General features: G+C 40.8%; 2 protein-coding genes and 2 pseudogenes across 2 annotated transcripts in view; all 4 read right to left on the bottom strand.

The window, feature by feature from the left end:
• LOC114545484 (myosin heavy chain, fast skeletal muscle-like) overlaps positions 1-11,531 on the bottom strand; it is an 11,957-nt gene extending 426 nt beyond the window's left edge. The window contains exons 1-36 of the mRNA XM_028563775.1: positions 11,393-11,531; positions 11,138-11,294; positions 11,030-11,057; positions 10,846-10,942; positions 10,648-10,740; positions 10,495-10,558; positions 10,315-10,413; positions 10,125-10,228; positions 9,882-10,020; positions 9,651-9,769; positions 8,309-8,458; positions 8,053-8,223; positions 7,181-7,484; positions 6,983-7,047; positions 6,790-6,877; positions 6,534-6,651; positions 6,328-6,451; positions 5,857-5,993; positions 5,518-5,773; positions 5,192-5,434; positions 4,303-4,479; positions 4,080-4,225; positions 3,896-3,986; positions 3,410-3,799; positions 3,172-3,298; positions 2,960-3,078; positions 2,677-2,873; positions 2,162-2,345; positions 1,903-2,068; positions 1,639-1,763; positions 1,222-1,530; positions 925-1,128; positions 685-810; positions 426-596; positions 245-349; positions 59-154 (exon numbers count right to left, since the gene is read on the bottom strand). Of these exons, the coding sequence (XP_028419576.1) occupies positions 59-154; positions 245-349; positions 426-596; positions 685-810; positions 925-1,128; positions 1,222-1,530; positions 1,639-1,763; positions 1,903-2,068; positions 2,162-2,345; positions 2,677-2,873; positions 2,960-3,078; positions 3,172-3,298; positions 3,410-3,799; positions 3,896-3,986; positions 4,080-4,225; positions 4,303-4,479; positions 5,192-5,434; positions 5,518-5,773; positions 5,857-5,993; positions 6,328-6,451; positions 6,534-6,651; positions 6,790-6,877; positions 6,983-7,047; positions 7,181-7,484; positions 8,053-8,223; positions 8,309-8,458; positions 9,651-9,769; positions 9,882-10,020; positions 10,125-10,228; positions 10,315-10,413; positions 10,495-10,558; positions 10,648-10,740; positions 10,846-10,942; positions 11,030-11,057; positions 11,138-11,294; positions 11,393-11,503 (5,400 nt within the window). The 5' untranslated portion in view covers positions 11,504-11,531. The remainder of the gene's footprint in view (positions 1-58; positions 155-244; positions 350-425; positions 597-684; positions 811-924; positions 1,129-1,221; positions 1,531-1,638; positions 1,764-1,902; positions 2,069-2,161; positions 2,346-2,676; positions 2,874-2,959; positions 3,079-3,171; positions 3,299-3,409; positions 3,800-3,895; positions 3,987-4,079; positions 4,226-4,302; positions 4,480-5,191; positions 5,435-5,517; positions 5,774-5,856; positions 5,994-6,327; positions 6,452-6,533; positions 6,652-6,789; positions 6,878-6,982; positions 7,048-7,180; positions 7,485-8,052; positions 8,224-8,308; positions 8,459-9,650; positions 9,770-9,881; positions 10,021-10,124; positions 10,229-10,314; positions 10,414-10,494; positions 10,559-10,647; positions 10,741-10,845; positions 10,943-11,029; positions 11,058-11,137; positions 11,295-11,392) is intronic.
• A 22,887-nt stretch (positions 11,532-34,418) lies between these two features.
• LOC114545471 (E3 ubiquitin-protein ligase TRIM21-like) lies at positions 34,419-39,763 on the bottom strand (annotated as a pseudogene).
• Positions 39,764-44,488: 4,725 nt separating this feature from the next.
• On the bottom strand, positions 44,489-48,594 carry LOC114545492 (E3 ubiquitin-protein ligase TRIM21-like). The gene is made up of 3 exons (XM_028563789.1): positions 48,498-48,594; positions 45,446-46,119; positions 44,489-45,376 (listed from the first exon to the last, which is right to left on the bottom strand). Exons 2-3 carry the CDS (start codon positions 46,115-46,117, stop codon positions 44,489-44,491), a joined length of 1,560 nt encoding a protein of 519 aa, XP_028419590.1. The 5' UTR covers positions 46,118-46,119; positions 48,498-48,594.
• A 10,158-nt stretch (positions 48,595-58,752) lies between these two features.
• On the bottom strand, positions 58,753-71,270 carry LOC114545478 (myosin heavy chain, fast skeletal muscle-like; annotated as a pseudogene).
• Between the last annotated feature and the right edge of the window lie 819 nt (positions 71,271-72,089).

Here is a 72,089-nt window from a genome sequence, read left to right as displayed (position 1 = left end):
TCTTCAATTGCCACAATATCAAGCTTTCAGTGTTATCTATTCTATATATTGCCCTTACCGCGTCCTCGGCCTGCCTCTTGTAGGCCTTGACTTTGAGCTGCAACTTGTCAACTAGATCCTGCAGCCTGGCAACATTTTTCTTGTCCTCCTCAGTCTGTTAAAGTTTATTTAAAGTAAATAAATGTTTGTGTAATGCATAAGTTTATTTGTATGACAACTAGTGTCATAATCAAAGTGACTGTACCTGATAGGTGAGCTCCTTCACCCTCCTCTCATATTTGCGGACACCCTTAATGGCATCTCCTCCGCGCCTCTGCTCAGCATCAACCTCTGCCTCCAGTTCACGCACCTTCAATGAACAATAAGGCAATAAGAAAGCATCTTTTTTTAATTTCAGCTCTGCAAATTCTTTCTTTCTTTCTTACCCTGGACTCAAGTTTCTGGAGCTGCTTCTTGCCACCCTTCATGGCCAGGTTCTCAGCCTCATCCAGGCGGTGCTGCAGGTCCTTGACAGTGACCTCCAGGTTCTTCTTCATCCTCTCCAGGTGGGAGCTGGTATCCTGCTCCTTCTTCAGCTCCTCAGCCATCATAGCAGCCTAGAAGAGACAGCATCAAATTTTGATTAGAATAATCTTGAAAATACACATTGGAGTGAAATTAAGAACAATTAAAATGTAAACCCACATCGGTGATGGCCTTCTTGGCCTTCTCCTCTGCATTCCTTGCTTCCTGAACACTGTCATCCACTTCACTCTGGACCTGGACCAGGTCAGACTCAAGCTTCTTCTTGGAGTTCAGAAGGCTTGTGTTCTAAAAGGCAAAAAAAGATGTAGGCACGTTAGTTATCACATGTCTGATTTTCACATGTTACTTAAAATGTCATTTGATTTTTGAATTATTGAAGAAATGACTGGGATTGTTCACCTGAGAATGCAGAAGTCCAACACGCTCACTGGCATCCACCAGCTCCTGCTCAGCGATTTTGCGACTTCTCTCCGTCTGTTCCAAAGCAGCTCTAAGTTCCTCGATTTCAGCTACCATCAGACCGTTTCTGCGATCCACCATAGCAGCTTGTTCCTTGAACTCCTCCTGTGCTCTGACAGCATCATCAAGGTGTAATATTGCATCCTAGAGAAAAAATATCAGGACAATATTCACGTAAATGCCAAAATGTACCTGCACTGACGATAGTCTGTGCAACAATTCTGTGTCTAACAATACCTTCAGTTGCGCCTGCACATTCCTCAGCTGCTTCTGGGACTCAGCAGCCTGGCGATTGGAGTGGCTCAGCTGAATCTCCATCTCATTCAGGTCTCCCTCCATCTTCTTCTTGATTCTCAGGGCATCATTTCTGCTCCTGATCTCAGAATCCAGATTGCTCTGCATGGCATCAATCACCCTCTGGCTGTTCCTCTTGATTTGCTCCATCTCCTCATCTTTCTCTGCCAGCTTCCTGTCCACCTCACCCTTAATCTGGTTGAGCTCCAGCTGGATACGCAGGATCTTAGACTCTTCGTGTTCCAGAGTTCCCTGATGATATCAAAGAATTAAATATTAATTTCTGCCTTTAAACCTTCAGAAGTATATTTGTCCATGATTTAGATTTTTTTCAGTAGATGTCACCATAAGGAAATGTACCTCAGCCTCTTCAAGAGCTGTCTGGATCTCAGACTTTTCAGTCTCCACCTGCTTCTTGGACTTCTCCAGCTCATGGATGCTCTTGCCAGTCTCACCAAGCTGTTCAGTCAGATCTGAGATCTCCTCTGCATAGAGATACATGTGTTTTATATTGTTAAGCCTTACAATGTAAAATGTAAACACTTTATTCCAACACATGTTGACTACAATGTAAGAAATACATGGGTTGAATACAATGTAACTGTTACATAATGTAGAACTCACGTTGCAGGTTCTTGTTTTCACGCTTCAAAGTCTCCAGCTGATCCAGAGATTCCTCATAAGAGTTCTTCATCTTGAACAGCTCAGTGCTGAGAGAACGAGTCTCCTTCTGTGCTCCCTCAAGCTCTGCCTGACCCTCCTCGTACTTCTGTTTCCACTCTGCCAACACCTGAATAACACGATTGGTTATGTAGCAATATGAGGAAAAACAAATCTTTCATTGTTTCTGTGTGGCTTGGCAACACAAAGTTAATAAAGCTACCTTGTCAAAGTTCCTCTGCTTCTTGTCCAGGTTGGCAGCCAGCCCATTGGCCCTCTCCACATCAATCATGAGGTCCTCCACCTCACTCTGGAGCCTCTGTTTGGTTTTCTCAAGAGAAGCACACTTGGAATTCACTGCCTCAATCTGCTCCTCAGCCTCCTGAAGACGCTGAGCCAGCTTTTTCCTGTTTAAAGAAGGTAAGATTAGTTTCCCACTAAAAACTATGAAGTGAACTAATGCCTTAGTAACAATCATCTGCAGCATTAGTTCTTGTATTTTGAGTGTTGCATTGTTGTTTCTTTGAAGCCTTAATATTCTTAGAGTAGCAAGTATTTCAAAATTACAGGTTTTGGAAAGGGGGATGGGCAATTTATAATCAGCCTAGTGTTGTTATTAATAGCTAGTTTTTAAAGATCAAGATGAACATATGAAGGCAGAGCTGTACAATGTTTGCTCCAAAGTTGAGTTGTGCTAAAATGATACACTGGCCCTTGAATTGTTTGAATGTTACTCACTTGGCTTCCTCAAGCTCCTCAGTGCGCTGGATAGCATCAGTTTCATACTTGGCTCTCCATTGAGCCACCTCACTGTTGGCCTTGGACATTCCACGCTGCAGCTCAGCCTTGGCCTCTTGCTCCTCCTCAAACTGCTCCCTCAGCAGATCACAGTCATGGCGGGCTGATTGCAGTCCATGGGCAAGAGCATTTTTGGCCTGGTGTAAGACATATGATTGAATTTACAAAATTCCTGAATCCCAAACTAATAATACCAATACACACTTACTAAAATGTTTCTTACCTTAACCTCCTCTTCAACATGTCTTTTCAGCTCCTCAATCTGCTGTGTGAATGCCTGTTTGCCTCTGGTCAGCTGGGAGACAAGAGCGTCTTTCTCCTCAACTTGACGGCTGAACTCACCTTGTGTGAAAGATGCCACGGTACATTAGTTTGTGTCACGTTTCTCAGTAACATACACAACAGATCATTAACTGACAGCTTTACTGTAGATACCATTTTCTGTCAGGAGACGTGCTCTCTGTGCACTTGTGTCATTGATTTGACGGACGTTTTCATCATTCTTGGTCTTCAGTTCGCTGAGTTGGTCCTCTAGAGTACGGCACATCTTTTCAAGATTTCCCTAATGAGTAAATATAGATGAGATCAGTGATCAGATATTATCTATAATATCAAGTACATTTTCTTACTATACTAATTTGGGTAATAACATAGCATGTAATGCATTGTGTACCTTTGCTTTAGCAACATTCTCCATGTTGCTGGAGAGGTCATCAATCTCCATCTTGTATTCACTCTTTTCCTTCTCAAGCTTCTGCTTTACACGCTGGAGGTTGTCGATCTGCTCTCCCAGCTCAGCAACGCTGTCAGCCTGCTTCTTGCGAAGAGCAGCAGAAGTGGCCTCGTGCTGCAGAGTGGACTCCTCAAGATCACGACGGAGCTTCTGGAACTCGGCTTCACGCTTCTTGTTCATCTCAATCTGAGAAGCAGTGGCACCACCGGCCTCCTCCAGCCTCTCACTGATCTCCTCAAGTTCCCTGGAGAGGTCAGCTCTCTGCTTCTCAACCTTGGCACGAGCAGCACGCTCAGCCTCAATCTCCTCCTCCAGTTCCTCAATACGAGCCTGTTCAATGCAGATATAAGTTCTTTCAGTAAACTGTCACTTTTAATACACAAAATTGGAAACATCAGAAATGTTTTCTTTAAAACCATGTGTCACCTGGAGCTCCTTGATCTTCTTCTGAAGCTGAGCACCAAGTGACTGCTCATCTTCAACTTTGCTAAGGAGCTGACTGATTTCAAAGTCCTTCCTGTGAGAAGTTTAGATGAAGTACATAGAGTTCATGCAGTTGACCACACATTTTATAAGAATGATTCTCGTGTACAAATTCAAAAACTCTTACTTTTTAATTTTCTCATCAGACTGCTGCTTCTCATTCTCAAGATCCATGATGGATTCCTGGGCCAGTTTCAGATCACCCTCAAGCTTTCTCTTGGATCTCTCAAGGTCCATACGGAGCTTCTTCTCTTGCTCCAGAGAACCCTCAAGCTGAAAAATACGATTCATTTTTAATCATTAAATTCAAGAATCCTGCTTTGCCAATCCAAGAGACTTTGTAATCTTACATCATCCACTTGCTGCTCAAGCTTGGTCTTGGCCTTGGTCAGAGTGTTGACTTTGTCTTCCTCTGACTGCAGGTCATCAAGAGTCTGCTGATGAGCCTCCTGAAGGGCTTTCTTTTCCTTGGTCAGCTTAGCAATGCTCTCATCCTGAGAGGCCATCTCCTCAGTCAGGTTCTTTACCTAAATGTGCAAGAAAAAGCTTGTCTTTAAACTGTCATCATTATAATCTTACTTGATATGCTGGACGGATTATTACAGTTTTTCCTCTGGATTTATTGTGCAGGTGGGAGAAGGGATAACGTTAGGGTTGAAAATTAGTGGGGGTGCACTAGTATCTACGCTACCAGCCTGTAAAAGCAATGTAAAACAGCAAAGGGTCAAATGCCTTTCCATTACATTACATTATGTAGTGTCCTTTCTCTCTAAGAACGAGTTCTGTTTCAGACTTTGGGTGAGAATAAAATGTGTTTACTGCTGTGAGATGGACTGCAGGGTGTACACAATTCTATTCTCATCGGGGGGTCAAGGAAACAGTAAATTTAATAAATTCAGTCACCGTAACGGTATTTTCTAAGCACCTGTTGCTGTTCTATTCCACGGGACCTGCGTGAGCGTGACTTCCATGAGAATTAGCCGTCAAGGCTTTGTCTCTGTTTATCACTCTGCATGAGGTGAAAATGCTGTACTTGTGCTGTTGTTTGGTTGTCATGACTTTGCGATTGATTGATGTCCTTTCACTGTTCCTGTCCCTTACCCTCAACCTCAGCTCTGCAGAGTCGGGAAATTGGGACTTAATGAAAAAGTAAAATTCTGAAGCTGAGGCGCCAATATTTCTGCAGCAGCGGGTCTCCTCTCCAGAATAGATTTAGCGGGAAAACTGTTATATACAAACCTTGTTCTCTGTGGCATGTTTCTCTTTTTCCACTTTGGCCAAGGTAAGCTCCAGGTCATCAATATCCTTCTTGAGCTCAGAGCATTCATCCTCCAGCTTTCTCTTCTTTGCTGTGAGCTCAGCATTGATTTCCTCTTCATCCTCCAGTCTCTCAGCTGTCTCTTTGAGTTTGGCCTCCATCTGAATCTTACTCTTGATAAGTCCCTCACATCTCTCCTCAGCATCATTCAGATTTTCTGATTCCTAGTTAATTTTATAAAGATAAAGGTTAGCACATCAACTTTGAAAAAGCTGAAAAGCACAATTTTCTGTTGATGTGTACTTACAGATGACACTTGCAGCTGCAGATCATTCTTCTCCTGCAGAAGAGACACCATCTTCTCCTCCAGTTCCTTCTTCTTGGCCAGGGCAGCAGCCAAGTCAGTTTTCATCTTTTCATAGTTATCCTTCATATTTGCCAGCTCCTTCTCAGTTTCAGCACTCTTCAGCAGAGGTTTGATCTTGTAGTACACCTTCATCCATGGCCAGTGTTTGACATTCATGAATGAGCGGATATTGTACTGGATGGTATATATGGCTTCCCTGCGGACAAGAAGTAGCTCTTGTAAACAATATTGTTAGTGATTTGTAATACCATGATTCAGAATGAGCTGTTTTCAACTTGCCTCCTCTCCATCATCTTCACAAACTCCTTTCTCATGATATAACCACGGGCCAAAGCCTGAGTCATGGTGACCAGAGATGACAGTTTTTCATCTCTCATCTCCTCAAGGACACCCAGCAGACCAGCCTTAAAGAACACCTGATCAAACACAAAATAAAAATGAATGTTGGATGAACTCAGATAATGAATACTTCACACCCTGTAAAACATAAACAAAAAAAATGTCATCTACCCCACATGGTCCAGGGCTTCTAAGGTGAAGGTGTTTTGATAATGGCCACATGCAGGCTGCTGTGCCTCTATCCTAACAATAAATCACTTATTCCTTGGCACCAAACTCTACAATCATGTACGTAGTTTAGAGATATTTAGCTTTATATAATTAACAGAAAAACCATCAAACACACTGGACTGAACAACCTAACCTCTTTGGTCATTAATCTACAGTAAAATAAGAGAGCAAGGTGTTTACCTTTGTGTGTCCGAATTTGTACTCGTCATGTGGAATATCAATTGACCCAAGCAGCTTCTCTGAAGCCTTCTTGTTGTCAATGAACTGGCCCTCGGGGATGACACTGGCATTCAGCACCTTGTACCTTTTTATGAGAGTTAATTGTCAGTGTGAACTTTTTCTTTTAATAGTCTTTATCAAAATTCTATTAAAATATCCATTAATACCTCTGCTTGAAGTCAGCATAGAGGATTCGGCTGGGGAAACCTTTTCTGCAGATTCTGATACCCTCCAGCACACCGTTACACCTGAGCTGGTGGATGACCAGGAAGTTCTCCATCAGACCTGTAAAAAATACATTTCTTAATGACTTCTTTGAATAAATAGTCTTAGTTAGTTAAAGCAGCACAACATTATGGAAACCATATTAACAAAACAAAACCACTCCTCAAATAATCTCTTGAGATTATGTTCTCTATGTACCTGGAGTCTTTGACTCATTGGGAATCAGGCAGCGCACAAAGTGAGGATGGGTGCTCCTCAAGTTAGTCATCAGCTTCCCCAAGTTCTCCTGTAGATCCAAAATGGTGAGTCTTATGACATGTAATCAATTGTGAGTTAGACAATAAACCAAGCTATATATACATACATATATAAGATAAATTTGCAACATTACCCTAAACTGTGAAGACACAGTCTGCATAGAACCACCCTTCTTCTTGCCTCCCTTCTTGGTAGTATCTGTTGATATTTTTAATTGGACATGTTTCGTTAGGATGACAAATAAAATGTACATTAACACTTGCTACAGTTACTAAAACATATACATTATAGCCTAAAAACATGTTTCAGTTTACTGTAGTTACTATCATACCCTCAACGATAAGAGGGAAGCAGACAGCCAGCAGTTTCACTGGGGATTTCTGGTACAGCTGACAGACGGAGTCATTCAGTGGATCCTTGTTCTTTTCCAGCCAGCCAGCAATATTGTAGTCCACGGTACCAGCGTAGTGCACCAGGGAGAAGTGGGCCTCAATCTTGCCTTTCTTGGGGGGCTTAGGCTTCTCAAATGCTTTGGTTTTTCCAAGATGCTGGTCATACAGCTTGTTCTTGAAGGATGTGTCTGTGGCCTTGGGGAACATGCACTCCTCTTCAAGGATGGAGAAGATGCCCATGGGCTTAAAAAAATTGGGAAGAAGTATGTCATTAAAGGGGAGTTATGCAGCTTTTTTAGCTTAATTGACCTTAACTGAACAGCTTCGGAGTCATTGGAATGGTTAAATGACTTCTTTCGACTTAAATGGTGGTCATCTCGCATACCCCTAGCGCCTGTGAATGGAAAAACCACCCTTGCAACTTTCGGCTGGCGAACCGCTGGCCTCAGCATCAGGAAGTATCGCGTGATATAATGTCTTGCGATGTAACAAATTGCTTCACGACACTGCACACATACACCCATTCAGGAACCGGCTAACAAGGTAGCGATGGAGTTTTTTACACTATCGTCATGGCTAAGCCGGCAAAAAAGAAGCAGAAAGCTAGGAAAGCATTGTCGGAGGAACAGAGAAAGAGGAAACGGGAGATTGACCGAGCAAGGAGTCCGACATGAGTAAACATAGGAGCTGCCAAATATCTATTCCGAAGCTGTAGGGGGAGCTCTATAGAGAAATCTGCAGGCAAAAAGCTTCTTTAAGTGATACATTTATTCAAATTTAGAACAATTATATATAATCACCAAATTATCACCTTTTCAATGAGCTCAATGCAGGCAGCCAAGTCCATGCCAAAGTCAATGAACTCCCAGATAATACCCTCCTTCTTGTACTCCTCTTGCTCCAGGACAAACATGGTGTGGTTGAAAAACTGTTGCAGTTTCTCATTGGTGAAGTTGATGCACAGCTGTTCCAAGGTGTTGAACTGTGAGGGGACAATTAACCAGTATAATCTCTCGCAGGGCAATATGAAAAGTATCAGATTCTGAATTGTTGGAAATGAAGCTTACATCAAAGATTTCAAAACCAGCAATGTCCAGGACACCAATGTAGAACTGTCGTGTTTGTTTAGTGTCCAACATCTCGTTAATACGAACGACCATCCACAAGAACATCCTCTCGTAGATAGCCTTGGCCAGGGCTGTCACTGAGTTCATCACCTGAATAAAAACAATTAGTATTGATTTCTGGTATTTCTTCTAATCTCTTTAATAAAGGCACAAATATGTGTGAGTGAGTCTGTCTGTCCGGTTTTCCGGTTGAATTTGGTGACTCTAATATGTGAAAGATGTTACACACATGTAAACGGACATGACGCTGACAAGATGTTTTTGCCGACAATAGATATTATATAGATATATAAGCCACCATATGGAACGATATGCAACGATTAATCACTCTAACAAAAACAGCATCCTGTACTTCTCAGCCTTTCTCTAACTGGCAATGTGTTGGCAGTGTTAGATCTAGGCCTAGTCAAAACGTTTTTTTCCGAAGTAAATTTTTTTATCACCACACAGTACAAGTCCTGCATTCCGATGTCTACTTAAAGTGAAGAGTAAAAGACAGGAATTATCAGCAGAATGTACTTACATACTTACAAAATCATGCTGCATAGTGTAATGATGAATAATTTTGTGAGGAAAAATCTTAATCTGCAATGTAACCAGTACCATTTCTCTGTCAGGGAAGCAGTATGTTTTCCTCTGAAGTAGGACACAGTAAGTCAGAACTGCTGTTGAGTTGCCCATTTTTAAGTGCTTTGTAAGTTATTTATTGGTACAATGATTTAGGATTGTAACATATCCTATATTTTTCATATCTGAACATCATAATGAATATATAGCTGTTTGTGGCCCTTTTACCTTGGGCCCACAGGCAATGGTAAAGTTTGCTCTTGATATTTACCCTCCTGAACCAGTGTATTTGAAAAGTGTTTCTGACCATGAGGAGCCGTGGTTTGGGTATGTGACGCAACTATGTCATGGCATGTATATCGCTCAGGACCCAAGGAAGCACAGTGTGAGCATTAAGTGGATTGAATGAGGGATTCTCGAGAAAGCTACAAGAACCAATACCATAGGCCAAGCAATCCGCCTGAATGGGCACCTAACTAGTGAGGTAAATAATACAAAATATCTAATAATAAAAAATTACATCTAAGACGGTCCTAGACTTATTCTACATTATGTATTTAGCATTCATTGTGTAAAACTCTTAAAGTAGCAATATAATGAACACTGCCTTTGTATTGTAATTTCCAATAAACCCTTTGCTACATTAATTTAGTAAAACTAACATCACCAATCTGTTTGTTTTTTTAATTGTAGGATATTGGTAATTCATATTTACCTGAGGTACAGTCTGTCCCTTGGTGACATACTCATTTCCGACCTTCACTCTGGGAAAGCATATAGCCTTGAGCATGTCAGCGGAGTTCAGACCCAGCAAGTAAGCAACCTTGTCAGCCTCTGAAAATAGTTCAGATATTTCCATCATGATGTAAACCGACACACGTGTGATTAAGAATCTTGTTACTGTTGTTCCCAAGCTATTCACTTTGAGCTGGCATTAAACACTCACCCTCTGTGCCATCAGGCTCAGCCTGCTCCTCACGCTGCTTCTGCTTGAACTTCATGTTACCATGGTGGAGCACAGCACCAGTCAACTTGTAGATGGCCATTTTCTCCTCATGAGTGAAGCCCAGGATATCAATAGCATTCTGAGTTCAAAAGAGGTCGATACGAAACATATTCACTTTAGGAAAATGCAATTGCATTTAATGCAAATTTTTTTTTTAAATATTTTGAAGTGAAGATCACTCACATCTGTGGCTTCCAGCTCAGCTTTGTCATCAATGCTGGCCACAGTGATCTGACCCATGCTACACATGGGGAAGTCATAGGGGTTGGTCGTGATGAGTGCCAAATCTGGAGATCAAAAAAAGAATGAAAATGTCAGAACATTTCTTCCATATGAAAAGAGGTTAAACAATGTGCAACACCAATGTGCTTACCAATCAGCTCAGGTATGTGGCCGGTCATCATCTGGAAGAAGATGTGATAACCTCTTTCATCAGAAAGCTGGTATGTCACTCTTGATTTCTCCAGCAGATCTACAAATATTGTTCATAAATCACAGCCTGGCCAATTTTCCATTCCAGTCATTTGTATGTACTATGAGTATTATTACTTACATGTCTCAATATCAGCACTTGCCAGTTTGCCAGTTGCGCCGAAATGGATTCTAATGAATTTACCCTGTTTGGAACAAAGGATTTTTATTGTCCCTCCACATTGGCAATCTGTAATAAGACCTCTCTCATGGGTAGAAATTGTTGCATACTTACAAAACGAGAAGAGTTGTCATTCCTAATAGTTTTGGCGTTACCATAGGCCTCCAGCAGGGGATTGGCTGCAATAATCTGATCCTCCAGTGACCCCTATAATCCAGGTTTAGAATTACTGTCAACAAATGACTTCATCTTTTCCCCTGAAAAAATATTCAATAGAGAAAGAACCCTGAATTTTAATCATACAGTAAATACCTTTGAGTCGTCCTTCTTCGGTCCACCAACTGCAATTGTTGCAAAGTACTGGATGACACGCTTGGTGTTCACAGTCTTTCCAGCACCAGATTCTCCACTAGGTATAGACACAGATGTATACAATTGGATAAAGATATTTAACTTTGCTGAACAAAGTCTACAAATGTAAATGTAACAAACTCACGTGATCAAGATAGACTGGTTCTCCCTATCTGTTAAAGCAAAAACAAAATATTTAACTATGATTTACAGAAACTTCATATACTGATAAATTGTTCTGTTAATGACTTACCAGTTTGCATGAACTGAAAAGCGTTGTCAGAGACAGAGAAGATGTGGGGTGGAGCCTCCATTCGCTTCTTGCCTCTATAGGCACTTACACATTCAGCATCGTACACTGGGAGCCACTTGTAGGGGTTCACAGTGGCACAGAACAACCCAGAGTAGGTCTGAAAGTGATCATAGAGATTCAACAGTTAACTCTATGTTTTCTACAAATATAGCAATTTGCAATAGTTCTCTTTTCTCATTAGGCAGATTGGCTTACATAGATCATCCATGCTGCATAACGCTCTTTGAGGTTATACAGCACAGAGGCTTCGTTGAGATGGGTCATCATGGCCATGTCCTCAATCTTGTCATACTTGGGAGGGTTCATTGGATAGACATCAGCTTCTTTCACTACCTTTTGCTGGAATAGGACATTTGTCACAATGAGAACTGATCATATTGATTCTCCCAGTTGACTCTGACTTTATGATACTAACCTCTTTAGTGTCCAGGGTTTCGACCGTGACTTTGTCACCATCTTTCTTGATGATTTTTCCCTTCAAGTACAGCTCCTTGACATCGGTCACATAGCAGGCACTCTTGGCATCAAATGGTGCACTTTGAGCCTCAATCCTCTCCCTTTCTGGCTTACGAAGGTAAATGGCAGCTTTGCCATAAATGGCCATCTCCGCGTCCGTACTCATTGTGGCGACTGATTTCTGTTAGATAATTACAAAGTAAGTGTCATCTTAGAGTTTTTAAGTCCATGTCATTAAACATTTGTGTTCACTGCTCATTTATATCATGGGTAATGATGTGTATGAGGTCATGGGCATGAGAGAGGTGTGTAAGTATGCATATTTTATATTTTTTCATGTATTTCTAAGCTGCAAACCTGATTGCTCCAACCAAGTTTAGTTGTGTAAATATAGGCAATGACATTAAATATCTATCTATCTATCTATCTATCTATCTATCTATCTATCTTAAGCAGCACTTAACATTTTGATGTATAGGAAACCATGTCTTTGTATGGTTACAGATGGGCTTTGACTCAATCCTTTTCAGACTAGGTTATTACTGCGAATAAATACTAACCTATTGTTTGGTTTTGTCAAAATGTGTGGATGAATTACTGCAGACATTCAATAAATGAGACATTTTGCACATGTATTAAATGCTTATAAAAAGGATGATATTAAAAGTTGTCCTTACCTGATCTCTCTGTCAACAGTAATCACCGATCCTTCTCAAAAGGTCCGGTTCTTGTTTTTAGAGTAGGTGTCAAAACAAGATGCACTCAAATGTTTCAAATGATCTCAAGAGAACAAGAGATAGCCGCAGCCACAAGCAGGAACTCCCAGGTCTTCTCTATCAAACGCTGTATCCACAAGTAGCTTTTATATTAAATGATTTTTGATGACACCCCAAAAGTTAAATGTGGTTGATACCAAATTTGGTATCACAGATAGGCAGATATGTATTGTGATTAAATATCCTGTTTCAGGTTTCTGTGGATATGGCCAGGTCTTGATTTGATTTTTGCTTACTCTGCACTATACTTAAAGTCTATTGTAGGCTCTGGATCACCCCCTTGATTTAACCATTTAAAAACAGTTTAAAAATAGGACTGTCAAGCAATAAAAAGAAATCTCAAAAAGTTAATCTCATATCAATATAAAAAATCTAAATCAAATCAAATGGATTTTGGAAATTTGAGAACTAGTGTGTGACTTGATTGTGTTTTGCTGTCATTTATGGTCACGTTTCTTTCCATTCCTTTGATCTCTTATCACACACACACACACACACGCACACACACACACACACACACTGAGAGAGAAAGGTCCAGTGACAATTTGGCAGTCTACTAACTTGTTGCACTCATTACTGACATTTATTTTCCAGCTTGCTGTGTAAATTGAGATAGGTCACATTATGGTCAGTGACCTACATTACAACGCTACATTGCAACTGTGTCTCAGGCAATAATAGTTCATCTCTGTCTCCAAAAAAGTGACTAGAGACATAGCAGCTGCCTGATAATACTGGCTCCTCTGCCTGTTTCAGAATCAGAGTCAGTTTGAATGGCCAAGTAAATATGAACACGTACAGGGAATTTGCCTCTGGCTTTCTGTTGCTCTCAGTGTACATACACAACAACACACATGGCTAAAAACAACAAAGTTGAACAAGGTAAACAAACATTTGAGTAGTATGCACGGATAAGTTTGCGTATAAAAAAGTGTTTTTGTATTAGGGCTGGACCCGAATATTCAAATATGCGTTCGGTGGGTTGGTATTCGATTTGAAAATTTGACATTCACAACCTGGCATCCCTTTCCAAACGGTTCTCATTCGCGCTTGAATATGTTTGAAATATAATACTCTCTTTTACAATTTTCTTATATAGCCTAGCCATTTTAATAGGATGGACAACCCAACCTCGTTATACTTAATAAATATATTTGCTTCTTCTTGGACTACTAAAGTGTTCCTGCAATGGGAGTATTCTCTGGCTAGAGCGCAGAACAGCGCAGTTTGCATGGACAGAAGTGCATGCCTGAGCTTGTATATTGGGTTAAGCTGTGTTGCTTTGACATTGTGGAAAATAAAATAATAGAAACAAAATGTATTATCCTTTTTACCCGTTATTATCAATCTAAATTAATCTACTGCGAAATATAGGAGACTTTGAGATTTTACTGGGACGTCACGTCACATGCCCCAGTTAAAACGCCCATGAGTTGAACGTCATTACCGTCACGATTCAGCGAAAAGAAGACAAAAATGCCGAAGACTTCATCTGTGTGGGAGAACTTTAAATTAAGTGAGGACATGACAAAGGCAGAGTGTCAAATATGCAATTTGAAACTGGCCTACCATAACAGCACATCAAGCTTGAGAAATCACCTGAGTTCTGTAAGTAGAGCGAGCTGCTTTTATCCGCCATTTACACGTGATAAAAATGTGCACTTAATTTTCATGGAAAATAACGTGACATGCGAATAGGCTACGTCAGTTAATGACGAACAGTAAAAACGTAGCCTACTGTAGCCCAGCCTAATAATAATTTGTCTATATAGGTACATCCCCAGGTATCGCGTTCGCAGCCATCAACATCCTCAACCACAGCAAAAACTTCACAGCAGTTACAATTCCGAAAACCAATAACGGAGAAAAGAAAGAGAGAAATAACAGATGCCATAGTGGAGTTCATCGCAATGGATATGAGACCCATTAATGTAGTTAATGTAACGAACTCAACAGCCTTGAGTTTCCTGCCTTTATTAGAGATAATAATATGTTCAGCCCCTTCTCTCCGAAGCTTCGAATATTCGATGCTCATTACAACCGAAGCTTCGAAGCTCAAAAAATGGGATTCGGACCAGCCCTAGTTTGTATACACATACATTTGCATACACATATGTACATACATACATGTTAATTGTGCATTTTATTTATATTGTTGGTACTCTTCTTTGCCCTCGTTGTTTGTTTACTTTCGGTACCAGCAGCATGATGGAACGTCATGAAGTTATCCTCATTTGACAAACATTGTTTGGTCCACACTTGATATAGAGCAACATAATGCATGTTTATTTCTTATTTACTAACAATGTGGCAGCCTTTTTTTTTCAAATAATTTTATTGGTGATATAGACAGGGCAAACATGTGCCAACAAATACCATCAAAGAATGACAAGGGAAACAAAACAGGTGTCATAGTGGTATAATGATCAGACAGTAACACAAAAGAATTGAAGAGTTGAATTAAAGAGTTATCGGGATTGGGTGGAGAAGGAAGGAAGAGAACGAAAAGAGAGAAGAAAAAGATGTGAGAAAAAACAAAAGAAAAAAAAATAAAGAAAAAATAACAATACAGAGGTTCAATTGGTTAAATAAGCCTTTTTGTGCTTTTAGCCATGAAACAGGAAGTAGTTAAGTTGGTTAAGAAGTTACAATATCGTAGTGTCGTAGTGGCGAGACGCTGATCGACATGGCTGTGCATTTGGCGGGGGTGCGGGGGTCTGTTCATCGCTGCTTGCAGCTTTAATTGTCTTTGCTTTGGTAAAGTAAAGTTACCTCTTGTTTCATGTCTAGTCGCATAGTCATGTACAGTATATCTGAACTGAAAGGTAAACTATTATACACAATAGATGGTTTCCTTGTTACAAGTATATTCCTAAAAGAACAAACCCATAATGAATAGAGTAATCTATTTCTTACAGATAACCAACCGAAACATTTGTGCATTGTAACATTTGTTCTATATCCACACCTAAGCGCTAAAGTGTTGGCTCCATTTTGCACCATTTGCAATTTAGTTATTTTTTCTTGTGTTGCATTAGCCCATACTACTGAACCATAGTCAATATTAGACAATATTAAAGCTTTAGCTACTACTTTGGTTGAGCTTTGTGACAAATATGGTGCACATCTTTTTACAACAGAAACACCACTTCCCATCTTAACATCCATGTTTTGTACATGATAATTTGCTATCTAAAATAACTCCTAGCAGTTTGGTCTCATGGACCTGTTCAACAGATACATCATTTATACAAAGCTTCAACTCAGATTAATCATGAAGAGTAAAATGTGAACTGAACATCATGCTTTTTGTCTTTGAAACATCAAGAACTAACTGATTGCAGCTCTTGTGATAGGTTGGTGGTTAACTTATGAAATGTAGGTGAAGACATATATATATAGTTGAATCATCTGCATACATCAATATACTGACCTTATTTGAAACAAGTCATAAATCATTTGTGAAAATAATGTATAACAGCGGCCCAAGACAACTTCCCTCGGGAACTCGACAGCTCACCGCTCCAACATCCGAGTAGCTACCATTAAAAAAAAGACTAGTTGTTGTCAAATAACTCATCATCCATAACATTGCTGACTGAGAGAAACCATAACATTCAAGTTTTTTCAATAGTAAATTATGATCAAGGATATCAAATGCTGCTGTAAAATCAAGCATAATAGCTACTACTAGTTTCTTTTGCTCAAAATCTCTCATCCAGTCATCAGTCATATGAGTTAAAGCGGTAGCTGTTGAGTGTCCCTTTCTAGATACATGTTGACAATCAGTGGTTAAATAATTCAAAGAAAAATATTCGATAATCTGCTCACATACTATACTCTCCATAACGGAGATAACGGGGGCAATTAAGTCAGCAACCAATTTAAGTATTTTAACGTCAAGGCCATCCACACCTGGCGGTTTATCTTTTCATAACATATTTACTACTTTGTTAATATTTACTCTTGCAAATTTGAAGTTACATTTTTTTTGTCTCATAATTTTCTCTTTCATTAATAAATAAGATATCTCATTCTCTATTTTTGTCATATGATTTCTTAAATAATTTATTTTATATATAAAATTAAGGTTGTTTACAATCTCCACTGGTTTGGTGAGGAAATTTCCCTGAATTTCCAAAAAAGATGGAGTTCGTTAGTGCTCTTTCCCATTAAGCTATTCAGCGTATTCCATCATCTTTTACTATCATTTTTAATATCATTCATTCTGGCTTTATAATACATTTTCTTTTATTTAAATTAGTTAGAAAGTTTCTTAGTTCATGGTAGGTTTGCCAGTCTGATTGATAACTAGATCTCATTGCGGTTAGTTTTGCTAAATTGCGTTCCACCATATATTCCTTTAACTCCTTATCTAACCATGGTGTACTGATGCTTCTGACCATAAACTTCTTCACTGGAGCACACTTTAACTATAGGAATAAAAATATCAACAAAATGTTTCAGTGCCTCATCAGGATTTTTTCAGTAATACATCTGACCAACATACCGCTTTTACATAATTTCTAAATCTGTCCTGGGGCCTGTTGCACAAAACCAGGATAAGGGATTAAGCCGGGATATTCAGGTTATCCTGGATGAATTTAACTTTGACTTGGTTGCACAAAAGCAGGTTGAATTAAGCCCAGCCAAGTAACCATGGCGATTTATTCTTTGCAGCTAGCCTGGTCCAGAGCAGGCTAACAGGCAGGCTAAGATTAATCCTGGAGTCTGATGTGTTAAATCAGCTGACGTTCTGATCCGAAATAAACGTGTTTAACAGTTATTCCGTTGTCTTCTGAATGTGTTCTGCTTCATTTTATTAACATGCATTACTTGTCACTATTGCTGTCACGAGTTTGATTTAAATCCTCCTACTGCAGTTGTTGAGATGGTAATGGTTAAAAGTGGGACGATACGGAGGAAATGGGCTTTTCCTCCGCTGCTGTCCCCCGTGAAATGTGCCCCCGCGGGGAGGCAGGGGGGAGGCAGGGCGATCCTCCCACACTCTAAAAGCTGACTTTTAACATCAATAACGACGACAATGGCACCTGATCAAATGTCAAATGTTTATTAATTATTAATTTAATTTTGGGGCTGTCATTGTCATCTTGGGAGTGAGAAAAAAACATGAATATTAATAGGCTACATTGTTTTACATATATGCTTATAAGCATATGCATATCATACAGTGTGTATTGAAGTCACTTCTTTTTCTAGTTTTTGTCCAGTCATGCTTGTTCTGTATGAACATTAATTGTAGAAAGATATTTAGAATTAGACATAGCTTATGGAGATGTGTGCATATGGTTGTAAAACATATTCTCGCAATATGAATAAGCTTTGAAATTAAGCCTAGTCCTTATAAATTTCCCAGGAACAAGAATTCCCTCTGCTCACTTTTAAGGCAAAGTAGACTAAATAATACATTTTATTTATATAGTGCTTTACAGGCTACTAATAGACACTTTAGGCCTACACTTAAACCAGTACGTTTAGCGCATAAAAACAGATACAGCAATAAAACCAACACATCAAACAAGCATATTAAAGCAATTAAAACGTGGAGTGACTGAGTAGATTTTTTAAAATCCATACGTATTCAGTCGGTCCGCTATTGTCTGTCAGGCATTCCCTCTCTTTTTTTTCCGTTTCATAACAGCCGTATTTCCCTTTTTGCATATTATATGTTTCAACTCCTCGTAATTTGCCATTAGAAGCTGCTGCTCAGCGGGTGAAACATATGCCGCACGCGTCTTGTCCATTTCTGCATCAGTTAATACCGTGGTCTATTTAAGAAAGCCGTGAACGAGCACTTATCCCAGCTATCTACTCCTGGCTTGACATAGCTTCACCTACTTATCCTGGCTCGGTAAACGTGCAACCGATTAAGCCTCGATGAGTGGATCACACTAAGTCAAGCTGCACTTTTTCATTTATCCTGGATGTCTTTATTCTACTTTTGTGCAATAGGCCCCTGATCAACCGATTTGTAAGATCTCTTTTGTATTACTTTAAGTCCAGGTTTCGGCACTTTTGCTCTTCTAACAACTGCAATTCAATCATGATCACTACAGCCAGTCGATATTTATAATGCCTTTGTGCATAGCTTAACTGCATTAGTGAAAATATGATAAATACATGTGGAAGTATTACGTCACTCTTAGTAAATATTCTAGAATTACAAAGTAGTGGTTTCTATTTTATTAAGAGATGAGGCCCCAACACAACAAACAAAACAACTCTAAAGACAACCTAAAACTTTCCTAAACCAAAACAAAATGTAAAGAAAAGACAAAGCTCTAACCTAGGCTTCTGATAGAAAAACAGGAGAAATAAAGGGAACAAACAAAAAAGGACTACTCCCTCCTACCAAACTGCTCCTAGCAACATAAAACAAAGTAAATGTATTCACAGCAAACAAAATGGCTGAAGGATAACAAATCCAAGATCTCAAAACAATAATTTTCACTAAAGGCTGTTTACACCACTCACAACAACTTGAAACACAAGACACAGATTTACACAGGTACACGTTGGGAATGGCAGAGCGAAGAGATAGATTTCCTGTCCGATGGGGCTTAAAATGGCTGCTGTCCTGCAGGCGACCAATCAGGAGGCAGCAATCAGCTCTGCTGGACCAATCCGGTGTGCGCACCTGTTTTCCATTACCTGCGTACACTCAGAGGACATCAGCTTATAGTGCAGGGTGAGAGAAAAATTATAAAATATGACCCCAGGGTCATAACACCTCCCCAACCTTATCTAGATATTCACTATTCACACTTGGTGGTCTTTAACCGCAGCCAATCAGCATGGGCTTCAAATTTGGCAGTTTTTTGCAGCCACAGTGCCTCCACCTCCATTGACATTAAATCATTTCTAAGTTTAATTGGTATGTGATACTGAATAAAAAAATGCAACTCCACCAAATGCTATTCCATCCTTCCTTACAAGGCAGTGTCCCTGTATATTCAAAGATGCATCCTCAAATGTTGAGTCCAGATGTGTTTGACACAGCTAAAATGTGCAGTTGATCAAGCATTAACATTTCAGAGATGTCAATTAATTTGTTTCTGATGCTACATATGTTAATGTGAACCATCTTCAGACCTTGGCCTTTTAGAATGCTTCATCATTGTTTCAAACAGTAATTGTTATCTTCCTGTTTATCTAATACCCAGACTGCATCGGAGCTCTCCCTAGCACAACACTTATATATGTAGACATAACTATAAAACACACAGACACACAACCATACATACACATCCCTAACTGTGTATGTATCTGTAATGAAGTTCTTTTTTTGTTGCATCTCTTTTCGGTGTAGTAATTTGTAGACAGTCCCTAAGCACTCGTCTTACAGCAGCAACAACAACAGCAGAGAGCAGAAGCCAGCAGGCAAGTGTTATTTACATAAACTTCTGGTGTACTTACAAACTTTACAATCCATTGTTTTATGAGTACATAACCTATTTGTACTAGTGTAGACCTTTGGTATCATTTCGGGCATTATAAGTGGGGTCATTTACGAGATACAAACGTGGGTCCATTAGCCCCTGCGCTAAGCTATTCAGCTGATAACAGTGGCAGGCTATAAAAGGCTGCCAGTTTCCATCTAGTGCTGCTGCTGTTTGGACCACATGCTGCCTGTGGTGCTCAGTTTCTTTGTTGCGATCATGGCTTCCATTTTTGTGTTACTTGTCGGGGAAATTAACACCGTAATCTGCACCATACCTCTGCCTCAAGTCTCCTGCTTTAATTATCCAACCGCTATGAGGCCATTCTAACAGTGTCTAACACAAATAAACATTCACCCAAGACGTCCATATCTGCCAGCTAGAGTTAGCCGGCCTCCACTTTTGAATTTCATCTTGATATGCGAGGGCCCATTCACCACTGCTTGCTGCTTTAATGAAAACTGTATTTTCAATAAAAAAAAATCTTTTCTATCACACTATGTGTAGATATGGCTGCTGTGAGTATTCTGCCATCCGAAGATCAGTTTCTGTGCTCCATCTGTCTGGATGTGTTCACTGATCCTGTCAGCACACCATGTGGTCACAACTTCTGCAAAAACTGCATCACTGAACACTGGAATACCAATGACCAGTACCTGTTTCTGATGTGTAAAGACCTGAGCTGCACGTCAAAACTTTTATCTCTTCAGTTGTCTCTTCTGGATCATCTGCTGAATTTCAGCTCTGTCTGTCTGTCTGTCTGTATCAGTCCCTTTGTCTGTCCAGAGCGGGAAGATATTTTTGGCAGAGGGTGCGGGGGTGGGGGGGGTCCACGTAGAGTCTAAAGATACTATGTTACACAGGCTCTGTATACTGCATACCACTCTACCTCTGTCTCCTTTTAAAAACTCACTCACCCCTCCCCTCCATGAAGTACAGCTGAGCTGACAGTGCATACAAACTATATCCCAACAAACTCCAAAAACCAGTGATTAAAAAAGTAGGCCTATCTAAATATCTGTGTGATAAGTGCATTCAAACTAAAATGTGTGTATATATATAATATATATATATTATTAGCAATACATGCATAATCAAAATGTTTGTTAAAACAAGGAGCTCGACGCACCATGATCGGTTTTCTAGATTACAATGTATGTTTATTTTAAAACAACCACAAGTAGATTTAGTGTTCAAAAACCGCATAACGGCCAAAAAAAGTTTAAAAATAGGACTGTCAAGCAATAAAAACAATCTAATTCATTACATGGTTCATGATTTATCTAAGGTAATCTCATTTCAATACAAAAAATCTAAATCAAATCAAATCGATTTTGGTAGATGAGAACTAGTTTTTGTCTTGATTGTGTTTTGCTGTCATTTATGGTCGTGATTCTTTCCATTCCTTTGATCTCTTATCACACACACACACACACACACACACACACACACACACACACACACACACTGAGAGAGAAAGATCCAGTGACAATTTGGCAGTCTACTAACTTGTTGCTCTCAGTACTCACGTTTGTTTCCCAGCTTGCTGTGTAAATTGAGATAGGTCACATTGTGGTCAGTGACCTACATTACGACACTACATTGCAACTGTGTCTCAGGCAGTAATAGTTCAACTCCGTCTCCAACAAGTGACTAGAGACATAGCAGCTGCCTGATAATACTGGCTCCTCTGCCTGTTTCAGAATCAGAGTCAGTTTGAATGGCCAAGTAAATATGAACACGTACAGGGAATTTGCCTCTGGCTTTCTGTTGCTCTCAGTGTACATACACAACAACACACATGGCTAAAAACAACAAAGTTGAACAAGGTAAACAAACATTTGACTAGTATGCACGGATAAGTTTGCATATAAAAAAGTGCATTTGTATACACATACATATATGTACATACATACACATGTTAATTATGCATTTTATTTATATTGTTGGTACTCTTCTTCACCCTCGTTGTTTGTTTACTTTCGGTACCAGCAGCATGATAGAACGTCATGAACACGCCCACTCTCTCACTGTGATTTTTTTTCCTGACTTCATGCACATGCCAATAATGAGTTATCCTCATTTGACAAAGATCTAAATTACATGAAATTTACATTGTTTGGTCCACACTTGATATAGAGCAACATAATGCATGTTTAGTTCGTATTTACGAACAGTGTGGCAGACTTTTCATTTTCAAATAATTCTATTGGTGATATAGACAGAGCAAACGTGTCAACAAATACCATCAAACAATGACAAGGGAAACAAAACAGGTGTCATAGTGATACAAAGAGCAGACAGTAACACAAAATAATTAAGTGGAATTAAAGAGTTATTGGGATTGGGTGGGGAAGGAAGAGAACGAAAAGGGAGAAGAACAAAAAAATTACAGAAAAAACAAAGGAAAAATAATAAATAAAGTAACAATACAGAGGTTCATTTGGTTAAATAAATAAACCTTTTTGTGCTTTTAGCCATGAAACAGGAAGTAGTTAAGTTGGTTAAGAAGTTAAAATACATAGTATCCATCGCCCCGCACTCTGCGCACTGTTTGATTATCACGCAAATGCACGGCCATGTCTACTGTCGTAGTGGCGAGACGCTGGTCGACATGGCTGTGCATTTGGCGGGGGTGCGGGGGTCTGTTCATCGCTGCTTGCAGCTTTAATTGTCTTTGCTTTGGTAAAGTAAAGTTACCTCTTTTTTCATGACTAGTCGCATAGTCATGTACAGTATATCTGAACTGAAAGGTAAACTATTATACATAATAGTTTCTTTGTTACAAGAATATTCCTAATAAAAAACAACACATAATGAAAAGAGTAATCTATTTCTTACAAATAACCAACTTAAACATTTGTGCATTGTAACATTTGTTCTATATCCACACCTAAGTGCTAAAGTTTTGGCTCTATTTTGCACCATTTGCAATTTAGTTATTTTTTCTTGTGTTGCATTAGAGCATACTACTGAACCATAGTCAATATTAGACAATATTAAAGCTTTAGCTACTACTTTGGTTGAGCTTTGTGACAAATATGGTGCACATCTTTTTACAACAGAAACACCACTTCCCATCTTAAAAACCATGTTATTTATACGTTTTGTACATGATAATTTGCTATCTAAAATAACTCCTAGCAGTTTGGTCTGTTGGACCTGCTCAACAGATACATCATTTATACTAACTTTCAACTCAGGTTGATTATGAAGAGTATACTGTGAACCGAACATCATGCTTTTTGTCTTTGAAACATTAAGAACTAGGTTATTCCTCTTTACCCATTCAACCACTGATTGCAGCTCTTGTGATAGGTTGATACCCTAGAAATCTAGACGCACCCTTGTGGCAGCAAATTTATTTTGCAGCCAAGGGGGGGGCTAGGCACTCTCCGTTAGCTTGCGAGCCGGAAAAAACAAATTCTGGTCAGGCCAATCACATCGTGTATAGAGTGGGTGGGCAGGCTTATGGCTGCTTCTGCTGGGAACAGCGGTCTTCTGGAAGACTTGGAGTTAAGCTTTTCTTTGAGAAAAGAACAAAGAAAGGTACAGAAATCATTCTTAAAAAAGGAAGATGTGTTCGGAGTTTTGCCGACCCGATATAGCAAACGTTTAATCTATCAACTAGCTTCTCTTCCTTCTTCGTTGCTCTGCCTGGTTGTAGCGCTATCCTATTGCGTGTAGAGGGAATTTGAAAGACACCCGTTTATCTTGCCCCTCGGATTGAGCCCTGTCAATGGTGAGTTCCCAGACCCAACATCTTGATGTGGGTCTGGCTTGTCAGGCTGATAGGTTGGTGTTTCACTCATGAAATGTAGGTGAAGACTTAAATAGTTGAATCATCTGCATACATCAATATACTGACCTTTTTTAAAATAAGTGATGAATCATTCGTGAAAATAGTGTATAACAACTCACTGCTTCAACATCCGAATAGCTACCATTAAAAAAAGACTAGTTGTTGCCTGTTTGTCAAATAACTCGTCATCCATAACTTTGCGTCGAAAGGAGCCAGTTGAGGTGGTTCGGGCATCTGGTAAGGATGCCCCCTGGGCGCCTCCCTAGGGAGGTGTTCCAGGCACGTCCAGCTGGGAGGAGGCCTCGGGGAAGACCCAGGACTAGGTGGAGGGATTATATCTCCAACCTGGCCTGGGAACGCCTCGGGATCCCCCAGTCGGAGCTGGTTAATGTTGCTCGGGAAAGGGAAGTTTGGGGTCCCCTGCTGGAGCTGCTCCCCCCGCGACCCGACACCGGATAAGCGGACGAAGATGGATGGATGGATAACATTGCTGACTGAGAGAAACCATAACATTCAAGTTTTTTCAATAGATGATCAAGGATCAAGGATCAAACGTTGCTGTAAAATCAAGCATAATAGCAACTACTAGTTTTTTTTGCTCAATATCTCTCATCCAGTCATCAGTCATATGAGTTAGAGCGGTAGCTGTTGAGTGTCCCTTTCTATATGCATGTTGGCAATCAGTGGTTAAATCATTCAAAGAAAAATATTCTTTCATCTGCTCACATACTATACTCTCCATAATTTTACTTAACACATGCAATAAACTTATAGGACGACTATTTGACCCTGAGAATGCGATTTAGCAAAATTAACAGCAATAAGATCTGGTTATCAACCAGACTGGCAAACCTACCATAAACTAAGAAACTTTCTAACTAATTTAAATAGAAAAAGAAAATGTATTATATATCCAGGATTAATGATATAAAAAATGATAGTAAAAGATTATGGAATACGCTGAACAGCTTAATGGGAAAGAGCAATAAACAAACTCCATCTTTTTTGGAGTTTTAGGGAAATTTCCTCACCAAACCAGTGGAGATTGCAAACCACCTTAATACTTTTATATATAAAATAAATGATTTAAGAAATCATATGAGAAAAATAGAGAATGATCTTACTTATTAATAAAAGAGAAAATCATGAGACGCAAAAATTGTAACTTCAAATTTGCAAGAGTAAATATTAACAAAGTAGAAAATATGTTATAAAAAGATAAACCGCCAGGTGTGGATGGCCTTGACGGTAATCTACTTAAATTAGTTGCAGACTTAATTGCCCCCATTATCTGTCATATTATAAATCAAAGTTTAAGTGAATGTCTATGTCCTCAAGATTGGAAATTTGCTAAAATAATTCCATTTCCTAAAAGTGTTAACTGACGCTTCTGACCATAAACTTCTTCACTGGAGCATGCTTTTCAACGATAGGCATAACAATGAACATTTTTCAGTGCCTCATCAGGATTTGTTTTCAGTAATACATCTGACCAACATATTTCTTTTACATAATTTCTAAATCTGTCCTGATCAACCAATTTGTATGATCTCTTTTGTATTACTTTGGGTCCAGGCTTCGGCACTTAAATGATGATCACTACAGCCAGTCATTATAGATAATGCCTTTGAGCATAGCTCCACTGCATTAGTGAAAATATGATCAATACACGTGGAAGTAATTGTGTTGTCACTCTTAGTAAATATTCTCTTTGGTTTGTTAATTACCTGTGACAAACCACACAAATCTGTAACATTCTGAAGCCTTTTTTCATTGAAAAACTTAATGCATTCCAATCTATATTCATATCCCCCATGAAACAGATTTCATAACTGCCATCACACCCATGTTCTAGCATTTCACATATTTTATCTAGATATTCACTATTTGCACTTGGTGGTCTATAACAACAGCCAATCAGCATGGGCTTCAAATGTGGCAGTTGTATTTGCTGCCACAATGCCTCCACCTCCCTTGGCATTAAATCATTTCTAAGTTTAATTGGTATGTGATACTGAATAAAAAAATGCAACTCCACCAAATGCATTTCTATCCCCCCTTACGAGGCAGTATCCCTGTATATTCAAAGATGCATCCTCAAATGTTGAGTCCAGATGTGTTTCAGACACAGCTAAAATGTGCAATTATTTAAGCATTAATATTTCAGAGATTTCAATTAATTTGTTTCTGATGCTACATATGTTAATGTGAGCTATGTTCAGACCTTTTCTTGGCATTTTAGAATGCTTCATCATTGTTTCAAACAGTAATTATCTTCCTGTTCATCGAATACCCAGACCGCATCGGAGCTCTCCCTAGCACAAAACTTGTACATGTAGACATAACTATAAAACACAGACAAACACACAACCATACATACACATCCCTAACTGTGTATGTATCTGTAATGAAGGTCCTCTTCATCACTAATATTTTGCAGCATTAGTACACTGTAGCTCATTATGTTACGGGTAAATGAAATGAGGCACAAAAGATTTGAATGTTTATTGGAAAATATTAACAATCTGTTTTGTGGAGGTTGCAGCTGGTGTTGATTGGAGGCCATCCCTGTCAAGAGAAACACACATACTGAGTTTGCTAGTTTGGTTACCTAAACAATTCAATTCAATTCAATTTCAATTCAATTTTATTTATAGTATCAAATCATAACACGAGTTATCTCGAGACACTTTACAGATAGAGTAGGTCTAGACACTCTATAATTTACAAAGCCCCAACAATTGCAGTATTTCCCTCAAGAGCAAGCATTAGTAGTAGCTATTGCGACAGTGGCGAGGAAAAACTCCCTTTTAGGAAGAAACCTCGGCAGACCCAGACTCTTGGTAGGCGGTGTCTGACCGGGCCGGTTGGGGGTGTGATGAACAGTGGCAAATAATAGTCACATTAGAGATAAAGGAACAGTGACTGTGAAGGTGGTCGTTGTAGTTCATGTCATAGGAGGGCACATTGTGTCATACTGAGTGGTGCAGTCTCCTATACCGGATCCTGACTATGTGTGTATGAACATCACAGCAGGGCGTTGCGGGATGAAACGTGGCGCTGCAGAGCATGGGTGGATGCGCCGGACGCAGCAGGACGTGGCTGGGCATTGCAGGGAATTGCAGAGCATAGCTCTGCGAAGAAAAACAATAAACTTGTGCAGTATGGTATAATCTTCGCCTGATTAATGGAATTCAGGTTAACAGCAAAGTGCTTCCTCCTGGAGAATATCAAACTTAAACTAGATAAAGGAGGTGTTGTCGGGGCTATATTCCTGGATTTAAAAAAAGCATTTGATACTGTGAATCATCAAATACTAATTTCTAGATTAGCAAATTTAAATTTTTCATCAAACGTGCTAAACTGGATAAAGTCTTATCTTGCAGATAGGGTTCAGTGTGTAAGAGTGGGTAATGAAACATCACCCTTTATGATTAATGAGATGGGTGTGCCCCAGGGTTCAATTTTAGGACCTCTTTTGTTTAGCCTATACGTAAATGACTTGCCATCAATTTGTATAGGGTGTGAAGCTCATATGTATGCAGATGACACTATAATATACGTCCATGCAAAAAACAAAAAAAAAAGCAACTCTTAAACTTAATTCAACAATGGAAAATGTAACTACATGGCTTGAAAATTCTCACCTGTGTTTAAATGTATTGAAAACTGATTGTATGTTTTTTTCAAATACACACTCCGCTTCAGATTGTGAGCACAAAGTTTATGTGTTTGGTGAGAATATTCAAGTTGTCTCTCATGTTAAATATCTTGGTATCATCCTTGATTCCAACTTGTCTTTAAAAAAACAAGTGAAAAAAGTTATTGGAATAACTAGATACAATATCGCCAATTTTAGGTATATAAGAAGCTGCCTAACAACTTCAGCAGCAAAATTATACTTGAGTTCAATGATTATTCCTCATCTACTATATTGTATGACAAGCTGGACGCAAGCGAACGATACAACCCCTAAGCCTGTTCTTTCTCTGTATAAACAGGCCCTCAAAGTGCTGGACAGAAAACAAAATACTTATCATTATTGTAAAATTCTTAACAAATATGACATCCTTAGTTGGGAAAATGTAATTAAATATAATGACATCTGTCTAATGTTCAAGATCCTAAATGGTAAAGCTCCACCACTACTCAATTCTTTTATTAAACAAAAAAACTCTAAGAATAGAACCACTCGGTCTGTTCTGAGAGGGGACAGTGTAACCCCTTACAGGTCCAGTTCCTTTAGTCAATTGTGCTTTTCTGTTAGAGCTTCTAATAGGTGGAATACTCTACCAAATGAAATAAGAAACTGCACCACCTACCATAATTTCACACAAAGTCTCAAGACCTGGCTCTTGGATAGTTAGACTTGTGAACATTTTTAGTCTCTTAGTATTTTTTATATTAATGTTGTTAGTATTGCTAACCTCCTGCTAATATGTTTAATGTTTTGATATCTTGCTAGGTATTAAACTTAGCTCGCTTTGCATTGCTTGAATATGTATGAATAACAAATTTGTATTTTAAATATTTTTACCATCATATTAACCTGTCCTATATTAACGCATCCCTCACGAGTGATGTAACTTATTTTATCTTTTCGTTATGGCTTTTTACTGTTTTGCATGGTTGAACGCTGTTAGAAGATGGCTTGTGGCCTATGTTGCTTGGCCGTGTTTCGATGCTTGTATAATATCTTATACTGAATGTGAATGCTGTTTGATATTTAGATATGCTGGTGCTTTGCTGCTTCTTGTGGCTCTGCATGGCTAACAGTGATAGCTTCTCTGATGCTCTAGCTGTCTGTGTTGTGTCTTGTTTACTTCTGTCTGTATAATTTAACCTGTACTAATGTCTTGCTTCTTCCTGTTGCTCTGGTCTAAAATCATCTTGCCAAAAGGACTGCAGTTGAAAATTAGCCGGCTGGCTAACACTGGCACATTTACAGAAATGTTGATTAATGTGTGTTGTCCTTTATTAATAAAGAATAAGAATAAGTTTCTGCTTGTACAATAATAAAGTTTGTGTTCAAGTAACTCACCTCTGTTGTGTCTCCTCTCCAGAGTGTTCAGGCTAAAAGAGACGTTAGCGTATCAAGCCCCCATTTTAAAATTTCATGTTTCAAGTAGCGAAGGGGTGTTTTGAGTGCTTTAATTAACTGTACTTGAATGAATTGTTCAAACTAATGATGTATTTGATGTGGTTGTTGTATTTTGTATAAATGTTTAGATTGAGTATATTTCAGATTCATCTTGTACTGTGGTAGGGTCGAGATAATGTCAGTGGCAGGCTATAAAAGGCTGACAGTTTCCATCTAGCGCTGCTGCTGTTTGGACCACATGCTGCCTGTGGTGCTCAGTTTGTTTGTTGCGATCATGCCTTCCATTTTTGTGTTACTTGTCGGTGAAATTAACACCTGTTCGTACCTTTGCCTCAAGTCTCCTGTTGTAATTGTCCAACCGATATGCGGCCATTCTAACAGTATCCAACACAAATGAACATTCACTTGCATTGTCACTTAACACGTCCATATCTGCCAGCTAGAGTTAGCCGACCTCCACTTTTGAATTTCGAATACACATATTCAGCATCATATTGCTTTATCCAGATTCAACATCGTTTTGTGTGGTCTAAACCTTTTCATTTTCTACCTCGGACTTCTCAGGATTTAAGCACTTTATTAAAGTAAGTCACTGCCAATTCCCTGTCCTTGAAGTATTTTTTCTCGCTCTTAAAGGTGATGATAAGAGTGGCTGGATGAATGATCCCATGTTTTATCCCAGCGTCCAGTTTAGCTCTGTCATCCTGGAACTGCGATCTTTTCTTCGGCATCTCAGTTAGATCTGGAAAGATCCTCATCTTCATTCCTCTAAAGTTAATCACACCCTCTTCTTTGGCAATTTTAACAGCTTCTTTGGTTGCATATCTTTGCATTCTTACCATCATAGCCCTTGCTCCATCTCTTGTCAGCGGCCCGAATCGGTGGGCAATTTCCACTTCAGGCTCAGCTAGGAGTGTTTTCCCTTTTGAAAACCTCCTAAAAAAAGTTTGCCATGAAATCAGTGGAATTGTCTTTTTCAACATTCCAACAAAGTCCAAACACCCGCAGATTAAACTTTCGGCTGTGTGTTTCCAGTGGTCAGCTCTTTCTCTCAACTCTTTATTCTCTTTTAGGAGAAATTCATTTGATTTCTCCAGTGATGTAATACGATCCTAGATGCCTGAGAGAGATCGCTCAACTTCCACAAGTTTCACGTTGCATTCTTTTAAGTCTGCTTTCATGCCATCCATTTGAGGCTGCAACTTTTCTATTACAGCATTAATCACCTCTCATCTTATGAGACGCATTTGCATGAACAGTTCACGCTGCCTCTCGTCTGCTCCTTCAGCTCCAGCCATTTTTGCTGCAGGTGAATGAGCTGTTTGGACAGGTAAGTCTGACTGGTTTATTGAACTCTTTTTCCTTGATCGTTTTATTCCTTTTGGTGCCATAAAACCACTTTTATGACTTTCACTTTTACATCCACCTTATGTCATAATATGCTATATTAAATCAATTGAATGTATTACATTTCCCAAAATTTTGGAGATCAGCGTTCCTCGTGCTTACCCCCTCAGCCGGACATGACGTAATAACCAGGTAACAAAACAGATAACAAGGAAACGGGAATCAATCGAAACGCAGCGCAAGAGTTAACAAAATAAAACAGGAAATATAACAGAAACCTACAACCCAAACAACTTCACCATCATGTGATTTACTTAAGCTAACAGTCCTCACACTTGTTTCTTTTTACACAAACATTGAGGCGCTCAACGGTCCCTGTCACTAAAAGATATTGTTTTTGTAGAGATTTTTTTTGTGGGATGATTGGGAACTTGGGATGCTTAAAAAACTTCTGAAAATTGCAAAACATATCAGAACTGGAGAAAATTGCAAAGTTCTGCAGGGATTGAGGTCGGGGCATGGCCAGCGGGATCCATAGCGCTCCTAAACACAGACCAGGGTTGGGATAACACAGAAAGCTGTTATATATTTACTTTATGCTGTCCAATCTGCCCCATCTACATGCCTATATTAAGTCATAGTACCACCTTCTGACAACAGGAAGTTAGGTGTATGTGACATATATCATCCAATTAACATGAAATGTACATTGTCGACACATGGTATACAGAAACATGACCTTCAGTGCAACAGACTCCACCAGAAATGTCTAACTCATGCGCACAGTGTCTGATTATCCCGGAAATGCACAGCCACGTTGACTAGCGTTCCATCAGTGTCCCTGACGCGAATGTGCGAGGGCCCATTCACTGAATTTCAGCTCTGTCTGTCTGTCTGTCTGTCTGTCTGTCTGTATCAGTTTGTTTCTTTATAATAGGCATATATAAATCACAATCATACTAGGCTAAATATAGGCTACCATCTGGGCCTGCACGGCTGCAGGAAAAAGACGCAGAGATGTAAGACACCGTGTCTTTACCTTATGATGATTTCGGTAAACCAAACGTAGATTTGCGCTCTGGAGTTTGGCTGATAAACTCTGCCATGAGACCCTGAATATCCAGCTCATCCAAAATGAGACACTTTACCGGAGACAAAATACCGGCGTGCCGTTACAGCTCAGCGGACTCTCTCTGTCACTTTTTGGATGTTTTTTTTGTGTTGGACACTGTGTGGAACCTGGGGGGCTCGGGGGTCGGTGGATAAAAGTACTCTTTTTGGAGAATAACTGATCTCCATACTGTATGAGTGCATGTATCTGTCTGTGTGTCTGTATCAGGCCATCTGTCTATCTGTCTGTGTGTCTGTCTGTCTGTCTGTCTGTCTGTCTGTCTGTATCAGTCCTGTTCTCAGCTGACACGCTGCGTGTCCTGCCAAGCAAAGAGCGGATTAGCAAAATAATTCATGACAAAACATTGTAAGAATTGCATTGATTGCACTGACAGGGAACATCCTCATTACATGGGCTACTTCAGAAAACGCCAGAAACTACTTGATGATTGCGCAGTAAGCATTAACAAGTCCTCTGAAAACACAGCATTTTCCATATAGGCTACAGTACGCCACAAAATAATAACTTGAGGCCACGCAATAATATTTGTTCTTTCTGTGATGGTTCCGGGGCTCAGTAAAGACGCTCTGCAAACACAATAAAACAGGCAATGTTTCCATATAAGACCAATAAGGGAACAAAATGAGAGGAGGTAGATCTTTCAACATTGTTCCTGATATTTCGACCTATTTTCAATGTTGCAAATTGTTTGATAATTTCATCTTCATCCTAGTCATTGATGTTTCTTTATTGCAATGTTTTGAATTAATATTTATTATTTTTCTTATGCCTGGCACTAATACTGAAAGTTCAACTCTATTCTTGAAATTATGAATGTTTTCAAATTCAAAATAAACTAAGATCATCCTCGACTGAAATACAACTTCTGTGTAAACCAGCTTTTCTCTTCAGTGTTTGGTGCTCAAGTCACTGCTTACTCAGGCCTTGTGTTCAACAACTGCTTTATTTAAATCTCAACATAAATCTTCCCACTAAACTGAAAAAGGTTGTTGCTGCAATTTTGTTTTGGTGCTCAGCGTGGCAGCAGTACAGTAACTTTGTCTCATCATTCCTTTGTGTTGTGATCCATCTAGTGGTCGTTCTGTGTCACAACACCAGTTAGTGGTCTACACTACCAGGGAGTCATGGTAACGTGCTCGGACATGAGGAAGGCTGTCAGCTCTCAAGAAATGTTCAGAGGTTAAATTAATACCCTGCATTCATCGATTATTGTTATTTGACTCTTTCAGAGAGATTATACAACATTTGATGTCAGTATTGAAATGTGTCTTTAAACAATTTCAACTTACAACATAGAAAACTAAAGTTATTGTTATTGTCAGACGTTACCCATCCTAATAGGATGTAATAGGCCTTACTCTAAATGAAGCTTCATGACACAATGAAATATTCAGCAATATGTTTTCTGTGGCTGCACATCAAATACAAATAAATGTGTATTCATTTGATGCATCATGACACACGTTATGTAGACGATATCTATTTAAACTTCTCTTAAACGCACAGATATTTATTATAACTTCCAGAAGAATTCAGTTTCTGAAGACATTGAATATGTCAAGATGAAGTTTTATTTAATTTGCAAAGAATTGCTGCACATTTAACCATAAAATAAATGGAACTAAAAGTGCAAGCAGTTATGATGGGGTCCAAGCCTCCCGGCGCCAGTCACCCCCAATGCCAGTCGCCCCCAACAACCCAGGGAGCGCGGGAAAGCGGGACCCAAAGTGGAACCCAAAGTGGAACCCAAAGTGAAACCCAAAGCGTATTGGTGGGGAGGCAAACATTGGGAAATTTTGAGAGGTGTGAGCCGCAAGGTCTGCGGTACATTGCCGTTGCAAATATCCCAGAGTCCTAAAGGATTTTTGACAACCTCTGGTCCATCTGGTTTTATTTTCTATAAAAGCTTGTAAAACATCAACCCTGTCTATAGTCAATCTATGAACATCATTTCTTTTCAGGAAAAACTGGGCTATTAGAATATTGTGCTGCAGTGAGGTCACTTGAATGTTAAAAAGGTTGAAGGACCATAAAGACAAATAAATAAATAAAACGGAGCATGAATCTCACAGATATATATTGATATCACACACACAGCAATGCCACACAAGCATTTGTGTTGTCTAAAACAGTTCTATATATTTGGAGTCAACCAGTGCAAAAATAAACATATTGAACATTATAACTCATTTATAAAGGACAAACTATTTACATTTCTTACATACAGTGAATCAATCTTGGATGTAACAGTACGGATTAATTGCACAAAGACCCCAAAAACACTCTGGACTTCTAGGCTGGATACAAAACCTTCTGTAAGGGCTAGGAAGACTAGGAAGACGTCAAAGCCATCAACAGAATGGGCAACTGTTAGCTTTTAGCTCCTAAAGAACGTATGTTTCTACTAGTTATAATTATAAAGTTATTAAGTTATGAATCAGAAGTTCCGTTTGGTGCTTGACCTCAGAAGGGGTAAAAAGGCCCAAACTGTCTAAGTTGACTATAATGGATGATAAGGGGGCGCTTTACCAAATCAATCATCTCAAGATTTTTGCTGACTAATGTAACTTGGTTGAGATATATGATATGTGTGTGGTAGCTAGCTAGGAAAATTAGTTTGGTCGTCAAATGTGCATTATTTAACGTAGCAAAATTCTTTGAATAACTTTTGGTCAGGTCCATCTGCAAATGCTATGTACAAGGTTTCGTGCAGATTGGTCATACGGCCTAGGACAAGTTCGAAAAAGTTAGTTTTGCACATTGAGCAACTTTATAGCGGAAATGGGCCGGGCCTATATCATCAGATTCAGCCTAATTCAAGGAACACATTGATGTAAAGATTTTTAATGTGCGATGTGTAATGTGGGATATTTATATTTATAATATTTTGGCCGAGATAAGTTAGTGTTTTCATAGTTAGCTACACAAATTTGTTTGTGCGTAAATTGTTATCCTATAAAAATTCTTTTGATACATTTTTGTCAGGTAGGTCTGGAGATACTACATGCCAAGATTTGTGCAGATCGGTCACACGGTCTAGGAGGAGATCGAAAAAGTAGGTTTTTGATAAATTAAGAGGAAATGGGCGTGGCCTATATCAGACACTTAGGATATATGGATTTTGAATGTTCGGTGTACGGTGTGGGAATTACAGTTTTTTTCTGCTATAGCGCCACTTAGTGGTGGAACTGGTTCAATTGTTGCGCCTGAGGTCGCAGAGTTTTGGATCAGTCCTGAAAATGGCACCCCCACACCATGTATGGTTTAAGCTGAACCGCTTCAGTTTTAGGCGGAGGGGAAAAATGGAAAATAATACTAATGGAGGAAAATCCTTAGGAAAACAATAGGGTTCTACAGCCCTGCTGTGTGAACCGCGTCGCTTTCTTACAGCGGTTCTCCCACCCCTGGACCCCTAATAAAGTATAAATCAGTCACCAGAGGAAACATATTCTGTAGAAAATAAGATGTTAAATGTATGAAAATGTACATTTGTTAATTTGATTGAAAATAAATGAATACGTGAAAAGAGATCAGTGATTAGTTTACTCTGACAGGAGAGATGATCAGAGGGGCAGAGTTTTTACCACCTTCATTACTACAGGGACAGAAGTATGGGAAGAGTTTCTCAGTGAAGGAGCAGCCAGTAAAGGAGTAGATAAGATCTGCAGCATCTACATCATAAAAGGAGACCAGACCCTCCTCATAATGCACAAACACCCCCACCTTCTGAGGAGGAGACTTCAGAGAGAGAAGGACACGAGGGTCAGCAAGAGCTTCGTACTCATTTCTATTTCTCAACCATATCGTCCAATAACCATCCTCAGGGCTCAGTGTTATGTCTTCCTTCCTGTTGATCGACTCTCTGGCCACTCCAAAGTCCATTTAGTCTTTCCTTTAACTTGAACCTCAAAGTAAAATCTGCCTGAAGAGAAACTCTGTTTTCCTAAAACAATACAATAACGAGAAAATCTCTCTGGGTTGTCTGGGAGATTCTTCCGCACATCACTATAATTCACTTGTTTCCCATCATTAGACAGGATGAGTTTAGGATGTGCTGTATCAGGATCAAGAGTCACATCCACTGCATACTGCTGGACCCTCTTCAGCTCAGACTCAGCGAGCCACTTTTTCATCTGTTTACTGAGTGTCTCCTCGAGCTGAGCCACAGCTTTCACCACAGTCCCCTCATATGAAGATGGACGGATGCTGACCTCTGTCCAGTCCTTGGTGGGTGGAGGTTGTTGGATGTTTAGGGACTGGACACTCTGGAGAAGATGGAGGTGGTCTTCAGAGCGTAACACCTGCTCCACCTCAGTGCTTCTCTTCATCAGCTCAGAAATTTCCTGTTCCAGCTCTTTGATGAAAGCTTCGGCCTGTTTTTCTGTTGTTTTCTGCTTCTCTTTGATGGTGTTGATGAGCTCATTCAGGCCTCTCTCAACAGACTCCTTCAGAGAAGTGAAGACCTGAACACCTTCTGCTATCTCTCTGTCTGCATCTTCCTCACTGAGGTCGACTGAGTGTTTGATCTCCTGAATCTTCAGTCGTCTCTTCTGGATCATCTGCTGAATTTCAGCCCCTGTCTTCCCCAGCTCTGCCTTCTTTCCTTCATATTCTTCTTTCAGAGGAACAACATCATGCATCTTGTGATCTGAATAAGGGCAGAGCATGCAGACACATGTCTGGTCGGTCTTACAGAACAGCTCCAGAGGTTTATTGTGTTATGTACACATCCTGCCTTCCAGGTTCTCCACAGGGTCGATCAGCTGATGTCTTTTAAAGCCTCTCATTGTAAGATGAGGCTCCAGGTGAGTATCACAGTAGGAGACCAGACACACCAGGCAGGACTTCAGGGCCTTCAGTTTGGTTCCAGTGCAGACGTCACAGGGAACTTCTCCTGGTTTGGACACTTGTTGCTCTGAGCTGCTGCTGCTGGCTTTCTGTTGAGCTGACTGTCTGAACTGAGCAACCATCTCAGAGATGAAAGTGTTGACTCTCAAATCAGGTCTTGTGGTAAAACCCTCCTTACATATTGGACACAGGTACTGGTCCTTGGTATTCCAGTGTTCAGTGATGCAGTTTTTGCAGAAGTTGTGTCCACATGGTGTGCTGACAGGATCATTGAACACATCCAGACAGATGGAGCACAGAAACTGATCTTCAGATTGCAGATAGTTTGCAGCAGCCATATCTACACATAGTGTGAAAGAAAAGGAAAAACATTATTCACAATATAGGTTATTTAATTTTGCAATCAATGATGAACGTGCCCTCGCACATTCAGTCGAGGATACTGATGGAGCGCCAGTCAACGTGGCTCTTGCATTTTCCAGGATCATCAGACACTGTGGGCATGAGTTAGACATTATTTCCTGTGTGTGGCACTGAAAATGAGGTATCGTATATTTTGTACCACTTGCTGTGTCCACTACATGGCGCTGGATAACACACACTAATGTAACATAATGTTGTGAATCGAATCATATGTAGACGACATCATGTTTATTTCATGTAAATCTAACATATGACTAACTTGCTGTTGTCAGGATGTAGTGCTACAAATTCAACTCTATATAGGCATGTAGATGTCTTCAGGAATTTGGGGCAGATTGAACAGTGTAAAGTCCAGTTAACAGCTTCCTGTGTTATGGTGAAATATGCAAATTGCCCAAAACATCACGTCATTCCACCGTAACACAGAAGCTTCCCAATTTGGCACCGTGAAGGTCTTGAGATTCTGCTGACCCAATTTAAGATGGATGTGTTGAATCGCCAAAGAGGACTTTGTAACAGTTCCATACCTGTAAATGGCCTAAAGTGTCATGTTGTCACATGACTTATCATCTTCTTTTGAGGTATTGACTAATCCTTCGCAAACTAGCGTCACATTATTCGGAGGGTTATCATACATTAGGGGAAGCTATGAATCTCGCTATTAAAGCATGAACCCGCTCCTGAATATTCTCACAAACGTTCACAGGTTTTGATTTGCTTTGAATTTTGTGAGATTTCGTGTAGGGGTGTCAACAATGAATTAAGCGCATCAAAAACGTGTTCAAAGGCTGAAAGTAAGTGGGAGCGCTGTAGAGCTAACATGCAGAACCCAAAGCCCAATTACGACATTAAATCTAAATAATTACTTGTTTTAATGTGGGTGTAAAAGATTGTATGTTTTTGTGCAGCCTAAAGACCGCAAACATAATTAAAGCTGCGAGCAGCGATGGACGTGCCCTCGCACCTCTGCGCGCGTCGGGGTTACCGGCGGACGCCGCTCCTTGCGACCGTGCATTTGCGCGGCACTCAGACGCCACAAACCATCACCAATGAAAAGGGAACTCCCCGCCGAGTTCAACGGTAGCTCACACAAGACTCTACGTCATACGGTTCATTAGCTGTGAGAGGGGGCGTGGCTAAATCATAGGGGGCGGGTCCAACCATCACCAATTAAAAACGAAGTCTCTGCTGAGTTCAATGACACCTCACACAAGACTCTACCCTTCAAATGTTATGAAAGGGGGCGTGGCCTGAGTAAGTGGGCGTGGTGATATTATAGGGGGCGGCTCAGTATCACATGTAGACCACACATTCTAAGTTTCATGTAAATCGGATGATGTTTGTCATATAAGGCAGATTTCCTGTTGCCAGCGGGGGGCGCTATGACCAAAAGTCAACTTTGGCCTGTAGGTGTCCTCAGGCCTGGACCCTTGTCCACCGTGAGAAATTTCGGGCAGATACGACAACGTACACTCAAGTTACAACAACTTCTTTGTTCATCGCTAAACACTCACAATGGCCGCCACGCCACGCCCACACCGTCTGACGAAAAGTTTTTCTTTTCATAACTTTTCATCGTTAAGGTGTTGGGATGGTACAGACCAAGTTTGAAGTCCATCGGATGAAATCTCTAGGAGGAGTTCGTTAAAGTATAGCACCTTGACTTTTAGGCCTACTTCCTGTTGCCACTAGAAGGCGCTATGACTTTAAGTAAATATCGGCCGTTATTTGTCCTCAAGGTTGGACTTTTATGAATCCTGAAAAGTTTCGAGGTAATCGGATTATATACACTCGAGTTACACCCACTTCCTGTTTCGGCGGCGAAACGCACAAAATGGCCGCCCCGCCACGGCCACGCCCTATGACGAAAAGCTTTTCTTTTAACAACTTTTCATCTTTAGTGCTTCTGCTTCCTGCTTTTTACAGTGCAGACACTTTGCTGCTTGCTCCTGCCTCTGCTTGCATACTTCTGCTGATAATCTTGCTTTCCCTCACGGCTCTGGACCATGCGTCATACATTTGACGAGTAGGGAGTGAGACTGTGTTGGTACTCGTGTCTGCAGCGAACTACAAAAGGACATGGCGAAGTTGCGCATGTGCGCAAATGCGTGAGTCCAAGGAGTGACGTCGGCTCATCAGTCCAGGAGGGAGTTTTCCACAAACAGCGTGACTTTTTGTTTAGTAAGATAAAAGCAGAGATTGATTTGGTAAATATGGATGATGCTCAAAGACTGAGATGGCTGTTCACTTGTGAAACCTAAATCAGCCAGTTATTTTGAGAAAGCCTGAGAGAAGAGGAAAAAAGCTCTTTACCGAGATGATCTGTAGATAAGGATTTTGGTGATTTGGTATATAGTGTGTGTGTGTGTGTGTGTGTGTGTGTGTGTGTGTGTGTGTGTGGGTGTGTGTGTATGTGACCGGAAGACGTTTGCTAAATAGGTTTTTGGTGTCTTGTAATCCCATGTGGGATGGGCCAAATGTTTGGCATGACACAAATAAAATTAAACTAAACTTCAAGACTCATGTAAACCTGGATTGTTTTCTGTTATAATGAATTCTACACCTGCATCTGCCCTATTGTGTTGGGCACTTTGGGTCCAGAATCCTTTTCCTGCCTCAGCACTTGGCCAGCCCTGACAGAAGTGTTTAAACTTGCACCGAGCTGTGCACAAACAAGCTCGGACAAGCTGAAGCACTACTCTGATAAAACAGCACACAATATTTCCACATCCTGTTGTGTAGACCAGTTTTTATTAAATAACAGCACTTCTAACATAGCTCTGCTTACTGTACATTTCCTCCAGCTGCTTCACATTAAAAGCTTTCCACTTGTTCTCTGGTGGAAAGCTTTTATTGTGAAACAGCCAGAGGAAATAGAGAAAGTAGTGTGTAGGAGGAGATCAGTAACCAGTTCCTAAAGTCCTGAGAACTGACACAGAGAGACTGTTTAAAGCTGTTAAAGTGGGCTACTGTATAGTGGGCCTGCAGACAAACAGACATAGTTATATTGTTACTAATTTCACAAGTAATTAAAAGAGTGGAACTTCCTTTGTGAGTAGAGCTGAAGTTTAGTGTTAATCCTGGTTGTAGAAAGTGTAAATGTGATCAGCTGTACTCACCAGTGTTTGTCAGAGACTCTGCTGTGTTGTTGAGAAAGACCTGATGAAGTCAGGTGAGTTTTCTTTCAGAGAGAAACAGAGACTTGTCTCTACTGCAGCGTGGCTGACACTGACAAACTTAAGTTTCATTTCTGGAGTTTGACGTTGTATTTTTCCTCTTTCCAGTGTTGCTCCTCCTCTTACTGCAGCTCTTTTGTTATTTTCCTCCCTCTCATGTTCACTCTTATTGTGAAATACCAGGATGTTGTCTGGTTGATATGGAGCAAAGGTCATGCTATAACTAATGATTTATTATGTGTGAAACGTTAATGTGCCTCAGCTTTATTTTAACCAGAAGAGTTTAGTTTATAGTTTCTTGGACACAAAGAGAGAGACGTCACACACATCTGCAAGGTAGCATCAAATCGTACAACAAATATAATATGTATCATCAACAAGACAATCAGAATATCAAGAAATACAACATATACTTACACATTAACTATACAGTAGGTCTTTTCACACATTGAATATGTAACATTGAGGAGTTAAAAATATAATCAAAGATAAAAATGTACTTCCAGTTTGCTCTCATGTTGTATGTAAAGTGTTTTGCTGGATTCATTCCTTCATCAACACACTGTACATGAATGAATATTAAAAATTATATAATAATAATAATTTTTTAAACATCTGCCTCTGTAGCAACAATATAGTATTTTATATTGTAACATTACAATGTAAAAAACTAAAAAAAGCAATACTACCAGACCTCCATCGTCAAAGCAATGTAACACAAAAGAAGATAACCAAAAACAACAGAAGACAACTGTGATCAGAGGTGCTTCAGTCTCAGAGAGATATTTCTGTCTCCCAGCCTCTCTTATACCCAGGGGTGGGGACACCCTCAATCAGATATCAGGAACACCCGAGATGAACAGAGGAAAAAAGAGAGCAAGGCAGGGAGCACGCAACACCCCTCATTGGTATTAGTTTGATTTACTGTAGTATTTTGTATTAGATGTCATTAGTTTTAGCAGGTGTACCTAATAAACTGGCAACTGAGTTTATTTCTCAAAAGAGGAACACAACAGTTAATTCTACTTCTACCAGTTCACCAGATTTCTTTCTTCAAGTGATTTTTTGTCCCAGAAATAAACTTCTGTGTTAAAACAAGACGAAAATCAAGAAAATGAGACTTCCAGAAAGTTCTTGAAACAAGCAGTGGCATTTTTATAACAACAAAATTGGTGGCGCACAATTTCAAAAGATGGGCTACATACCAGTAAAACTAGAATACTCTGTATCTCACTCTGTTAACATGTCAACAAACTGCATGGCTCCACAAAACAGACAGCGTTGTTATGTGAACAGTGCAATGAGGGTACCAGCGCCAGTTGTTTAGCCGTCAATAGGTGACTGCAAGGTGACATGAAATGACACTGTGGTGGGGTTACGGACCATCACTGGCCATCAAATTCATGTGATCTACATTAAACACACTAACACTCTGAGAATGCGTATTAAACATTTCCCACGTACAATGCACATTGCATTGTGTGAGAGGGGCTAGCCCCACACTGACATATTCAGGCTGCCGTAGTCTACCGAGAACGCCGTCTGAAGCTCTAAGGCAGGGGCAGAATGTGAAATAAAAATCTTACCACAACTTATATGCAATTTAGGAAGATGTTATATTCATAGCAGATAATAAATTACAGATAATAATCTTGAATTAATTACAAATAACAGAACATTTGTTTGCATTTCATTCTGTTGACAAGAGGCTGTGCCCCACCTGCCCCTTATGACCAGTCGCCACTGGAAACCAGTAGATGTTCTCTTTATAAACTGGTGAAGATGGAGGGGATGGTATCTCCTGAAGGAAAACATATGTGAAGTTGTTGGTTGTGTCCTCGTCCATCATGAGTGGTTATTCTGTACATGACCGACAGTGTGTTCACTCTTGTGTATTAGGAGTGTTTGGTACTGGCAGCAGTACAGTAACTTTGTCTCATCATTCCTTTGTGTTGTGATCCATCTAGTGGTCGTTCTGTGTCACAACACTAGTTAGTGGTCTACATCAGGGTTTCTCAAACGGGGGTACGTGTACCCCTAGGGGTACTTTGGAGGACTGCAGGGGGTACGTGAAATAATTAACAAAATGTTTAATAGTTACAAGGCTGTTGTCCAGAACATTGTTCCTCTTTATGTAGAATTATTTTTTTTCTACTAAAAATGTGACATTTGTGTCGCCTTCCTTTCTATACTGCCCTTCTACTTTTTACAAGTTTCTCGCTTTTTTTCTTCTCATGTCACTGTTTTTGAAGTTTTTGATACTATTTTGACCTATACTTGCCTTACTTCTTTCTTTCTACCATCTTTTTCCAAGTTTTTATCTATTTTTCTCATTAGCATTTAAATGTTTTTTTTTAATTACAAGGCTGTTGTTTAGTAAATCTATCGCTGACATCTCTGTACTGTTCCTATTTATATACACTTTTTTTTCTACCGAAAATGCTTAGCACTGGTCAGGGGGTATATGGCTTAAAGAAACAATTCAAAATGGGTACGTTATTGAAAAAAGTTTGAGAACCAGTGGTCTACATGGAGGCCTGTTGTTGCTGCTGCAGTGTGGCAGTGGAGACGTGCTTGGACATGAGGAAGATGGGGCAGCTCTAAAGGACAGAAAATCATGATTCGTTAAACAAAATAAAAATAACAGGTCAGCGAAAAAATAAATGAGATTGACGATAAAAAGAAAAAAATGACGGCATCACATAAAAGCAAGTCTATAAAAGTGTGTTTTAATAAGTGATTTAAAAGAAGTCACTGATTCAGCAAGCCTTGTCTCCTCGGGCAGTTCGTTCCAAAGCCGAGGCGCCCTGACCAAGAAGGCACGATCATATAGTCGGTGGCCAGGCCCTGACGAGCCTTAAAAGTAATCAGTAAAATCGATTCTAAAACAGACAGGAGCCAGTGAAGAGAAGCTAAAATAGGAGTGATGTGATGTTGTCTGTTAAAACCGTTGAGAAGCCTGGCTGCTGAGTTCTGGACCAATTCAATTTTATTTATAGTATCAAATCATAACAGAGTTATCTCGAGACACTTGGTTAGTCTAGTCTTGACCCAGCTGAAGGCTGGAATGATTTGTGGTTGATACCGGTTAAAGGAGAGTTGCAGTAGTCTAGACGTGAGAATATGAGGGCATAGACTACTTTTTCAAGGTCGGGGTATGATAATATGTTTTTTGATTTTGGAGATGGTTCTGATATGGAGGAAGCAGGACTGGACAACTTTATTGATATGTGTGAAAAAAGTGAAGTCTGAATCAAAACTGTCACCTAAATTTCTGGGAATGGGCTTGATGTTACCGTATAGTGGACCAAAACTGATCGGACTGGAGATGGTGTTGGGTGGGTTGAATAGTATTACTTCAGATTTGGAGTTATTAAGTTGGAGAAAGTTATTGGCCATCCAGCGGTTCACATCTTGGAGGCAGTCTGAGACAGCAGCCAGGCTTTTTATTGTTGGGTCTCAGCAGGAGGTATATCTGTGTGTTGTCAGCATAACAATGGAAAGAAACATTATGCCGCTGGATAATTTCTAGAGGAATAGAGGAGGAGGGTTGCCCATGGTGACCGCAAAGGTTCTGTTAGAAAGGTAAGAATTAAACCAAGTGCAGTGTCATGATACCAACCCAGAGTTTAAGACAGTTTATTGTTGTGATCTATCGTATCCAAAGCGGCACTTAGATCTAAAAGAATTCAAATTGCGCTCTCTCCTCTGTCAGTGGTTAAAAGTCTGGCAGTAGTACTTAAAGTTTAACTCTATTCTCAAAATGTAAAAAAAAGGAATAAAGTTCATCCTCCACCGAAATACAACTTCTGTGTAAACCAGGATTTTCTGTTTAATGTTTAGTACTCAAGTCACTGTTTACTCAGGCCCTGTGTTCAACATCTGCTTTATTTTACAATTCTTATTTTACAATTACGTATTTACAGATTTGACTCATATGTCTTTTTATCAGTACTCACAAAACACCCAAAAAACGGCCAACGTGAACAGTAATTAACCAAATAACTAACTTTTTATACCCGGTATAACAACAACACATACTGTGTTCTGTTGACACTATAGGATGTATGAAGCCTTACTTACTTTTGCAGCATCTTTTGCAATTTTACTCAAACTTCAGCTTGACATATTTGGTGTTTTAGTGATTAGCCTACTCAATGTAATTGACAGGAAAGATTGTAGTGGAAGTTTCCTTTGCAGCAGGGGTAGAGTTTTCAGAGTTTAGTAAAATTAAACAAATAAGACAGTCTGAGACTAGAACCAAGTTGGGTTTTTGTGTTTTGTTAAAGATATATTTGCAAATAGGAGGAACATGATTTCACAAAAGGCAGCAGCCCCGTGTGGAGTCAGTTTCTCAAATGAGTGAACAAGAACACCAGGCTTATTTGCATCTTCAGAGTGACAGCACACACGCACTTGGATTATTATGACGCTACAATTTTGACAAGCAATCTGATACACGTGAAGACAATCAGATGAATACAAGAGACATCTTGGAGCCATCTCACCTCCTCCTCCCTGTACAACTGTCATCCCCCCAGTTACATCTTAACTGGCATGGGAAAACATGAGATAGTTTTAGGGTGACCTTGTACCTTTATCGGTTCAGGCTAACAGCTCACATAATGTTCCAGACTGGATGTCTCACAAAGTTAGAATCGAAATCTACATGTGGGAAATGAGATAGACTCTTTCAGCATTTGTGAGAGAATTAAAGTAGAAATAAAACATAAAAATATAAGGAATTATGCTTAAATGTAATTTTTCCCATTACAAGATGATCAGAGGTGCACTGTTTTCACCACCCTCATTCTTACAGGGACTGAAAAATGGGAAGAGTTTCTCATTGAAGAAGCAGCCAGTAAAGGAGTAGATAAGAGCTGCAGCATCTACGTCATAAAAGGAGACCAGACCCTCCTCATAATCCACAAACACCCCCACCTTCTGAGGAGGAGACTTCAGAGAGAGACGGACTGGAGGGACATCAAGAGCTTTGTACTCACATCCATTTCTCAACCATATAGTCCAGTTACCATACTGTGGGTTCAGTGGTATGCTTGCCTTCCTATTGATTGACTCTCTGGCCACTCCTAAATCCCATTTAGTCTTTCCTTTAACTTGAACCTCAAAGTAAAATCTGCCTGAAGAGAAACTCTGTTTTCCTAAAACAAATCGATTAAGAGAAAATCTCTCTGGGTTGTCTTGAAGATTCTTTTTTCCACCACCAGGATATACTTGTTTCCCATCATCAGACAGGATGAGAGCAGGATGTGCTGTATCAGGATCAAGAGTCACATCCACTGCATACTGCTGGACCCTCTTCAGCTCGGCTTCAAGCAGCTTCTTCATCTCTTTACTGAGTGTCTCCTCCAGCTGAACCACAGCTTTCACCACAGTCCCCTCATATGATTGATGGACGCTGACCTCTGTCCAGTCCTTGGTGGGTGGAGGTTGTTGGATGTTTAGGGACTGGACACTCTGGAGAAGATGGAGGTGGTCTTCAGAGCGTGAGAGCTGCTCCACCTCAGTGCTTCTCTTCATCAGCTCAGAGATTTCCTGTTCCAGCTCTTTGATGAAAGCTTCGGCCTGTTTTTCTCTTCTTTTCTGCTTCTCTTTGATGGTGTTGATGAGCTCATTCAGGCCTCTCTCAACAGACTCCTTCAGAGAAGTGAAGACCTGAACACCTTCTGCTATCTCTCTGTCTGCATCTTCCTCACTGAGGTCGACTGAGTGTTTGATCTCCTGAATCTTCAGTCGTCTCTTCTGGATCATCTGCTGAATTTCAGCCTCTGTCTTCCCCAGCTCTGCCTTCTTTCCTTCATATCCTTCTTTCAGAGGAACAACATCATGCATCTTGTGGTCTAAAACAGTGCAGAGCATGCAGACACATGTCTGGTCGGTCTTACAGAACAACTCCAGAGGTTTATCGTGCTTCGTACATATCCTGCCTTCCAGGTTCTCCACAGGGTCGATCAGCTGATGTCTTTTCAGGCCTGACGTGGTCAGATGAGGCTCCAGGTGAGTCTCACAGTAGGAGACCAGACACACCAGGCAGGACTTCAGGGCCTTCAGTTTGGTTCCAGTGCAGACGTCACAGGGAACTTCTCCTGGTTTGGACACTTGTTGCTCTGAGCTGCTGCTGCTGGCTTTCTGTTGAGCTGACTGTCTGAACTGAGCAACCATCTCAGAGATGAAAGTGTTGACTCTTAAACCAGGTCTTGTGGTAAAAGCCTCTTCACACATTGGACACAGGTGCTGGTCATTAGTTTTCCAAAGGTCAGTGATGCAGTTCTTGCAGAAGTTGTGACCACATGGAATGGTGACAGGATCAGTGAACACATCCAGACAGATGGAGCACAGAAACTGATCTTCAGATTGCAGATAGTTTTCTGCAGCCATATCTACACATGTGAAAGAAAAGATAAAACATTCCATTCAAAATACAGTTTTAATGAAAGCTTCAACATGGGGGCAAAGTCTCGTTAGTTTTCATGCATGCTAAAGATGTTAAATGTGTTCGTAAAATGAAAATTAATGCACAAAAATTCTAAATGGTTGACTTTCTGTCAACCATTTAATAAATTTTGAGAAAGTAAAAAAAACAAACACTGGCATTAGGCTGGCTTCACTTCTGTGTCTAGCCTTCACAATAAAAGCCCAGCTTAGATTTACTCAGAGCAATAACTCAATAAAATTGCCGACACTAGATATTGAATAAAAGCCAGACGTTATGTCGCATTCAGTTACTGTAAGCTTAACATTTGTAAATTTAGTGAGTGAATCAGAAACTTCAAAATAGCCAGAAACATTTCTCTGTCAGGTAAATGTAGTAGTACAATGTTATCCTCTGAAGTAGAATTACACAGTAAGTCAGAAGTATACAGTTGGTTGCTTTGTACGCCTTCTGTAAATTATTTCAACAATGGTTCTGGAGAAAGCTACAAACAGAAATACCACAGGCCAAGCAATCAGTCTAGTTGTAAACAGCGCTGCGCTTGGTTTGACAGGTGATGCAAGAAGCTGACGCAATCCCATGAAACATGTCACATTTGTGCTTGTCACATGCACACGCCCGCCCGCTACAAGAGTTGACTTGTGTTGAACTTTTCCCTACATCATCACATACCATTCACCATACCTAGAGATTGGCATGGGGTACTTTCCATAAGATCTCTCAATGCAAATCAAACCAGCTATTAGGCTGACTGAAATAAAACCATGACGATCTCTAGGTATGGTGAAGGGTATGTGATGATGTGGGGGGGCTATTTTAATTCCAAAGGCCAAGGGAACTTTATCAGGATGCATAGTATCCTGGATCCATGAAATAACTGGCCTTTAAAAATAAACATCACCTAATTGTTTTAATTAAGGCATTACGATCAATTTAGCATGGGTTCATAAATTTATGAGCACCATTTTAACTGTTTTCTAAACAGTTAAGGTGATAGACAGTGGAACTTCTGCTTGTCAGAGCATCGGCACAAGACTGGATTCATCAAGTAATGTCCATAATTATGACTATGCTGATTTAACTTTGGCTATCAACAATAACAGTCCGTGGTAAGGAAATAGTAGTATTGCCACTATTTGTTATACATCGACCTGTGATTAGGGATATATGATACCATAGTCAGATTATCTCAATCAGTTGTACGGCAGGGATACAGTAGTGTACAGAATCTCCATGGTTACCACACATTGATAGCCTGGAGTTTAATCGCAGAGTGTTGCCTGCCTGTCTGTTCACATGAGGAGTGCTGTAGACCCCGCAGATCCACGCGACTATGTAGACGAGGTGTCGCTCACAATATGAAAAAGCCTTAAAGCTTTTTAAGTGGGCTACTGTATAGTGGGCCTTCAGACAAAGCCATAGTTATATTGTCACCAATTTCACAATAAATTAAAGGGTGAGGCTATTTGCACCCCTGGTACAGTTAGCAGTGTATGCTATTTGCACCCCTGGTACAAATATCAATGTATGCTATTTGCACCCCTGTGCATTTACAGTACCTTGGCATACAGTTACACACAGTTATCCATACTACTCATGTATTACACCTTTTTGGAATTTTATCGCCCTGACATTCTTACCCTAACCATAACCAATCCCACTCCTGTTGCCTAAACTTAACCAACCCAACCAGAGCAGGCATATTCATGAGTCTTCCCCTACCACCCTGCAAAAAATAAAATACTATTTCGCGTTCGCGGGCCCTGACTTGCGCAATAGCATGCAAATTATCCAATCCAAAATTTAAAAAATAAGTTCACACTACTGGGGTATAGAACTCCAACCTCCCATACCAAAGGTAAGCATACTAACCACTCACCTAGCAGTTCTTATAGAGCATTATGTAACTGTTCACCACTTGATTTCTTCAAGCCTCGGTTGCTAGGTAACAGTACTGTATACAAAAAATAGGTACTAGCTAACAAACTAACGGTTGTATGCTTTCACTGAAAACAGAAAGCGCAACTGTAGTATCCATTTTCCGCTAGAAATGCAATTGTTATAAACTTTAGAGACAAAACTTTGCCAGTTTCTGCGGTCATGGAAGATGAAAGTCCGCCATGATTTCGGTGCACGCGAGCAACGTGTTTTTCTTGTTACGTCACAGGGTGTGAATAGCTCAGCTGTGTGGCCGAGGCTATTCGTACCTGGGGTGCAAATAGACACTCCGTAAATTTAAAAGAGTGGAACTTCCTTTGTGAGTAGAGGTGAAGTTTAGTGTTAATCCTGGTTGTAGAAAGTGTAAATGTGATCAGCTGTACTCACCAGTGTTTGTCAGAGACTCTGCTGTGTTGTTGAGAAAGACCTGATGAAGTCAGTTTGAGTTTTCTTTCAGAGAGAAACAGAGAGTCTTGTCTCTACTGCAGCGTGGCTGACACTCTGACTAACTTAAGTTTCATTTCCTTGAGTGTGACGTTGTAGCTCTCTTCTTTCCAGTGTTGCTCCTCCTCTTACTGCAGCTCTGTTATCAGGTTTTATGCCCTTCCTCTTATTTACACAGTTATTGGGTAATACCAGGGTGTTGTCTGGTTGATATGGAGCAAAGGTCATGCTATAACTAACGAGTGATTATGTTTGTTGAAGCGTTAATGTACCTAAGCAAACAGGGTACAACATAACATTTCCCCCCACTGGCCCCCCAGGCCAGTAGATCAGGGTTTTACTGTCCCCTTGTTTATTTTTACTGGCCCAGAGGAGGTGAAAAAAAAAAACTTTTCCAAATTTGATTCATCAAAACAAACAAAAAACTATTCTGCATCTACAAATATGAGTTCAGTCAATTTAGCTGGATTTGCTCTCTAATAATTCATAGTAATACTTTTTTATTTCTGTTGAAAGGCCTGAGTGAGGCCATAGTTTCTGCTGCATTCACTCACTCTTTGTAAACTACCAATATGGATGATTGTTATCATGAATCAATATTGTGTATTTTGGTTAAAAAAAGTCAATCATTGATAACTTTTGTTATATGGTTCTGGTATATATTAATTATTGTTCTTAAATTGTGCAACATAGCTAATTTGCCATCAGGTTATGAATGTGCTCATATTATGCTTTTTTGGCTGATTCCCTTTCCTTTATTGTGTAATATATCTTTTTTGTGCATGTTATAGGTTTACAAAGTGAAAAAGCCCAAAGTCCCCCCTAAAGGGACTTACCATCTCCAACAGAAACCACTGTTCACAAACTGTTCCAAACAGCTCTATTGTAGTCCAGCCTTTACTTCAGAGACAAACGTGCATCACTTTGTAACACAAGTTATAATGCTCGCCTAGCTGCTAGCGTGGCACGCCCTCATACTCTGCTTCTGATTAGCTAGTAGTCCTTAGCTAGCTACTGTGCAAGTGCGACTCCCAAAAAACATGGAATAGAAATGAGATGCCTCACTGTGTAGCTAAAACAGAGTGCTCAACACACAGGGTGAAAAGAGAAGCTGCAGCAAAGTCCAGTACAACAAGAATATGGTGTTTTTTGAAAATTAAACCATGTAAACCTATTCTGATACAACCTCTAAATACACTTATGAACCTGAAAATGAACATAATATGAACACTTTAAGAGAAGACATGCTGATGAGGCAAAGTGTATGACATTGGGCAAATCCATTTCTCATCCACGTTCGCTAGTGTTGCACCTAACCTTAGCACCAATTTACAAAGAACTTACTAGTGACTTTGATTGGCACAAACAATATCACTGGCTCCACAGCTTTGCAGCAGTACGGTAACTTTGTCTCATCATTCCTTTGTGTTTTGATCCATCTGTGTCACAACACCGGTTAGTGGTCTACATGGAGGTCTGTTATTGCTGCTGCAGTGGAGCAGGGAGTCATGGAGATGTGCTCAGACATAAAGGCTTTCAACTCTCAATAAATGTTCAGAGTTTATCTTAATACCTTGCACTTATCAATTATTATTGTTTGACTCTTTCAGAGAGATTATACATTTGTTGTCAGTATTGAAATGTGGCTTTAAACAATATTGTCAACTTACAACATAGAAAACTAAAGTTACTGTTATTGTCAGACGTTACCCGCAAGAAGAAGCTCTGCAGAACAACTATAGATGAAAACAGGAAATATGTCTTAGGTGCTATGGCAGGCCGTTTTAACATTTAATCGAACTACACTTCTGGCTGTAATTACATTTTAGATATTTATAATAGCATTTCTGCTAGTCAAAATTATATTCTAACTAGTCAGAATGGTAATTTAAGATAACAATAACATTGTTACTTACTAGAAATTGTTTAAGATATCTACAACTTTGATTGTACTAGTCAAAACTAAATTTAAATTCTTAAAAAGTATAAGTGGCCGTTTTAACATTTAGTAGCTAGACTGGATATGTATTGCAGATATCTGTATTTAATTCTTCCTAGTGAGAAAGAACTTTCTAGATATCTGCAATAGATTTTATTGGACACATCCTGTTGTGTAGACCAGTTTTTTTTAAAAGAACAGCACTGCTTACAAAACTCTCCTTACTGTACATTTCCTCCGGTGCTCAAGTCACTGCTTACTCAGGCCTTGTGTTCAACAACTGCTTTATTTTACAGTTTTTAATGTACAATCACATATTTAAAGATTTCTTTACCACTTTATCATAAACCATCTTTCAGAATTCATGAAACAAAAAAAAGGGTTAGGGTTAGGTTGTTAGTTGTGTCCACATGATGTGTGGACAGGATCAGTGAACACATCCAGACAAATGGAGCACAGAAACTGATCTTCAGATTGCAGATTGTTTGAAGCATCCATATCTACACAGTGTGAAAGAAAATGAAAAATATTATTAAAAATATAGGTTATTTAATGTCCTTGCACATTCAGGTCGGGGATAATGATGGAGCCCCAGTCAACGTGGCTCTTGCGTTCTCCAGGATCATTAGACACTGTGTGCATCTGTCGCTAAAAAATAAGTTTTGTACCACTTCTTGTGTCCAATATGTGGCACTAGGGAACATATTGCTGTTTATCATATGTAGATCACATCATGTAAATTTCATTAAAATTGGATGATCTGTGTCACATACAACTAACTTTCTGTTGTCAGTAGGTGGGACTATGACTTAATAAAAAGGTGTGTAGATGCCTTCAAATATTTTGGGTAGATTGGACTATATTAATTCAAGTTAACAGCATCCTGTGTTATGGCAAAACATTCAAATTGTCAGACTCAGCACATCATCCCACAAAAACACATCAGCTTCCGAATTTGGCACTGTGAACGTCTTGAAGAAAGCCATCAGACAGCCGACAGCTCACATCAGCCATATCTACACACTGAGAACCAAAAAAAAAAATTATAAAATGTTGTTAAACACATAATTGTCAAATTAAAAAATTATCAAAGTATGATTAATGCAATTTTGACAAACTTAAACACTTCAGCACACAGTATGATATTTCTATCGCTCAGGGTCTCTCAATCAAATCTATAACAAAAGACAGACTGATGATGTTGTGAAGTAGTGAGGGATCTTGGAAGATGACCCACACTACGAGACTCTGGCAGAAATAATGTTCAAGGAGTCAGACAAGTTAATGTTCCAATTTACTTTGATGAATTAAACAAAAAAACAGAGGGTCAAAGTTTAAAATAAAAACACAGACAACACCCTAAAACAAGATCCGTTCTCTGATGTCCACAGTGTTAGCATGATTAGCATTGCTAAGCCTCTGTCCTGATTGACAGGTTGGTGTGTAGCTAACGCCCTAAAACTTCCCCTGCTATGGCCAGACAATATCTTACTGGCATATGCTGTTTACACCAATAATTTGACGCCATGACTTCTCTATTTTAGCCTCCCTGCCACTACCTTGCTTAAAATGACAGATTTCTCTGGTTATGAAAATTTTTGAAACATTTGGGATAATGTAAATACACAGCTCAAGAAAATATATTGCATAGGTCTGGTCTTTTTAGACATTTTAATGCGAAAATGTTAAATATACCTTGAAGGGAGTTCTTAAAAGTGTCATTAAAAAACAAAGAGTGTAGCTTCCGGTTTCAATAAAGCTGCTACATTTAGCTGTACCTTTAGTTTTAGTGGTGTTTGTTAAAACAGGAAATATAATCAGCTGCACTCACCGGTATTTGTTGAGAAAGACCTGACGAACTCAATTCAATACTTCAGACAGAAACACAGAATTGTTTGACTGCACTTGACAACAATGACATGACAATGAATGAACAGAACGGAGGACATTAAACATAGGGCCAAACAAGCAGGGAGGGGGCCAACAGGTGAAACGTATTAGGGACAATAACAGGAAACAAAAAACAGGAAACAAATAAAGCTCAACCAAGACACATGAAAACAAACACTTCAAAATAATACAGAAAGTAAACCAAGCCAAACATACATTCATAAAGATGAGTGCAGGAAAACAGAACAGATTTTTTGACCATTCGTTTTACAGTATTTAGGGCCCGAGCGCTGACAGCGGCGCAGGCCCTATGAAAACTTAAGGAATTAGTATTATTCCTTCTTCCTTCCGGCAAATTAATCGCCTTTTTGAGAGGCTTAACATTCTGAAAAACTCACCAAAATTGGCGGTCGCATCAACCTGGTGAAAATGTACGTATTTTAACAGTTTAGGGAATAGGCGCACAAAAATGGCTCGCTAGTGCCCCATAGAAAATGTAAAAAAAAATGTAACCCCTGCGGTACGTTTAACATAGACTAATGCAAAGTGGTACACCTATGTAGCATGTCAAGACGTACAAAAAAGGTCATTGGAGCCATACCCTAAACCCAACAGGAAGTCCGCCAGTCCGTTTGAAATTAGTGCGATTTTGGCCATTTCCACATAACGTTGTACTTTAACTGTCAGGTGCTGCATCAGACGTAGACGAATCTTCGACCCAAATGCAGTTAAGAGATTTATTGCAGACAGGAAAACACTTTTACTAGTACTATCCACACGGCAAGGCAATTCACGACAGGGAACACAACAGAAACAGCACACAACAAAAAAACAATGATCCGAACAGAGACAAAGACAGAACAGGGACTAAATACACTAGGTAACGAGGACTAACGAGGGACAGGTGATAAACAGGTGAAACACATCAGGGCGGGGCAGAAGAGACACACCACTCAAACCATCTCTTCTCCCTGCTTCCATCTGGCAGGCGGTATCGGGGTTTTAGAGCACACACTTTCAGGCTACAGAATAGTTTTATCCCCACAGAACTGAACAATCATGCCACCTCACTCCCCAGTCAGCACTTTCTAGATAGGGATTCTATGTAATGGCTCAGGCTGCACAAGCAAATTTCATTGTATGTTTCTACTGCACAAAGTCTATTCTATATTCTATTCTAACTACTGACCTGTTTGATGTAGACTATTATAACTTTATTTACAGACTCAAGGTCCAGATATAAAAGTACACATAACATATTGTCTACTGTGGTCCCAGATCTCAGAGCTACTTGTGGTTCATAGAGTCTCTAAAAGTAGACTGGGGGCCAGAGCCTTCAGCTATCAGGCTCCACTCCTGTGGAACCAGCTCACAATTTGGGTTTGAGGGGCAGACACCGTCACCACATTTAAGAGTAAACTGAAAACTCTCCTCTTTGATAAAGCTTATACTTAAGGAGTGAGGATATGCAGCGTCCGCCTAACCCAGCCCACCTGCTTCTCTTTGTAGTCATTAGATTTATTTATCATATAATCAATAACTTCTCCGTGAACCATCACCTTATCGTGGTGGAGAGGTTTGTGTGTCTCTGTGAACCTGAGGGCTGTGTTGTCTGGAGCTTTGTGCTCCTGGTAGGGTCTCCCAAGGCAAAGTGGTCTCAGGTGAGGGGCCAGATAAAGAATGGTTCAAAAACCCCAATGAATAAACGAGGTAGAGATGGAGTGACCCTGCCCGGAGGAAGCCCGGGGCCCCCGTCTGGAGCCAGGCCCAGACGGTGGGCTCGTCGGCGAGCGCCTGGTGGCCAGGTTTGCCACGGAGCCCGGCCGGGCACAGCCCGAACAAGCTACGTGGCTCCCATCTCTCCAGCCCATGGGCCCACCACCTGTGGGAGGAACCGCTGGAGTCGGGTGCGCTGCCACATGGGTGGCAGTGAAGGTCAGGGGCCTCGACGGACCAGACCCGGGCAGCAGACGCTGGCTCTGGGGACGTGGAACGTCACCTCTCTGTGGGGGAAGGAGCCGGAACTGGTGCGGAAGGTGGAGCGCTACCGGTTAGATCTGGTGGGGCTTACCGCTACGCACAGTCTCGGTTCTGGAAACGTACTCCTGGATAGGGGTTGGACTCTTTTCTTCTCCGGAGTTGCCCAGGGTGTGAGGCACCGGGCGGGTGTGGGGATACTAACAAGCCCCCGGCTGAGCGTCGCTGTGTTGGAGTTTACCCCGGTGGACGAGAGGGTCCCCTCCCTACGCCTGCGAAAACTCTGACTGTTGTTTGTGCATATGCACCAAACAGGAGTTCGGAGTATTCGGCCTTCTTGGAGACCTTGAGTGGAGCCCTGCATGGGGCGCCAGTGGGGGACTCCATTGTTCTGCTGGGGGACTTCAACGCACACGTGGGCAATGATGGAGACACCTGGAGAGGCATGATTGGGAGGAACGGCCTCCCTGATCTAAACCAGAGTGGTTGTTTGTTGTTGGACTTCTGTGCTAGTCATGGATTGTCTATAACGAACACCATGTTCGAACATAGGGATGCTCATAAGTGTACCTGGTACCAGAGCACCCTAGGCCGAAGGTCAATGATCGATTTCATAATCGTTTCATCTGATCTGAGGCCGTATGTTTTGGACACTCGGGTGAAGAGAGGGGCGGAGCTGTCAACCGATCACCATCTGGTGGTGAGTTGGGTCAGGGGGTGGGGGAAGACTCTGGACAGACCTGGTAAGCCCAAACGTGTAGTGCGGGTAAATTGGGAACGTCTGGAGGAGGCCCCTGTCCGACAGACTTTCAACTCACACCTCCGGCGGAGCTTTTCGTGCATCCCTGTGGAGGCTGGGGGCATTGAACCCGAGTGGACAATGTTCAAAGTTTCCATTGCTGAAGCTGCGGCGAAGAGCTGTGGTCTTAGGTGCCTCAAGGGGCGGTAACCCACGAACACCGTGGTGGACACCGGTGGTCAGGGAAGCCGTCCGACTGAAGAAGGAGTCTTTCCGGGATATGTTATCCCGGAGGACTCCGGAGGCAGTTGCAGGGTACCGAAGGTACCGAAGGGCCCGAAGGGCTGCAGCCTCTGCCGTAAAAGAGGCAAAGCAGCGGGTGTGGGAGAAGTTTGGAGAAGACATGGAGAAGGACTTTCGGTCGGCACCAAAGTGCTTCTGGAAAACTGTTCGCCACCTCAGGAGGGGGAAGCGGGGAACCATCCAAACTGTGTACAGTAAGGATGGGACACTGTTGACCTCAACTGAGGAGGTAATAGGACGGTGGAAGGAGCACTTTGAGGAACTCCTGAATCCGACTAATACGCCCTCTATGTTAGAGGCAGAGCTGGAGGATAACGGGGGATTGTCGTCGATTTCCCAGGCGGAAGTCACTGATGTAGTCAAACAACTCCACAGTGGCAAAGCCCCGGGGATTGATGAGATCCGTCCAGAAATGCTCAAGGCTCTGGGTGTGGAGGGGCTGTCCTGGTTGACACGCCTCTTCAACATTGCGTGGAAGTCTGGGACGGTGCCAAAGGAGTGGCAGACCGGGGTGGTGGTTCCCCTTTTTAAAAAGGGGGACCAGAGGGTGTGTGCCAATTACAGGGGTATCACACTCAGCCTCCCTGGTAAAGTCTACTCCAAGGTGCTGGAAAAGAGGGTTCGGCCGATAGTCGAACCTCAGATTGAGGAGGAACAATGCGGATTCCGTCCTGGTCGTGGAACAACGGACCAGCTCTTCACTCTCGCAAGGATCCTGGAGGGAGCCTGGGAGTATGCCCAACCGGTCTACATGTGTTTTGTGGATTTGGAGAAGGCGTATGACCAGGTCCCCCGGGAGATACTGTGGGAGGTGCTGCGGGAGTATGGGGTGAGGGGGTCTCTACTCAGGGCCATCCAATCTCTGTACGACCAAAGTGAGAGCTGTGTCCGGGTTCTCGGCAGTAAGTCGGACTCGTTTCAGGTGAGGGTTGGCCTCCGCCAGGGCTGCGCTTTGTCACCAATCCTGTTTGTAATATTTATGGACAGGATATCGAGGCGTAGTCGACGTGGGGAGGGGTTGCAGTTCGGTGGGCTGGGGATCTCATCGCTGCTCTTTGCAGATGATGTGGTCCTGATGGCATCATCGGCCTGCGACCTTCAGCACTCACTGGATCGGTTCGCAACCGAGTGTGAAGCGGTTGGGATGAGGATCAGCACCTCTAAATCTGAGGCCATGGATCTCAGCAGGAAACCGATGGAATGCCTTCTCCGGGTAGGGAATGAGTCCTTACCCCAAGTGAAGGAGTTCAAGTACCTTGGGGTTTTGTTCGCGAGTGAGGGGACAATGGAGCGGGAGATTGGTCGGAGAATCGGCGCAGCGGGTGCGGTATTACATTAAATCTATCGCACCGTTGTGACGAAAAGAGAGCTGAACCAGAAGGCAAAGCTCTCGATCTACCGGTCAGTTTTCGTTCCTCCTCACCTATGGTCATGAAGGCTGGGTCATGACCGAAAGAACGAGATCCAGGGTACAAGCGGCTGAAATGGGTTTCCTCAGGAGGGTGGCTGGCGTCTCCCTTAGAGATAGGGTGAGAAGCTCAGTCATCCGTGAGGAACTCGGAGTAGAGCCGCTGCTCCTTTGCGTCGAAAGGAGCCAGTTGAAGTGGTTCGGGCATCTGGTAAGGATGCCCCCTGGGCGCCTCCCTAGGGAGGTGTTCCAGGCACGTCCAGCTGGGAGGAGGCCTCGGGGAAGACCCAGGACTAGGTGGAGGGATTATATCTCCAACCTGGCCTGGGAACACCTCGGGATCCCCCAGTCGGAGCTGGTTAATGTTGCTCGGGAAAGGGAAGTTTGGGGTCCCCTGCTGGAGCTGCTCCCCCCGCGACCCGACACCGGATAAGCGGACGAAGATGGATGGATGGATAATCAATAATATAGTGAGAGTAGAGGGGGGCAGGCCAGTACAGCCCGATCCGGCACCTCTCTCTAAGCTAACCTGCCTCTCTTAGCTATGCTATTATAATTCTAGACTACCGGGGAAGTTGCTTCCTTCATATGACACACTGAGCTGCTCTCTCATCTCTGTTTTCACTTGTTTCCTTTTGTATGCATCCTGTCCCAGAAATGCTTGTTACTAACCTAGCTCTAGGGAGTTTACTCCCCGGAGTCCTTATGTTTCTCTGCGATTCCCTGCAATGCCCGGCCACGTCCTGCTGCGTCCGCCGCATCCACCCATGCTCTGCAGCGCCACGTTACATCCCGCAACGCCCTGCTGAGATGTTCATACGCACAGAGTAGTCAGGATCCGGTATTGGAGACTGCACTACTCAGTATGACACGATGTGCCCTGCTATGACATGAACTTCCACGACTACCCTCGAAGTCACTGTTCCATTATCTTTAATGTGACTATTATTTGCCACTGTTCATCACACCCCCAACCGGCCCGGTCAGACACCGCCTACCAAGAGTCTGGGTCTGCCGAGGTTTCTTCCTTGCCACTGTCACAACAGCCACTGCTAATGCTTGCTCTTGAGGGAATTACTGTAATTGTTGGGGCTTTGTAAATTATAGAGTGTGGTCTAGACCTGCTCTATCTGTAAAGTGTTTCGAGATAACTCTGTTATGATTTGATACTATAAATAAAATTGAATTGAATTGAATATTACAGGAAGGGTACACACAAACATAAAAACATACAGACATACTGTCTACCACATTTTACATAAAGGGAACATACAAAACATACATACATATACAGACACGAAGATGGTTATGGTTTTCGAAGTATATCTGGTATCACTAAGTGCAGGGTTAGTTAAGGCAGTTAAAATTGTATTCTTTGACTCTGTTAATCGGCACCTGAATTTGTACATAAAATTCCTCAGCACAGCATGGAAGGTGGGAAGGTGTGATTGACTTCCTTTTTAAGTGGTGACAGTTTGCCCTACCCCATATGCTTAAGTCACGCCCCCTTTAACATCAGCTAATGAACTCAGCAGTGAGTTCCCTTTTCATTGGTGATGATTTGCAGTGTTTGAGTGCTGCGCAAATGCACAGTCGCAAGGAGCGACGTCCGCCAGTAACCCCGACGAGCGCATATGAGCGAGGGCCCGTCCAATGCTGCTTGCAGCTTTAATTGCAATTGTTACCTCCCACCAAAATGTTTTGTATTGCATGATATAAATAATAATGGTTTCACCATAAATTGGTGCCTAAAAGAGTATCATAATGCATAAAACAAAGTATTTGACGCCATTTGTGCCATGAGATGTCACTTTTTTATTATAGCCAATAAATTTACTACTTAATACAAGTGTTTTTACTGGAAAGCCCCTTTCCCAATCTAACGCTTATCATTTTGAGGGAAACAATGTAAAGGAAAAGAAGCAGGCAGACAGCAATTTATCTGTGACAAGGAAACCATTTATTTTTACAGCACATCTCACATCATATTATATGATTAGAAACAGCTGATCAGGCAGTTTTCTTTATTCAGCTGCCTCTTTACCCTGTAAACACAAATAAAAAGTTAAGTTTAATCAACTTTATTTCAAAAAAATCTACATGTAACTGACAATATATTTCTTTCATAACTCTTTTAAAATTTAATTTAAGTCTTTATTGGTGTGTTTACCTTGCCAGAGTCACGGCTCTTCGCTCTCAACTTGTTGACCTGGGACTCTGCGATGTCAGCGCGCTCCTCAGCCTCCTCTAGCTCATGCTGGACTTTCCTGCACTTGGACAGATGAGTGTTGGCCTGCTCCTCCTGAAAAAAACATAGAGATTGACATTTTTGAATCTCCTAAAAGACCAAAGGTAATCTTTAGTTAAAATAAATCTGCCAGAGTATCAAGCGTTCTGTGTTGTGTAAATCTATTCTGTATATTGCCCTTACCGCCTCCTCGGCCTGCCTCTTGTAGGCTTTGACTTTGAGCTGCAACTTGTCAACTAGATCCTGCAGCCTGGCAACGTTTTTCTTGTCCTCCTCAGTCTGTTAAAGTTTATTTAAAGTAAATAAATGTTTTTGTAATAAATATGTTAAGTTGATTTATATGACAACTATCAAAGTGACTGTACCTGATAGGTGAGCTCCTTCACCCTCCTCTCATATTTGCGGACACCCTTAATGGCATCTCCTCCGCGTCTCTGCTCAGCCTCAACCTCTGCCTCCAGTTCACGCACCTTCAATGAACAATAAGGCAATAAGAAAGCATCTTTTTTTTATTTCAGCTCTGCAAATTCTTTCTTTCTTTCTTACCCTGGACTCAAGTTTCTGGAGCTGCTTCTTGCCACCCTTCATGGCCAGGTTCTCAGCCTCATCCAGGCGGTGCTGCAGGTCCTTAACAGTGACCTCCAGGTTCTTCTTCATCCTCTCCAGGTGGGAGCTGGTATCCTGCTCCTTTTTCAGCTCCTCAGCCATCATAGCAGCCTAGAAGAGACAGGAAAAATAATTAGAATTATTTATGTATATATATATATATATATATATATATATATATATATATATATATATATATATATATATATATATATATATATATACATATATAATCTTGAAAAAAAATTGGAGTGAAAGTAAGACCAATTAAAATGTAAACCCACATCAGTGATGGCCTTCTTGGCCTTCTCCTCTGCATTCCTTGCTTCCTGAACGGTGTCATCCACTTCACCCTGGACCTGGACCAGGTCTGACTCAAGCTTCTTCTTGGAGTTCAGAAGGCTTGTGTTCTAAAAGGCAGAAAATATTTAGTCACCACATGATTTTCACATGTTCACATTAGATTTTTGAAATATTGAAGAAATGATTGGGCTTGTTCACCTGAGAATGCAGAAGTCCAACACGCTCACTGGCATCCACCAGCTCCTGCTCAGCGATTTTGCGACTTCTCTCCGTCTGTTCCAAAGCAGCTCTAAGTTCCTCAATTTCAGCTACCATCAGACCGTTTCTGCGATCCACCATAGCAGCTTGTTCCTTGAATTCCTCCTGTGCTCTGACAGCATCATCAAGGTGCAGTTGTGCATCCTAGAGAAAAAATATCAGGACAATATTCACGTAAATGCCAAAATGTACCTGCACTGACGACAGTCTGTGCAACAATTCTGTGTCTAACAATACCTTCAGTTGCGCTTGCACATTCCTCAGCTGCTTCTGGGACTCAGCAGCCTGGCGATTGGAGTGACTCAGCTGAATCTCCATCTCATTCAGGTCTCCCTCCATCTTCTTCTTGATTCTCAGGGCATCATTTCTGCTCCTGATCTCAGAATCCAGATTGCTCTGCATGGAGTCGATCACCCTCTGGCTGTTTCTCTTGATTTGCTCCATCTCCTCATCTTTCTCTGCCAGCTTCCTGTCCACCTCACCCTTAATCTGGTTGAGCTCCAGCTGGACACGCAGGATCTTAGACTCTTCGTGTTCCAGAGTTCCCTGATGATATCAAAGAATTAAATATTAATATCTGCCTTCAAATCATTTTAAAGTATATTTGTCCATGATTTAGAATTTTTTTCAGTAGATGTCCCCGGAAGAAAATGTACCTCAGCCTCTTCAAGAGCCGTCTGGATCTCAGACTTTTCAGTCTCCACCTGCTTCTTGGACTTCTCCAGCTCATGGATGCTCTTGCCAGTCTCACCAATCTGTTCAGTCAGATCTGAGATCTCCTCTGCATAGAGATACATATGTTTTATATTGTTAAGCCTTACAATGTAAAATGTGAACACTTTATTCCATACCCATGTTGAATACAATGTAAGAAATACATGGGTTGAATACAATGTAACTGTTACATAATGTAGAACTCACGTTGCAGGTTCTTGTTTTCACGCTTCAAAGTCTCCAGCTGATCCAGAGATTCCTCATAAGAGTTCTTCATCTTGAACAGCTCAGTGCTGAGAGAACGAGTCTCCTTCTGTGCTCCCTCGAGCTCTGCCTGACCCTCCTCGTACTTCTGTTTCCACTCTGCCAAAACCTGAATAACACGATTGGTTATGTAGCAATAGGAAAATAGGAAAAATAAATATGTCTTTCATTGTTTCTGTGTGGCTTGGAAAAACAAAGTTAATAATGCTACCTTGTCAAAGTTCCTCTGCTTCTTGTCCAGGTTGGCAGCCAGCCCATTGGCCCTCTCCACATCAATCATGAGGTCCTCCACCTCACTCTGGAGCCTCTGTTTGGTTTTCTCAAGAGAAGCACACTTGGAATTCACTGCCTCAATCTGCTCCTCAGCCTCCTGAAGACGCTGAGCCAGCTTTTTCCTGTTTAAAGAAGGTAAGATTAGTTTCCCACTAAAAACTAAGAAATGAAATAATCTGCAGCATTAGTTCTTGTGTTTTGAGTGTTGCATTGTTGTTTTTTTGAAGCCTTAATATTCTTAGAGTAGCGAGTATTTCAAAATAAGGGTGATGGGCAAATTATAATCAGCATAGTGTCTTTATAAATATCTGTTTTTTAAAGATCTAGATGAACATATGAAGGTAAAGCTGTACAATGTTTGCTCCAAAGTTGAGTTGTGCTAAAATGATACACTGGCCCTTGAATTGTTTGAATGTTACTCACTTGGCTTCCTCAAGCTCCTCAGTGCGCTGGATAGCATCAGTTTCATACTTGGCTCTCCACTGAGCCACCTCACTGTTGGCCTTGGACATTCCACGCTGCAGCTCAGCCTTGGCCTCTTGCTCCTCCTCAAACTGCTCCCTCAGCAGATCACAGTCATGGCGGGCTGATTGCAGTCCATGGGCAAGAGCATTTTTGGCCTGGTGTAAGACATATGATTGAATTTACAAAATTCCTGAATCCAAAACTAATAATACCAATACACACTTACTAAAATGTTTCTTACCTTAACCTCCTCTTCAACATGTCTTTTCAGCTCCTCAATCTGCTGTGTGAATGCCTGTTTGCCTCTGGTCAGCTGGGAGACAAGAGCGTCTTTCTCCTCAACTTGACGGCTGAACTCACCTTGTGTGAAAGATGCCACGGTACATTAGTTTGTGTCACGTTTCTCAGTAACATACACAACAGATCATTAACTGACAGCTTTACTGTAGATACCATTTTCTGTCAGGAGACGTGCTCTCTGTGCACTTGTGTCATTGATTTGACGGACGTTTTCATCATTCTTGGTCTTCAGTTCGCTGAGTTGGTCCTCTAGAGTACGGCACATCTTTTCAAGATTTCCCTAATGAGTAAATATAGATGAGATCAGTGATCAGATATTATCTATAATATCAAGTACATTTTCTTACTCTACTAATTTGGGTAATAACATAGCATGTAATGCATTGTGTACCTTTGCTTTAGCAACATTCTCCATGTTGCTGGAGAGGTCATCAATCTCCATCTTATATTCACTCTTTTCCTTCTCAAGCTTCTGCTTTACACGCTGGAGGTTGTCGATCTGCTCTCCCAGCTCAGCAACGCTGTCAGCCTGCTTCTTGCGAAGAGCAGCAGCAGTGGCCTCGTGCTGCAGAGTGGACTCCTCAAGATCACGACGGAGCTTCTGGAACTCGGCTTCACGCTTCTTGCTCATTTCAATCTGAGAAGCAGTGGCACCACCGGCCTCCTCCAGCCTCTCACTGATCTCCTCAAGTTCCCTGGAGAGGTCAGCTCTCTGCTTCTCAACCTTGGCACGAGCAGCACGCTCAGCCTCAATCTCCTCCTCCAGTTCCTCAATACGAGCCTGTTCAATGTAGATATAGGGTCTTTCAGTAAACTGTCACTTTTAATACACAAAATTGGAAACATCAGAAATGTTTTCTTTAAAACCATGTGTAACCTGGAGCTCCTTGATCTTCTTCTGAAGCTGAGCACCAAGTGACTGCTCATCTTCAACTTTGCTAAGGAGCTGACTGATTTCAAAGTCCTTCCTGTGAGAAGTTTAGATGAAGTACATAGAGTTCATGCAGTTGAACACACAGTTTATAAGAATGATTTTTGTGTACAAATTCAAAAACTGTTACTTTTTAATTTTCTCATCAGACTGCTGCTTCTCATTCTCAAGATCCATGATGGATTCCTGGGCCAGTTTCAGATCACCCTCAAGCTTTCTCTTGGATCTCTCAAGGTCCATACGGAGCTTCTTCTCTTGCTCCAGAGAACCCTCAAGCTGAAAAATACGATTCATTTTTAATCATCAAATTCAAGAATCCTGCTTTGCCAATCCAAGAGACTTTGTAATCTTACATCATCCACTTGCTGCTCAAGCTTGGTCTTGGCCTTGGTCAGAGTGTTGACTTTGTCTTCCTCTGCCTGCAGGTCATCAAGAGTCTGCTGATGAGCCTCCTGAAGGGCTTTCTTTTCCTTGGTCAGCTTAGCAATGCTCTCATCCTGAGAGGCCATCTCCTCAGTCAGGTTCTTTACCTAAATGTGCAAGAAAAAGCTTGTCTTTAAACTGTCATCATTATAATCTTACTTTAAATGCTGGACAGATTATTACAGTTTTTCCTCTGGATTTTTTTTTTATGGGCAGGTGGGGGAAGGGTTAACGTTAGGGTTGAAAATTAGTAGGGGTGCACTATTATCTACGCTACCAGCCTGTCACGGCAATTACAAATAGCAAAGGGTCAAATGCATTTCCATTATATTACATTATGTAGTGTCCTTTCTCTCTAAGAACGAGTTGTTTCAGAATTTGGGTGAGAATAAAATTTGTTTATTACTGTGAGTCCATTCAGGTTGACATATATCAACCACAGCTAATGAACAATTCCAGATAAATTACGCATTTAGCAGTTCCTGTATAGCATCAAATTTTTAACATAACCTGGAAAACACAACAGCCTGTCGTGTGAATACATCTCCTGCAGCAGGGGTATGGCAGATGGACTGCAGGGTGCACACACTTCGTTTTTCATCGGGGGTCAGAGAATCAGTAAATTCAATAAATTCAGTCAGCGTAACAGTATTTTCTAAACCCCTGTGGATGTTCTATTCCACGTGACCTGTGTGAGCGTGACTTCCATGAGAATTAGCCGTCAAGGCTTTTGTCGCTGTTTATCACTCTGCATGAGGTGAAAATGCTGTACTTGTGCTGTTGTTTGGTTGTCATGACTTTGCGATTGATTGATGTCCTTTCACTGTTCCTGTCCCTTACCCTCAACCTCAGCTCTGCAGAGTCGGGAAATTGGGACTTAATGAAAAAGTAAAATTCTGAAGCTGCGGTGCCAATAATTCTGCAGCGGTGGGTCTCCCCTCCAGAATAGATTTAGCGGGAAAACTGTTATGTACAAACCTTGTTCTCTGTGGCATGTTTCTCTTTTTCCACTTTGGCCAAGGTAAGCTCCAGGTCATCAATATCCTTCTTGAGCTCAGAGCATTCATCCTCCAGCTTTCTCTTCTTTGCTGTGAGCTCAGCATTGATTTCCTCTTCATCCTCCAGTCTCTCAGTTGTCTCTTTGAGTTTGGCCTCCATCTGAATCTTACTCTTGATAAGTCCCTCACATCTCTCTTCAGCATCATTCAGATTGTCTGATTCCTAGTTAATTTTATAAAGATAGATGTTAGCACATCAACTTTGAAAAACATGAAAAGCACAATTTTCTGTTGATATGTACTTACAGATGACACTTGCAGCTGCAGATCATTCTTCTCCTGCAGAAGAGACACCATCTTCTCCTCCAGTTCCTTCTTCTTGGCCAGGGCAGCAGCCAAGTCAGTTTTCATCTTGTCATAGTTCTCCTTCATATTTGCCAGCTCCTTCTCAGTTTCAGCAGTCTTCAGCAGAGGTTTGATCTTGTAGTACACCTTCATCCATGGCCAATGTTTGACATTCATGAATGAGCGGATATTGTACTGGATGGTATATATGGCTTCCCTGCGAACAATAAGTAGCTCTTGTAAACAATATTGTTAGTGATTTGTAATACCATGATTCAGAATGAGCTGTTTTAACATGCCTCCTCTCCGTCATCTTCACAAACTCCTTTCTCATGACATAACCACGGGCCAAAGCCTGAGTCATGGTGACCAGAGATGACAGTTTTTCATCTCTCATCTCCTCAAGGACACCCAGCAGACCAGCCTTGAAGAACACCTGATCAAACACAAAATAAAAATGAACGTAGGATGAACTCAGATAGTGAATACTACAACAAAACAAAAACATTTTCACCTACCCCACAGGGATTCTGAGGTGAAGGTGTTTTGATAATGGCCACATGCAGGCTGCTGTGCCTCTATCCTAACAATAAATCACTTATTCCTTGGCACCAAACTCTACAATCATGTACGTAGTTTAGAGATATTTAGCTTTATATAATTAACAGAAAAACAATCAAACACACTGGACTGAACAACCTAACCTCTTTGGTCATTAATCTACAGTAAAATAAGAGAGCAAGGTGTTTACCTTTGTGTGTCCGAATTTGTACTCGTCATGTGGAATATCAATTGACCCAAGCAGCTTCTCTGAAGCCTTCTTGTTGTCAATGAACTGGCCCTCGGGGATGACACTGGCATTCAGCACCTTGTACCTTTTTTATGAGAGTTAATGGTCAGTGTGAGCATTTTCTTTTAATAATCTTTATCAAAATTCTATTAAAATATCCATTAATACCTCTGTTTGAAATCAGCATAAAGGATTCGGCTGGGGAAACCTTTTCTGCAGATTCTGATACCCTCCAGCACACCGTTACACCTGAGCTGGTGGATGACCAGGAAGTTCTCCATCAGACCTGTAAAAAATACATTTCTTAATTACTTCTTTGAATAAATAGTCTTAGTTAGTTAAAGAAGCACAAAATTAAGGAAACCATATTATCAAAAGAAAACCACTCCTCAAATAATCTCTTGAGATTATGTTCTCTATGTACCTGGAGTCTTTGACTCATTGGGAATCAGGCAGCGCACAAAGTGAGGATGGGTGCTCCTCAAGTTAGTCATCAGCTTCCCCAAGTTCTCCTGTAGATCCAAAATGGTGAGTCTTATGACATGTAATCAATTGTGAGTTAGACAATAAACCAAGCTATATATACATACATATATAAGATAAGTTTGCAACATTACCCTAAACTGTGAAGACACAGTCTGCATAGAACCACCTTTCTTCTTGCCTCCCTTCTTGGTAGCATCTGTTGATATTTTAATTAGACATATTTCGTTAGGATGACAAATAAAATGTACATTAACACTTGCTACAGTTACTTAAACATATACAGTATAGCCTAAAAACATGTTTTAGTTTACTGTAGTTACTATCATACCCTCAACGATAAGAGGGAAGCAGAGAGCCAGCAGTTTCACTGGGGATTTCTGGTACAGCTGACAGACGGAGTCATTCAGTGGATCCTTGTTCTTTTCCAGCCAGCCAGCAATATTGTAGTCCACGGTACCAGCGTAGTGCACCAAGGAGAAGTGGGCCTCAATCTTGCCTTTCTTGGGGGGCTTAGGCTTTTCAAATGCTTTGGTTTTTCCAAGATGCTGGTCATACAGCTTGTTCTTGAAGGATGTGTCTGTGGCCTTGGGGAACATGCACTCCTCTTCAAGGATGGAGAAGATGCCCATGGGCTTGAAAAAAGTGGGAAGAAGTATGTCATTAAAGGGGAACTATGCAGCTTTTTTAGCTTAATTGACCTTAACTGAACAGCTTCGGAGTCATTGGAATGGTTATATGACTTCTTTCGACCACCACCCTTGCAACTGTCGCCGGCCTCAGCGTCAGGAAGTATCGCGTGATATCAGGTCTTGCGATGTTTTTCACAGTATCGTCATGGCTGAGCCAGTAAAAAAGAAGCGGAAAGCTAGGAAAGCATTGTCAGAGGAACAGAGAAAGAGGAAACGGCAGACTGACCGAGCGAGGAGTCCGACACAAGTAAACATAGGAGCTGCCAAATATCTATTCCGAAGCTGTAGGGGGAGCTCTAGAGGGAAATCTGCAGGCAAAAAGCCTCTTTAAGTGACACATTTATTCAAATTAAGAACAATTATATATAATCACCAAATTATCACCTTTTCAATGAGCTCAATGCAGGCAGCCAAGTCCATGCCAAAGTCAATGAACTCCCAGATAATACCCTCCTTCTTGTACTCCTCTTGCTCCAGGACAAACATGGTGTGGTTGAAAAACTGTTGCAGTTTCTCATTGGTGAAGTTGATGCACAGCTGTTCCAAGGTGTTGAACTGTGAGGGGACAATTAACCAGTATAATCTCTCGCAGGGCAATATGAAAAGTATCAGATTCTGAATTGTTCAAATCAAGCTTACGTCAAAGATTTCAAAACCAGCAATGTCCAGGACACCAATGTAGAACTGTCTTGCTTGTTTAGTGTCCAACATCTCATTAATACGAACGACCATCCACAAGAACATCCTCTCATAGATAGCCTTGGCCAGGGCTGTCACTGAGTTCATCACCTGAATAAAAACAAGGATGTGATTTGATCTTTTTGTAAAAGTCATTAGTATTGATTTCTGGTATTTCTTCTAATCTCTTTAATAAAGGCAGGAATTTGTGTGAGTGAGTCAGTCCGTCCGGTTTTCCAGTTGAATGTGGGGACATGAATATGCGAAAGATGTTACACACATGTAAACGGATTTGAGTAAGAGAAATCTTAATAAGATAGTGTTCATGACGCTAACAAGATGTTTTTGCCGACAATAGATATTAAACAAAAGCCAGGCACCATACAGTGTTCGGCAAAGCCTTTCTTCCTCCTGGCAGCTGCCTCCGCAGACAAACTAACCCAAGGTCTGGTTCCGCATCTACCTGTACCTTGGATGTATAATAAGAACGGCAGGTACCCTGTCGCTGACATTTACACAGAGCGGATGAGATTACTTGACATAGTGGTATGATTTTACCAAGGAAAGCAGCGTGAATGCAACGATTAATCACTCTAACAAAAACAGCATCCTGTACTTCTCAGCCTTTCTCTAACTGGCAATGTGTTGGCAGTGTTAGATCTAGGCCTAGTCAAAACATCCTGCATTCCGATTCCTAATAAAGTGAAGAGTAAAAGACAGGAATTATCAGCAGAATGTACTTACATACTTACAAAACCATGCTGCATAGTGTAATGATGAATACTTTTGTGAGGAAAAATCTTAATCTGCAATGTAACCAGTACCATTTCTCTGTCAGGGAAGCAGTATGTTTTCCTCTGAAGTAGGACACAGTAAGTCAGAACTGCAGTTGAGTTGCCCATTTTTAAGTGCTTTGTAAGTTATTTATTGGTACAATGATTTAGGATTGTAACATATCCTATATTTTTCATATCTGAACATCATAATAAATATATAGCTGTTTGTGGCCCTTTTCCTTGGTCCCACACTCAATGGTAAAGTTTGCTCTTGATATTTACCCCCCTGAACCAGTGTATTTTAAAAGTGTTTCTGACCATGAGGAGCCGTGGTTTGGGTATGTGACGCAACTATGTCATGGCATGTGTATCGCTCAGGACCCAAGGAAGCACAGTGTGAGCATTAAGTTGATTGTATGAGGGATTCTCGAGAAAGCTAAAAGCACCAATACCATAGGCCAAGCAATCCGCCTGAATGGGCACCTCACTAGTGAGGTAAATAATACAAAATATCTAATAATAATAATAAAAGATTACATCTAAGACGGTCCTAGAATTACTCTACATTATGTATTTAGCATTCATTGTGTAAAACCCTTAAAGTAGCAATATAAAACACACTGATTTTGTATTCTAATTCACAATAAACCCTTTGCTACATTAATTAAGTAAAAGTAACATCATTAGTCTGTTTTTTTAAATTGTAGGATATTGGTAATTCATATTTACCTGAGGTACAGTCTGTCCCTTGGTGACATACTCATTTCCAACCTTCACTCTGGGAAAGCATATAGCCTTGAGCATGTCAGCGGAGTTCAGACCCAGCAAGTAAGCAACCTTGTCAGCCTCTGAAAATAGTTCAGATATTTCCATCATGATGTAAACCGACACACGTGTGATTAAGAATCTTGTTACTGTTGTTCCCAAGCTATTCACTTTGAGCTGGCATTAAACACTCACCCTCTGTGCCATCAGGCTCAGCCTGCTCCTCACGCTGCTTCTGCTTGAACTTCATGTTACCATGGTGGAGCACAGCACCAGTCAACTTGTAGATGGCCATTTTCTCCTCATGAGTGAAGCCCAGGATATCAATAGCGTTCTGAGTTCAAAAGAGGTCGACACAAAACATATTCACTTTAGGAAAATGCAATTGCATTTAATGCAAAAAATGTTTTTAAATACTTTGAAGTGAAGATCACTCACATCTGTGGCTTCCAGCTCAACTTTGTCATCAATGCTGGCCACAGTGATCTGACCCATGCTACACATGGGGAAGTCTTAGGGGTTGGTCGTGATGAGTGCCAAATCTGGAGATCAAAATAAGAATGAAAATGTCAGAACATTTCTTCCATATGAAAAGAGGTTAAAAAATGTGCAACACCAATGTGCTTACCAATCAGCTCAGGTATGTGGCCGGTCATCATCTGGAAGAAGATGTGATAACCTCTTTCATCAGAAAGCTGGTATGTCACTCTTGATTTCTCCAGCAGATCTACAAATATTGTTCATAAAACACAGCCTGGCCAATTCTCAATTCCAGTATTTTGTATGTACTATGAGTATTATTACTTACATGTCTCAATATCAGCACTTGCCAGTTTGCCAGTTGCGCCAAAATGGATTCTGATGAATTTACCCTGTTTGGAACAAAGGATTTTTATTGTCCCTCCAAATTGGCAATCTGTAACAAGACCTCTCTCATGGGTAGAAATTGTTGCATACTTACAAAACGAGAAGAGTTGTCATTCCTAATAGTTTTGGCGTTACCATAGGCCTCCAGCAGGGGATTGGCTGCAATAATCTGATCCTCCAGTGACCCCTATAATCCAGGTTTAGAATTACTGTCAAGAAATGACTTCATCTTTTCCCCTGAAAAAATATTCAATAGAGAAAGAACCCTGAATTTTAATCATACAGTAAATACCTTTGAGTCGTCCTTCTTCGGTCCACCAACTGCAATTGTTGCAAAGTACTGGATGACACGCTTGGTGTTCACAGTCTTTCCAGCACCAGATTCTCCACTAGGTATAGACAAAGATGTATACAATTGGATAAAGATATTTAACTTTGCTGAACAAAGTCTACAAATGTAAATGTAACAAACTCACGTGATCAAGATAGACTGGTTCTCCCTATCTGTTATAGCAAAAACAAAATATTTAACTATGATTTACAGAAACTTCATATACTGATAAATTGTTCTGTTAATGACTTACCAGTTTGCATGAACTGAAAAGCGTTGTCAGAGACAGAGAAGATGTGGGGTGGAGCCTCCATACGCTTCTTGCCTCTATAGGCACTTACACATTCAGCATCGTACACTGGGAGCCACTTGTAGGGGTTCACAGTGGCACAGAACAACCCAGAGTAGGTCTGAAAGTGATCATAGAGATTCAACAGTTAACTCTATGTTTTGTACAAGTATAGCAATTTTCAATAGTTCTCTTTTCTCATTAGGCAGATTGGCTTACATAGATCATCCATGCTGCATAACGCTCTTTGAGGTTATACAGCACAGAGGCTTCGTTGAGATGGGTCATCATGGCCATGTCCTCAATCTTGTCATACTTGGGAGGGTTCATTGGATAGACATCAGCTTCTTTCATTACTCTCTCCTGGAAAAGGACATTTGTCACAATGAGAACTGATCATATTGATTCTCCCAGTTGACTCTGACTTTATGATACTAACCTCCTTAGTTTCCAGGGTTTCAACCGTGACTTTGTCACCATCTTTCTTGATGATTTTTCCCTTCAAGTACAGCTCCTTGACATCGGCCAAGTAGCAGGCACTCTTGGCATCAAATGGTGCACTTTGAGCCTCAATCCTCTCCCTTTCTGGCTTACGAAGGTAAATGGCAGCTTTGCCATAAATGGCCATCTCCGCGTCCGTACTCATTGTGGAGGCTGATTTCTGTTAGATAATTACAAAGTAAGTGTCATCTTAGAGTTTTTAAGTCCATGTCATTAAACTATTGTGTTCACTGCTCATTTATATCATGGGAAATGATGTATGTGAGGTCATGGGCAATAACGGAGGTGTGTAAGTGTGCATATTTAATATTTTATCATGTATTTCTAAGCTGCAAACTTGATTCCTCCAACCAAGTTTAGTTGTGTAAAAATATGCAATGACATTAGATATATATCTATATATATCTATCTTAAGCAGCAGTAAACATTTTGATGTATAGGAAACTTACTGGTTTCCACACTGAAACCATGTCTTTGTTTCGTTACAGGTGGGCTTTGACTCACAATGTGACTCAGTCCTTTTCAGACTAGGTTATTACTGCTAATGAATACTAACTTATTGTTTGGTTTTCTCAAAATTTGTGCATGAATTACTGCAGACATTCAATAAATGAGACATTTTGCACATGTATTAAATACTTATAAAAAAGACAGTTCATATTTAACAGTTGTCCTTACCTGACCTCTCTGTCAACAGTAATCCCCGATCCTTCTCAAAAGGTCCGGTTCTTGTTTTTAGAGTAGGTGTCAAAACAAGATGCACTCAAATGTTTCAAATGATCTCAAGAGAACAAGAGATAGCCGCAGCCACAAGCAGGAACTCCCAGGTCTTCTCTATCAAACGCTGTATCCACAAGTAGCTTTTATATTAAATCATTTTTGATGACACCCCAAAAGTTAAATGTGGTAAGCATACCAAATTTGGTATCACAGATAGGCAGTTATTTGTTGTGATCAACATTTGATGTGTATCCTGTTT

This window comes from Perca flavescens, chromosome 2 (assembly GCF_004354835.1).
Source record: "Perca flavescens isolate YP-PL-M2 chromosome 2, PFLA_1.0, whole genome shotgun sequence".
Lineage (NCBI taxonomy): Eukaryota > Metazoa > Chordata > Actinopteri > Perciformes > Percidae > Perca > Perca flavescens.
The sequence above is the reverse complement of the archived record's forward strand: the minus strand, read 5'-3'. Positions and strand labels throughout refer to the sequence as shown.

Bases quoted from the DNA above. Each gene is read 5' to 3' on its own strand.
- LOC114545492 (XM_028563789.1), bottom strand. From the start codon at position 46,117: ATGGCTGCAGAAAACTATCTGCAATCTGAAGATCAGTTTCTGTGCTCC. The intron at 45,377-45,445 runs GTCGACCTCAGT...ACTTCTCTGAAG, and splicing joins TTCAGGAGATCAAACACTCA to GAGTCTGTTGAGAGAGGCCT.